The 68,725-nt window shown below is 57.6% G+C and overlaps 3 protein-coding genes across 3 annotated transcripts in view; all 3 read left to right on the top strand.

Moving 5' to 3' along the window:
- Window positions 1-20,074: 20,074 nt before the first annotated feature.
- On the top strand, window positions 20,075-25,790 carry LOC135998438 (coiled-coil domain-containing protein 81-like). The gene is made up of 10 exons (XM_065651629.1): window positions 20,075-20,153; window positions 20,889-20,950; window positions 21,360-21,513; window positions 21,766-22,022; window positions 22,396-22,481; window positions 22,909-23,000; window positions 23,116-23,233; window positions 23,625-23,748; window positions 24,205-24,333; window positions 25,737-25,790. Exons 1-10 carry the CDS (start codon window positions 20,075-20,077, stop codon window positions 25,788-25,790), a joined length of 1,155 nt encoding a protein of 384 aa, XP_065507701.1.
- A 6,307-nt stretch (window positions 25,791-32,097) lies between these two features.
- LOC135998437 (coiled-coil domain-containing protein 81-like) lies at window positions 32,098-37,813 on the top strand. The gene is made up of 10 exons (XM_065651628.1): window positions 32,098-32,176; window positions 32,912-32,973; window positions 33,383-33,536; window positions 33,789-34,045; window positions 34,419-34,504; window positions 34,932-35,023; window positions 35,139-35,256; window positions 35,648-35,771; window positions 36,228-36,356; window positions 37,760-37,813. Exons 1-10 carry the CDS (start codon window positions 32,098-32,100, stop codon window positions 37,811-37,813), a joined length of 1,155 nt encoding a protein of 384 aa, XP_065507700.1.
- A 30,313-nt stretch (window positions 37,814-68,126) lies between these two features.
- LOC135998436 (coiled-coil domain-containing protein 81-like) overlaps window positions 68,127-68,725 on the top strand; it is a 5,716-nt gene continuing 5,117 nt past the window's right edge. Inside the window, exon 1 of the mRNA XM_065651627.1 lies at window positions 68,127-68,205. Coding sequence (XP_065507699.1) covers window positions 68,127-68,205 — 79 coding nt within the window. The remainder of the gene's footprint in view (window positions 68,206-68,725) is intronic.

Below are 68,725 nucleotides of genomic sequence, written 5' to 3'. Positions count from 1 at the left end.
TCCCTTCTAGGTCTTTGGCAATGCAAGTCTGGTCACTCAGCTGTGCCTGTCACGAGCTGAGGAGCCTGGCATGACTCCACGGCCCCTGATCTGTTAGGGGCAAAGCGCTGCTGACTGACCGGCTGAGGCACGGGGCAGCAACGCAGGGCAGACCCGAAGGAAGCCCCTCCAGGAGCCGAGACTGATCCTTCCTGCTGCTGCGTTTCCGTCCCCTCCAGGAGGTCCGGCAGCTGTCTGCAGAGTGGGAGCAAGTGAAGACGCGCTGGCAAGAGCAGCAGCAGCAAGCGAAGGCGGAATGGGCAGCGTGGGAAGCCTGGTCTGCCGGGGAGGACCGACAGCTGCCCCAGGTACGGTCAATGATTGACACCGCAGAGAGCAGCAGCGACCCTCTCTGTCAGGGCACCCAGGGCGGCAGGTCTCCGGGGGTGTGCGCAGCACTGACACCCAGCTGCAGGCCAGGGGTTTGCCTGCTCGTCCTGTGAAGGAGAGCCTGGCAGAGGCATCGGAGGGGAAAAAGCAACCGTCAGCTGTGACCGAGAGCACGCAGTGCTGAGCCTGCCAGCTCCCAGGTCCTGCTGCTGGCTCCTTTCAAGAGGTCCTCTGGGAAATGGCACCTGTTTGCCATCTGGTTTGCTGAGAGCGTCTCCTCCTTGGCAGGCACTCAGCACTGGAGGCACTTGGACTCCCCACCCTCCAGCCCAGCCCAGGAGAAAGGAGGTCAGCAAGAGGTGGAGAAAGGCTGAAAACTCTCTGCCAGCAGAGGATGTGGCAGCAGCAGCCCAGCTGGAGAGACTCCAGCCTGAGTAAGTGTGCCCCCGCTCTGGACACAGCCTGGGGCATTAGAGCAGCTGTGACCTCGCAGAGATGTCCAGAACCCCCATCCCTGTGTCCTGGGGTTGCATAGGACACCCTCTGTGTCTCCTAATATGGGCATGACATGGGTTGTCCCCACAGCTGAGGCCCAAAACCCACCACAGGGTGAAAGGGTGGGTGCGGGGGCTGGACGAGGGGAGAGGCAGAGGGGGTCTCTGTCAGAGGCTGAGGGATGACCTTTCCCTGTTGTTGCAGCCACCCTTCCCCACGAGCGGTCCAGGTCCTCAAAAGCCTGGAGCCGCATCAAGCATGGACGTTCATATTCAAGCACGTCGCTGAGATCAACAGACGGCATCAAGAGCAGCAAAGGCAGCTCCCCTGGTATCTATCTCCAAAAAGGGCTGGTGCTTTCCCCGGCTGCAAGGCCCATCCCTCCACTGAGGGCAGTCCTGGGGGAAAGAGGGGCTTTCTCTAACACCCCTCAGGAGGCAGAAGCAGATACTGGAGGCTGGTTTTGGTCTGGAGCTCCCTGACACCCAAGGGGGACTGCCCAGGCACCCAGAATCGGCTTTCCATGTGGGACATAAAAGTCCTGGCTGAAGACAGAGGGATCCCTCTGATGGCTGGCTCTCCCCTTTCCAAACGAGACAGTACATCCTTCCCTTGCATAGTCCTGCCCCAAGACTCCTTGCCCTGAGGGGGAGACACCCATACGGGACACCCAAAGTCTCAGCTCCACTTGACTCAGCCCCAGGCTCATCAGCTGCACCTGGGACCTTCTTATGGGCTTGGGCACAGGGGGCTTTTCCCACTTCACAGGCCTCTTGAGGCTTTGTTGCAAGCAGATCCCTTCACAGGAGGCCTGAGCTGAGCCTGCAGGATTTCTCTGCCTTCTCTCTGCCCGTACGATCATACACTTCTCTTTCTTCCTCCCTAGCACCAGATGCTGGTACCGCAGCAGAGGGGAACGTGCCGGGAGCAGCAGCTGTAGCAGTGGCTGTTAGCAAAGGGGCTGGGAGGCTTCTGAGCTGCCAAGATCCACCTCTAAATAGAAAATAAAGACCTCTGGGGCTCTTCTCAGATGGACTGACTGGTCTGTGACTGGGAACGGATCCGTCTAAAGGGATTATACACACCCCGTGTGTGATCCCAGAAGTGCTTGTCAGGGCGGGAGGGAACAAAGTCCACGCATTCCCCACAGCACGAACATGGCCGGCCGCACTCCTGCACACAGGCAGCATGAGACAGGAGGCTCTCACACTCCTCCCGGGAAACCAGCACAGCTGGTGCCTCCCTGAAGTGCCAGCAGGCTCATGCACGCAGCGCAGAGAACCACCAGCCAGGGCCAGAAGTGTGTGTATGATTACAGGGCTGTGACCACACTGGGAGCACGGAGGGGTGGTGGGTAGATGGCACGGCAGGAGGGCTGTGGTGGGGGGACACGGGCTCTTGAGGAAGGACCGTCTGGGAAAGCGAGGAGGTGGACTTGCCTCCTGCCGGGGGTGGGACAGGAGCCAGCTTTTGGGAGACCAGCGTGGGTGCTGTGTTATCAGGTATCTGCTAGAGGCCTCCTTTTCAGAAGGAAGATGGAGATGAGGCCTTCTTAACCAAGTGGAAGAAGCCTCTTGTTCATAGGCCCCGGTTCTCCTGGAGGACCTGAGCCACCCTGTTACCTGCTGGAAGAACAATCCAGCAGGGCTCCAGCAATCTAGGACATTTCTAGAGGGCGTTTCCTGGCATGGATGATGGAGGAACCACGAAGGAGAGGTGCTCTGCTGGAAAACAAGGAAGACCTGCTTAAGGATTAGGCTTCCAGGAGAGCAGACTTCCGCCCTGCCAGGAAACCCAGTTCTGGTCCATCTTCTGGCCAGGCCCGGCCTTGAAAAGCAGCTGGTTGCAACCAGGAAACGCAACAAAGCGGGGCAAGAGTGGGGCGGAGAGGCACGGCCCTACCTCTGGCTGGGGTCGGGGACAGCGTTCCCAGAAAGAGTCATGGAACTCCCTTCCTGCAGCCTTCCCTCCATCCCTGCCTCCCACCATCCCCTGATGAGTCAGGCAGCCCCAGCTCCAGCTGTGCTCCTACAGCTCCAGCTGTGCTCTGCCCCTCACCCCTGTACTTGAGGTACAACAGGTGGGGAAGCCCCGAGTGTCCCAGCGCCTTCAGCCCTTGGATGAGCAAACTTCTCTTCTCACTCCTCCTTCCTTGCTGGAAAGCCCTTCCCCATCTCTGCTCCAGGGCTGGGGTGGGGGGGGCAGAGGAATGTGGGAAGGCAGGGAAACCTGTCAGCAATTGGGCAGGACACTGCAATTCAGGTGGGGTTGGTCCTGGCTCTGCTGGGATTCCTGCCTGAGCTTTTGACAGCAGCAATAGGGACAGCCACATGTGAGCAAGTCACCCATGGTGTCTTTTCTGCCCTCAGAGCAGGGAACGTCCCGCAGCCCAATCGCTGGGTCCCAGCACCCCAAGAGCTTGGACACCCCAGACCTCCATGAACAGGGAGTGCGTGGGGACCTCTCACGTCCCACCACGGTGGGGTGGCAAAAGGAGATGGCGCAGCTTGGCCATGCCCTGGGGGACCAAGGCCGCAGGATTGGGGCTGTGCTGTCCTATGGCCCCTGGGGCATTGTGCCCCTGTGGGAGCTGGTCCTCACCTCGTGGCCAGCGTCACACATTTCCCTCCAGCTTCCCACCCGGCCCAGCCCAGAACTTGCTCCTCTCCCAGGAGCGGGCCAGGAGGGGGCTGCTTGGGGGAGGCGAGGTGTCAGGGTTATGCTTCTCTCTATTCAGAGAAGACTACGCTCTGGAAATAGCCTGTCTTCAGGTGCTCTTGTTGCTCCCACTGTCACAAGAGCCAGGAAAACTGGCTGGCAAGCAGAGCTCTGCCCCTTCGAGATGTTGCCTGCTGGAGTCTTCCCGCTCCCCAGAACTTAAATTCCTTTATTATAATTTCATGATGGGCATTGCAACCTAGACTCTGTTTCCTGATCATTTGGTTTTGGCCATCTGAGGGAAAATCCCACGCCTTCTCTCAGCCGCAGATACCAACAGGGACAGCATTGCAGGAGGACATACTACTGGAGGTGGAGATACCACTGGAGATGCGGATGCCACTGCAGATACCTTTCCAGATGGATGATCCATTCCCAATAACATTGCAGATGCAGGCGCAGTTGTAGATGCCATTGGAGATACAGATACAGCAGCAGAATATTCAATTGCAGACAGATACCATTGCAGATACCTTTACAGATGCCATTACAGATGCAGATGTCATTGCAGATGCAGAATCCGTGTACAGATGAAGATATCGTTGCAGCTTCCATTGCAGATACAAATACCATTGCAGGTGGCACTGCAGAATGAATGAGCATTGTAGACGCTGCTGCAGATACTTTGCAGTTGCACAATCCATTGGCCATAACATTGCTCATGCAGGTTCCAATGCAAACAGCATTGCAGATGCAGATGCCACTGGAGATTTGCAGACACAGATATCCTTGAAGGCGTAAATAGCTTTGAAGAAGCCAATACTATTGCAGATAAAAGACAGCACCTCAGACACCTTTGCAGATGCCATTGCAGAAGCAAATACTGCTGCAGATGCAGATGCCTTTGCAGATGCCACTTCACTTTGCTGATGCAAAGTCAGGTGCAGATACAACAGAAGAGCAGATGCCACTCCAGATGCAGGTACCACTGAAGATGCAGAGGCCACTGCAGACACTCTTAGCATTACAAATGCCCTTGCAGATGCAGATGCCATTGCAGATGCAAATACTACTCCTGATGGCCGCACAGAATGAGTAAGCATGGCAGCCACCTTTGCAGATACATTAGCAACGCAGATAGTTCCAGGTACAGTTACGGCTAACACTAGAGACACAGATGCTGGCACCATCAGAAACACAGGTTCTGGTGCCGTCAACCAGAGCAATATCGTTAGATGCTGTTGTGAGCCCAGAGCTGTCGCCTGTCCAGCACAACGTGTCCTGACAACAGTCCACATCCACAGAGGAGCACGGCAAACATAAAACTACTGCCTTGTGTTTGCTGCAAGAGGGATAATACCTTAGCAGTCCAGAGGGCCAACTCATGTCCAGTTTTTCACCCACCAGTGCACCCCCAGCACTGGGGGTAGAAGGGAAGGAGAGTGGCCAGCCCCCATGGGGAGCATGACGAGGCTCTGTCCTTCCTTTTGGCCACAGGACGATGCCCTGGCCCACGCCAGGACAGGGCGTCTCTCCTCTTCAGCCCCAGCAGATGGCAAAGCTGGACGAGGGCCCCGGCTGCTGGGCTCGGCACAGGCAGTGTGGCTGGGTGCAGAGTCCTGCCTCCCGCAGGTGCCGGCCTGCCCACACCAGCGCCTTTCATCCCGCAGCTCCTCCTGCCCAGGACTGCAGCTGGCAGCAGAGACAGGTCTGCATTGTGGGGTTGGGTGAGCGCAGCAGGACGAGGCCTGTGCCACCACAGGGCCCTGTCCTGGACGGCCTGTCTGTTCCAGGAGAAGGCCTGGACACAGGCTTCTGGCATTTGACTTCATTCCTCTGCAGATGCCTGAACTAACACCCAAAAGCTACAGCACAGTAACAGGCAGCTCCAGGGGTCTGTGGCAGCACAGGGGGCAGCGGGCGCAGGGCGGCTCTGTGAGGAGAGCCGGGGGCTGCCCCTGCCCGCCCAGCCAGAGCTCGCCTGCTCCCGCCAGCCCGGCAACAGCGCTGCCATTGGCCACGGCTGAGCCAATCAGCGGAGCCAGAGGTGGCCTGTCAGTCACAGCCTGGCCCAGGGGCCTGAGGAGAAACAAGGGGGAGATGGGGTGGGGGCAGCTGGGGTGAGGGGGGCTGGGGGTCTGCTGGTGCAGGTGTCCTCCAGCACGGACAGGCCTGGGGGAACCTGGACACCCCAGCACCCACAGGCCCCGCCATGGCCCAGTTTGCCAGCCCTGGGCCTGAGTGCTCAGCCCAGGGACAGCCCCACAACCAGGGTCAGCGCGGTTCCCGCCACTGCCCCAAGAGTCGCCAGCCCCCAGTCAGCCCTGAGCCAGAGTGCAGGTATCTGAGCTGGGATGAGGTGGAAGGGGCTGGGAAACAATTCACTGAGAGGAACCGATGGAAGCAGGTACAGCGAATGTGGCATGCGGGATTAACGGACTCCAGTTTTTCATCCAGCAGTGCATCCCCAGCTTCCTGGCTGGGAGGGCAGTGTGTGAACAGAGCAGGCCTTGGTGCCGTGCAGGAAGACTTCAGCCATAGCTAAAGCAGGGGCTAAACCATATGGGCTGCCAGGAAGAAAATTAGCTCCATCCCGGCCACAACCAGAAGAGACGGTGTCTCCGTTACGGCTTGATAGCAGCTTTGTGATGCTCGTTGTTTTCTTCACGACTCTGCCTTCTGGCGTGCAGACAACGGAGGGGCTGGGGCTGGTGTTGCCCTACACAGCATCCCTGTCCTGTGCACCCCAGGACAGAGCTGGCGCGTGGGGCAGAGGTGGGGCTGAGGACCCATTAATGAGCCCCATCACTGCCTCTGTGGCTCAGAACTGGCCAGTTGGCCAGGCCCAACAGGGAAACTCTGTTCCCCCAGCTTGTTCCCCACGCTCCTGCGGCTCTCTCCCAAGGGTAAGGGCTTAGGGATGTCTTTCCCAGACGAACACACCAGGGGTGCCCGTTGTAAAAAGCTGCAGCTGCTGGGATGTGGGGTGGCTGAACAGGGCCGGGCAATCCCTCCCTGAGCATCGTGGCAGCACATGGAGACAAGCCTGTGCATGCACAGCTGCTTCTTGGTCAACCAGGGAGCAGAAGCAGAGAAGGGTGGACCTAGTTTGGGAGGCAGCACTGCGTATGGGAGCGCACAGGTGCTCAAGTCAGCTGCTGGGCAGACTGGGTGATACGGGTCTGGTCCTAAGGCTGGGCTCAGCAGGCCTGTACACTTGGCCACAAAGTTTTCCATTTCCAATTGAAATGACAATAGATGCCAACATTTAGGGCAACTGAACCTCTTGCTACTCATTTAGGTTTAGATTAGATATTAGGAAAAAATTATTCACGGAAAGGGCTGTCGGGCATTGGAACAGGCTGCCCAGGGAAGCGGTCGAGTCACCATCCCTGGAGGTGTTTAAAAGGCATTTAGCTGAGGTCTGTACGGACATGGTTTAGTGCTAGATTTAGGTTAGCGTTGGACTCGATGGTCCTGAGGGTCTCTTCCAATCAAAACGATTCCATGATTCTATAATTCTATGATTATGCTTAAGGCTTCATGACCCATAACAGTAACTTGGAAAGACAAAAACCATAACCTTGAACATACACACCCCACACGCCTTGCTCCTTCTTCCCCTGGCTTTTATTGCTGAGCATGACATCACATGGTCTGAGACATCCTTTTGGTCACTTGGGGTCAGCTGTCCCAGCTGTGTCCCCTGCCAACTCCTTGCCCACCCCCAGCCTAGTTGCTGGTGGGTCAGTGTGAGAGGCAGAGAAGGCCTCGATGCTGTGCAAGCACTGTGGAGTGACAGCTAAAACATCGGCGTGTTATTCGGACTGTTTTGGTCACAAATTCCACACTCGGCACCACATGGGCTGCTATGGAGAAAATGAACTCGGTCCCAGCCAAGGCCAATGCAGTAAAGCCCATCCAAATCCCACCACGAAGTAACACCCAGCAGACAGGAGTGTTTGGGCACACTGGAGGAGCTCATGCATCCCACAGACCTTCAGTCCCGTGTCTTGCAGCTGCCCAACCACAGCAAACCCCCAAACACCACCTGCCCCAACGAGCTCTAAGTAGCAGAGACATGTCGGAGCAGGGGACAGACGGGATTTTTGGAAAAGGACTGGTGAGAGAGGGGATGACTGTTTCCCAGCTCAAGAGGGGAAATATCTCTCCCCAGTTGTGCTGTCTCCTTGCTGGTGTCATAATGCAGCCTCAAATGATGCGGGTTGATGTCACAAGGGATCCCCCACATCACAGGGAGGTCTCTCCAGCGCTGAGGCGGTGCCGGCACTTTGCAGCGAGGTCTGGGTGCTGCTGGGCACTGCTCAGGGGCTCCCCACTGCTGCCCTTCGGAGCTACTCCACAGCCAGGAGCGGGATCGGGAGGCAGCGGGGCTGCACTGCGGGACTCTTGCTGACTGGCAGGACCCTCGTTGACAGGCAGGACCCTTCCTGACAGACAGGACCCTTGCTGACAGGCAGAGCAGCAGGGGCACATTGGAGAGGAGTTTTGAGCGAGGAGCGGCAAAGAGCATCCCTTTCTCTGAGCTGAGGGCAAGCGGCAAGCGCGATGGAGGGCTGCTGCACCGTGGCCGTCAGCTTGGAGCTGAGCAGCTTGTTCCCCACGCTCCGGCAGCTCTCTCCCGAGGGTAAGGGTTTTGGGAGCTCCTTCCCAGAGGGACACACCAGGACTGTCCATTGTCAAAAGCTGCGGCTGCTGGGCTGTGGGGTGGCTGAACAGGGCTGGGCCTGCCTGAGGCTCCCGCCGGGCTCAAGGGACAATGTGGCAACCAGGACTCCCGGGTCGTGGCGCTGGGCCTGCCCTGAGCTCTGAAGCTCCTGTGGGCATCGCTTGCTCCCCTCGTGAGGGCAACCGTGCAGGGCCAGCTCTTCCTGGGATCTGGCTCTGCGTTGAAAAGGGGTCCCGCGTCCTGGGGGCTGGGGTGTCCTACAGCTCTCACAGGGCTCTCACGAGCCAGCTGGAAATGGCTGTGTTGTAAACCAGCCCTTATCTTGAACCAGCCACCTTTAGGAGGGCCTTTGTTCCTTCCCATGGGATGCTCTTGTGCCGCCAGGCTGGCAGATCATGTCCTGGGCTCTGAGGTGCCTTCCCTTTCTGGGGCTTAGATGGCCACAGCCTTGGTCCTGGGCCCTTCCCACATCCCCGTATCTGCTCCAGCTCTGGCCCGGCAGCACAGTAAGGCTGGCAGTCATAAATTGGGGTGCACTCCAGCTCCGCAGCCAGGGCGGTGTTTGTTTGGGCTGTTTGTGGACACCTGCCTCTGTCACCCCCTGGGTGAGGAGCATGCTGAGAGGCTGTGAGCTGGCTGGCCTGGAGCCTGACACCTCTTTCCCTTGCTTTCCAGAGGTTGTGGCTATCTGGGATGCTGTGTCTGCGTACATCCTGGGACAGCTGAAGCTGGACAAGGTGGGCCGGTGTCTTGGTCCCCCTTTACCCTGCAGAGCCTGGCCCCTGGGGAGCAATCCCTCCCTGAGCATCATGGCAGCACACGGAGACAAGCCTGTGCGCCCACAGCCGCGCCTGTGCGCCCACAGCCGCTTCTTGGTCAACCAGGAGAGGAACCAAGTCCAGATCTAGTCTGAGAAAGCATTTGGCACACGTTAGGGCTTCATGCCAAGGCTAATCCCTGGGAATCAGTCCAAGGGGTACAGCCTGTGCTGGAAATGCCTGGGATCTTCTCTAGCCAAAGCATGTTAGCAAATAACTTTGAGGAGGGGAAGAGAAGAAATGGAGAACACGAGCCTTTTCCAAAGCTTTGCCTTTTCCCATCTCTGAAGTACTCAGTCATCAGCCCTTTTGTCTTTTTCCTGGGCAGGGTGTCCTGGTCCCAGGACTCGGGACCTTCGCTATGGTCCGAGAGCAATTCCATGGCGAAGAAGAGCTGTATGTGGTTCGAAGACCCATCTTCCGTCTGGAGATTGAGAAGTCACTTCTGCAGGAGCTCGTGTTCCCCACAGTGGTTATCCCTGGTGAGAAGGCAGTGGCCACCCTCCACTCTGTCCCTTCATGTCTGGGGCTGGGTGTGTGCTCTCTGCTCTTTGGAAAGGGCTGGGAGAAGTAGAGAGTTGTCTCGAAAGGTCCGGAGATGGCTTGAGCTCCCCCCAGACAAACCACTCCCCAAAAGCTGTTTCTATAAGTGACCTTTTCTCTGGCATTTTGTTATGAATCTTAGACGGAAATTGGGCCTGCTGTGGCAGTGACGATGTTCCTTCTCCTTGCAGGCGACGTCAAGATCAATCCGCTCAACTACAAGTGGCTATCGCGAGCCACCTCCTTGCCACCACACGTGGTGGAGGACTGTGTGCAAGAGACCGTACTCTTGTACAGCTTCCAACTGAGGAACAGGCAGCGCCTCGCCTTCTCCTTCAAGGACATTGGCGTTCTGTCCTGCAAAGACGATGTCCTGTGCATGCGTTTTTATTACGACTGCGTCACAGGGCTGGAGAGCAAGGCCAGCCGCATTGCACTGCTTCACACTGTAAGTTGCTCAAGGTTTTGAGGGCTGCTTCACTGGTGTGGGAAGCCTATTGAAGGGTGAGCAACCCAGTCGCCATTGGCCAGTCAAACGCCTTTCCCCATGCTTGCCCCCACTGACTTCGTTAGAAGAGAAAGTTTCTTCCCAGTTTCTGGGTCCTTGCCCTACAAAAAGCCCGTCAGTGTCATTGTGCCATCTCAGTGTTTGCTGTGCAGCTTCTGCAGAGCAGAGCAAGGGCTAATGTTCATGGAGGAGGATTTGGAGGAGAGGTTTGCGGAAGTGGCCTTCTTTTGGAGCAGGAGACAGGTCTGCTTCCTTTGGGAGCCAAGAGAAAACTGTCCTGGAAACCCTCTAAGAGCTCTGTGTCACTTTGCAGAGGCTCTGGATGCCAGCTGCAGCTGTTTGCACTGGAGCGACCACTGCCCAGGGGATGCAGGCTGCTCCTGCCCACGCGTTTCCGAGGTGAGTGTGTTTCCTCTGCAGCCCTCGGCAGAACGAGCGGGCGGCTTCCCAGCTCCTGCTCAGGAGTGGGCGTTGTTGGGGCCCGACACTCAGCATCAAGTCAGGGATCAACCCTGAAATGACTGGTCTGTGGTTAACTAATGCTGAGCTGGGGCTACACGTGTATTCTTGAGTGACTGGGCACGGTGATTGTGTGTTTTTCACACCCAGCCTGCTATCATTCCCATCAAAGAGAACCAAGGGCAAACGGACTTAAGGCTACGTTTTCTTGTGTCGGGGGCAGACTGCCGATAAAACCTGTGCATGGCCACAAAGGGAAAGGGATGCATGCTGTGGCTCCCAGGACGGGTGCGGAGGAGTAGTGCTGGGAAGCTGCAGAGGGGAGGGGTCACCCTTCTTCAAGCCTGTGTCACCATTTGCTTTCCAGGTTTCAGTTCATTGTGACCAGCAGAAGAGCAGTGGCCAGGGCTTTCTCCACCTGGCACAGCAAGGCTGCAGAAAAGCACGCGATCAGAGGAGGTAGGGGAGCGTGTCCCTGCTGTCCAGGAGGGGCCCTGCCCCACACTGCGTGACCACAGCCCGGTGAAAACGCGCTCCGCACGGGGCTGCTCTGAAGAGCTTCCTCCTTTCCCAGATGCAGAGGGGCGTCCCGGCAAGCTGCTGCAGAGCCGGGTAAAGCGTTCCCTGCCTGTGCTGCCAAACCAGGGGCCAGGAACTGGGCAGCAAGACACAGGGAAGAAGCCTTCTGCCAGGTGAGACCCTGGTGGGGAGGGATGAAAGGGAACCTTGCACCCATGTAGGAGAGACATCCCCTTTGGACTCTCCAGCTGCAGGGTTTCAGGAAGGTCCCTGACACATGCCCCACAGATTTTATGAGCTTGTTTGCCCCACCGCAAGCCCCTTTGTGGGGAAGGCAGTGGATGCTGGTGCACCCTACATCACTTGCCTTGCCTTTACAACAGACCTGAGGTGCGGTCCCTTCCCATCCATCTGATGGGGCTCAGGAAAGGCTCCCCCTTGCCATGGGAATCAGCCCCACCTCTCCCACTTCTTCTACCAGCCTGGGGAGCTGTGATACTGGGTGAAAATGGGAGACCAAACTGCCCCGTGCTCATGCTGACGCCTCCCGGTGTCTCTTTGCAGTGTGCTCCCCCCATGTCCAGGCAGTTCCAGCAGGACGAAGGAGGCAGGCAGGCAGGAGCCATCTCCTCCAGCCAGGCCTGCCGCTGCACTCCCATCCTCTGAAGCCTGCAAGAGAGCGCTGCGGGTACGTGCTCTGCCTCGCTGCAACTACCGTGCTGTTTGAGACTCAGCAAAAGCTTCTTTGCGCAGACAGATATCCTGAAAGGATCCCTTGGCATGCGTTCGTTGTAACCTGTCTGCCACCTCCTTCAGATCTTCTTGACAAAAAGGAAGGTGCAGCACAGCCTGCTTGCCTGTTATTACCCCCTGGGTTCTCATGAAACTCTTCATTCTGGCCAGGGGCTATGGCAGATGGGCAAGTCCCTTCTAGGTCTTTGGCAATGCAAGTCTGGTCACTCAGCTGTGCCTGTCACGAGCTGAGGAGCCTGGCATGACTCCACGGCCCCTGATCTGTTAGGGGCAAAGCGCTGCTGACTGACCGGCTGAGGCACGGGGCAGCAACGCAGGGCAGACCCGAAGGAAGCCCCTCCAGGAGCCGAGACTGATCCTTCCTGCTGCTGCGTTTCCGTCCCCTCCAGGAGGTCCGGCAGCTGTCTGCAGAGTGGGAGCAAGTGAAGACGCGCTGGCAAGAGCAGCAGCAGCAAGCGAAGGCGGAATGGGCAGCGTGGGAAGCCTGGTCTGCCGGGGAGGACCGACAGCTGCCCCAGGTACGGTCAATGATTGACACCGCAGAGAGCAGCAGCGACCCTCTCTGTCAGGGCACCCAGGGCGGCAGGTCTCCGGGGGTGTGCGCAGCACTGACACCCAGCTGCAGGCCAGGGGTTTGCCTGCTCGTCCTGTGAAGGAGAGCCTGGCAGAGGCATCGGAGGGGAAAAAGCAACCGTCAGCTGTGACGGAGAGCACGCAGTGCTGAGCCTGCCAGCTCCCAGGTCCTGCTGCTGGCTCCTTTCAAGAGGTCCTCTGGGAAATGGCACCTGTTTGCCATCTGGTTTGCTGAGAGCGTCTCCTCCTTGGCAGGCACTCAGCACTGGAGGCACTTGGACTCCCCACCCTCCAGCCCAGCCCAGGAGAAAGGAGGTCAGCAAGAGGTGGAGAAAGGCTGAAAACCCTCTGCCAGCAGAGGATGTGGCAGCAGCAGCCCAGCTGGAGAGACTCCAGCCTGAGTAAGTGTGCCCCCGCTCTGGACACAGCCTGGGGCATTAGAGCAGCTGTGACCTCGCAGAGATGTCCAGAACCCCCATCCCTGTGTCCTGGGGTTGCATAGGACACCCTCTGTGTCTCCTAATATGGGCATGACATGGGTTGTCCCCACAGCTGAGGCCCAAAACCCACCACAGGGTGAAAGGGTGGGTGCGGGGGCTGGACGAGGGGAGAGGCAGAGGGGGTCTCTGTCAGAGGCTGAGGGATGACCTTTCCCTGTTGTTGCAGCCACCCTTCCCCACGAGCGGTCCAGGTCCTCAAAAGCCTGGAGCCGCATCAAGCACGGACGTTCATATTCAAGCACGTCGCTGAGATCAACAGACGGCATCAAGAGCAGCAAAGGCAGCTCCCCTGGTATCTATCTCCAAAAAGGGCTGGTGCTTTCCCCGGCTGCAAGGCCCATCCCTCCACTGAGGGCAGTCCTGGGGGAAAGAGGGGCTTTCTCTAACACCCCTCGGGAGGCAGAAGCAGATACTGGAGGCTGGTTTTGGTCTGCAGCTCCCTGACACCCAAGGGGGACTGCCCAGGCACCCAGAATCGGCTTTCCATGTGGGACATAAAAGTCCTGGCTGAAGACAGAGGGATCCCTCTGATGGCTGGCTCTCCCCTTTCCAAACGAGACAGTACATCCTTCCCTTGCATAGTCCTGCCCCAAGACTCCTTGCCCTGAGGGGGAGACACCCATACGGGACACCCAAAGTCTCAGCTCCACTTGACTCAGCCCCAGGCTCATCAGCTGCACCTGGGACCTTCTTATGGGCTTGGGCACAGGGGGCTTTTCCCACTTCACGGGCCTCTTGAGGCTTTGTTGCAAGCAGATCCCTTCACAGGAGGCCTGAGCTGAGCCTGCAGGATTTCTCTGCCTTCTCTCTGCCCGTACGATCATACACTTCTCTTTCTTCCTCCCTAGCACCAGATGCTGGTACCGCAGCAGAGGGGAACGTGCCGGGAGCAGCAGCTGTAGCAGTGGCTGTTAGCAAAGGGGCTGGGAGGCTTCTGAGCTGCCAAGATCCACCTCTAAATAGAAAATAAAGACCTCTGGGGCTCTTCTCAGATGGACTGACTGGTCTGTGACTGGGAACGGATCCGTCTAAAGGGATTATACACACCCCGTGTGTGATCCCAGAAGTGCTTGTCAGGGCGGGAGGGAACAAAGTCCACGCATTCCCCACAGCACGAACATGGGCGGCCGCACTCCTGCACACAGGCAGCATGAGACAGGAGGCTCTCACACTCCTCCCGGGAAACCAGCACAGCTGGTGCCTCCCTGAAGTGCCGGCAGGCTCATGCACGCAGCGCAGAGAACCACCAGCCAGGGCCAGAAGTGTGTGTATGATTACAGGGCTGTGACCACACTGGGAGCACGGAGGGGTGGTGGGTAGATGGCACGGCAGGAGGGCTGTGGTGGGGGGACACGGGCTCTTGAGGAAGGACCGTCTGGGAAAGCGAGGAGGTGGACTTGCCTCCTGCCGGGGGTGGGACAGGAGCCAGCTTTTGGGAGACCAGCGTGGGTGCTGTGTTATCAGGTATCTGCTAGAGGCCTCCTTTTCAGAAGGAAGATGGAGATGAGGCCTTCTTAACCAAGTGGAAGAAGCCTCTTGTTCATAGGCCCCGGTTCTCCTGGAGGACCTGAGCCACCCTGTTACCTGCTGGAAGAACAATCCAGCAGGGCTCCAGCAATCTAGGACATTTCTAGAGGGCGTTTCCTGGCATGGATGATGGAGGAACCACGAAGGAGAGGTGCTCTGCTGGAAAACAAGGAAGACCTGCTTAAGGATTAGGCTTCCAGGAGAGCAGACTTCCGCCCTGCCAGGAAACCCAGTTCTGGTCCATCTTCTGGCCAGGCCCGGCCTTGAAAAGCAGCTGGTTGCAACCAGGAAACGCAACAAAGCGGGGCAAGAGTGGGGCGGAGAGGCACGGCCCTACCTCTGGCTGGGGTCGGGGACAGCGTTCCCAGAAAGAGTCATGGAACTCCCTTCCTGCAGCCTTCCCTCCATCCCTGCCTCCCACCATCCCCTGATGAGTCAGGCAGCCCCAGCTCCAGCTGTGCTCCTACAGCTCCAGCTGTGCTCTGCCCCTCACCCCTGTACTTGAGGTACAACAGGTGGGGAAGCCCCGAGTGTCCCAGCGCCTTCAGCCCTTGGATGAGCAAACTTCTCTTCTCACTCCTCCTTCCTTGCTGGAAAGCCCTTCCCCATCTCTGCTCCAGGGCTGGGGTGGGGGGGGCAGAGGAATGTGGGAAGGCAGGGAAACCTGTCAGCAATTGGGCAGGACACTGCAATTCAGGTGGGGTTGGTCCTGGCTCTGCTGGGATTCCTGCCTGAGCTTTTGACAGCAGCAATAGGGACAGCCACATGTGAGCAAGTCACCCATGGTGTCTTTTCTGCCCTCAGAGCAGGGAACGTCCCGCAGCCCAATCGCTGGGTCCCAGCACCCCAAGAGCTTGGACACCCCAGACCTCCATGAACAGGGAGTGCGTGGGGACCTCTCACGTCCCACCACGGTGGGGTGGCAAAAGGAGATGGCGCAGCTTGGCCATGCCCTGGGGGACCAAGGCCGCAGGATTGGGGCTGTGCTGTCCTATGGCCCCTGGGGCATTGTGCCCCTGTGGGAGCTGGTCCTCACCTCGTGGCCAGCGTCACACATTTCCCTCCAGCTTCCCACCCGGCCCAGCCCAGAACTTGCTCCTCTCCCAGGAGCGGGCCAGGAGGGGGCTGCTTGGGGGAGGCGAGGTGTCAGGGTTATGCTTCTCTCTATTCAGAGAAGACTACGCTCTGGAAATAGCCTGTCTTCAGGTGCTCTTGTTGCTCCCACTGTCACAAGAGCCAGGAAAACTGGCTGGCAAGCAGAGCTCTGCCCCTTCGAGATGTTGCCTGCTGGAGTCTTCCCGCTCCCCAGAACTTAAATTCCTTTATTATAATTTCATGATGGGCATTGCAACCTAGACTCTGTTTCCTGATCATTTGGTTTTGGCCATCTGAGGGAAAATCCCACGCCTTCTCTCAGCCGCAGATACCAACAGGGACAGCATTGCAGGAGGACATACTACTGGAGGTGGAGATACCACTGGAGATGCGGATGCCACTGCAGATACCTTTCCAGATGGATGATCCATTCCCAATAACATTGCAGATGCAGGCGCAGTTGTAGATGCCATTGGAGATACAGATACAGCAGCAGAATATTCAATTGCAGACAGATACCATTGCAGATACCTTTACAGATGCCATTACAGATGCAGATGTCATTGCAGATGCAGAATCCGTGTACAGATGAAGATATCGTTGCAGCTTCCATTGCAGATACAAATACCATTGCAGGTGGCACTGCAGAATGAATGAGCATTGTAGACGCTGCTGCAGATACTTTGCAGTTGCACAATCCATTGGCCATAACATTGCTCATGCAGGTTCCAATGCAAACAGCATTGCAGATGCAGATGCCACTGGAGATTTGCAGACACAGATATCCTTGAAGGCGTAAATAGCTTTGAAGAAGCCAATACTATTGCAGATAAAAGACAGCACCTCAGACACCTTTGCAGATGCCATTGCAGAAGCAAATACTGCTGCAGATGCAGATGCCTTTGCAGATGCCACTTCACTTTGCTGATGCAAAGTCAGGTGCAGATACAACAGAAGAGCAGATGCCACTCCAGATGCAGGTACCACTGAAGATGCAGAGGCCACTGCAGACACTCTTAGCATTACAAATGCCCTTGCAGATGCAGATGCCATTGCAGATGCAAATACTACTCCTGATGGCCGCACAGAATGAGTAAGCATGGCAGCCACCTTTGCAGATACATTAGCAACGCAGATAGTTCCAGGTACAGTTACAGCTAACACTAGAGACACAGATGCTGGCACCATCAGAAACACAGGTTCTGGTGCCGTCAACCAGAGCAATATCGTTAGATGCTGTTGTGAGCCCAGAGCTGTCGCCTGTCCAGCACAACGTGTCCTGACAACAGTCCACATCCACAGAGGAGCACGGCAAACATAAAACTACTGCCTTGTGTTTGCTGCAAGAGGGATAATACCTTAGCAGTCCACAGGGCCAACTCATGTCCAGTTTTTCACCCACCAGTGCACCCCCAGCACTGGGGGTAGAAGGGAAGGAGAGTGGCCAGCCCCCATGGGGAGCATGACGAGGCTCTGTCCTTCCTTTTGGCCACAGGACGATGCCCTGGCCCACGCCAGGACAGGGCGTCTCTCCTCTTCAGCCCCAGCAGATGGCAAAGCTGGACGAGGGCCCCGGCTGCTGGGCTCGGCACAGGCAGTGTGGCTGGGTGCAGAGTCCTGCCTCCCGCAGGTGCCGGCCTGCCCACACCAGCGCCTTTCATCCCGCAGCTCCTCCTGCCCAGGACTGCAGCTGGCAGCAGAGACAGGTCTGCATTGTGGGGTTGGGTGAGCGCAGCAGGACGAGGCCTGTGCCACCACAGGGCCCTGTCCTGGACGGCCTGTCTGTTCCAGGAGAAGGCCTGGACACAGGCTTCTGGCATTTGACTTCATTCCTCTGCAGATGCCTGAACTAACACCCAAAAGCTACAGCACAGTAACAGGCAGCTCCAGGGGTCTGTGGCAGCACAGGGGGCAGCGGGCGCAGGGCGGCTCTGTGAGGAGAGCCGGGGGCTGCCCCTGCCCGCCCAGCCAGAGCTCGCCTGCTCCCGCCAGCCCGGCAACAGCGCTGCCATTGGCCACGGCTGAGCCAATCAGCGGAGCCAGAGGTGGCCTGTCAGTCACAGCCTGGCCCAGGGGCCTGAGGAGAAACAAGGGGGAGATGGGGTGGGGGCAGCTGGGGTGAGGGGGGCTGGGGGTCTGCTGGTGCAGGTGTCCTCCAGCACGGACAGGCCTGGGGGAACCTGGACACCCCAGCACCCACAGGCCCCGCCATGGCCCAGTTTGCCAGCCCTGGGCCTGAGTGCTCAGCCCAGGGACAGCCCCACAACCAGGGTCAGCGCGGTTCCCGCCACTGCCCCAAGAGTCGCCAGCCCCCAGTCAGCCCTGAGCCAGAGTGCAGGTATCTGAGCTGAGATGAGGTGGAAGGGGCTGGGAAACAATTCACTGAGAGGAACCGATGGAAGCAGGTACAGCGAATGTGGCATGCGGGATTAACGGACTCCAGTTTTTCATCCAGCAGTGCATCCCCAGCTTCCTGGCTGGCAGGGCAGTGTGTGAACAGAGCAGGCCTTGGTGCCGTGCAGGAAGACTTCAGCCATAGCTAAAGCAGGGGCTAAACCATATGGGCTGCCAGGAAGAAAATTAGCTCCATCCCGGCCACAACCAGAAGAGACGGTGTCTCCGTTACGGCTTGATAGCAGCTTTGTGATGCTCGTTGTTTTCTTCACGACTCTGCCTTCTGGCGTGCAGACAACGGAGGGGCTGGGGCTGGTGTTGCCCTACACAGCATCCCTGTCCTGTGCACCCCAGGACAGAGCTGGCGCGTGGGGCAGAGGTGGGGCTGAGGACCCATTAATGAGCCCCATCACTGCCTCTGTGGCTCAGAACTGGCCAGTTGGCCAGGCCCAACAGGGAAACTCTGTTCCCCCAGCTTGTTCCCCACGCTCCTGCGGCTCTCTCCCAAGGGTAAGGGCTTAGGGATGTCTTTCCCAGACGAACACACCAGGGGTGCCCGTTGTAAAAAGCTGCAGCTGCTGGGATGTGGGGTGGCTGAACAGGGCCGGGCAATCCCTCCCTGAGCATCGTGGCAGCACATGGAGACAAGCCTGTGCATGCACAGCTGCTTCTTGGTCAACCAGGGAGCAGAAGCAGAGAAGGGTGGACCTAGTTTGGGAGGCAGCACTGCGTATGGGAGCGCACAGGTGCTCAAGTCAGCTGCTGGGCAGACTGGGTGATACGGGTCTGGTCCTAAGGCTGGGCTCAGCAGGCCTGTACACTTGGCCACAAAGTTTTCCATTTCCAATTGAAATGACAATAGATGCCAACATTTAGGGCAACTGAACCTCTTGCTACTCATTTAGGTTTAGATTAGATATTAGGAAAAAATTATTCACGGAAAGGGCTGTCGGGCATTGGAACAGGCTGCCCAGGGAAGCGGTCGAGTCACCATCCCTGGAGGTGTTTAAGAGGCATTTAGCTGAGGTCCGTAGGGACATGGTTTAGTGCTAGATTTAGGTTAGCGTTGGACTCGATGGTCCTGAGGGTCTCTTCCAATCAAAACGATTCCATGATTCTATAATTCTATGATTATGCTTAAGGCTTCATGACCCATAACAGTAACTTGGAAAGACAAAAACCATAACCTTGAACATACACACCCCACACGCCTTGCTCCTTCTTCCCCTGGCTTTTATTGCTGAGCATGACATCACATGGTCTGAGACATCCTTTTGGTCACTTGGGGTCAGCTGTCCCAGCTGTGTCCCCTGCCAACTCCTTGCCCACCCCCAGCCTAGTTGCTGGTGGGTCAGTGTGAGAGGCAGAGAAGGCCTCGATGCTGTGCAAGCACTGTGGAGCGACAGCTAAAACATCGGCGTGTTATTCGGACTGTTTTGGTCACAAATTCCACACTCGGCACCACATGGGCTGCTATGGAGAAAATGAACTCCGTCCCAGCCAAGGCCAATGCAGTAAAGCCCATCCAAATCCCACCACGAAGTAACACCCAGCAGACAGGAGTGTTTGGGCACACTGGAGGGGCTCTTGCATCTCACAGACCTTCAGTCCCGTGTCTTGCAGCTGCCCAACCACAGCAAACCCCCAAACACCACCTGCCCCAACGAGCTCTAAGTAGCAGAGACATGTCGGAGCAGGGGACAGACGGGATTTTTGGAAAAGGACTGGTGAGAGAGGGGATGACTGTTTCCCAGCTCAAGAGGGGAAATATCTCTCCCCAGTTGTGCTGTCTCCTTGCTGGTGTCATAATGCAGCCTCAAATGATGCGGGTTGATGTCACAAGGGATCCCCCACATCACAGGGAGGTCTCTCCAGCGCTGAGGCGGTGCCGGCACTTTGCAGCGAGGTCTGGGTGCTGCTGGGCACTGCTCAGGGGCTCCCCACTGCTGCCCTTCGGAGCTACTCCACAGCCAGGAGCGGGATCGGGAGGCAGCGGGGCTGCACTGCGGGACTCTTGCTGACTGGCAGGACCCTCGTTGACAGGCAGGACCCTTCCTGACAGACAGGACCCTTGCTGACAGGCAGAGCAGCAGGGGCACATTGGAGAGGAGTTTTGAGCGAGGAGCGGCAAAGAGCATCCCTTTCTCTGAGCTGAGGGCAAGCGGCAAGCACGATGGAGGGCTGCTGCACCATGGCCGTCAGCTTGGAGCTGAGCAGCTTGTTCCCCACGCTCCGGCAGCTCTCTCCCGAGGGTAAGGGTTTTGGGAGCTCCTTCCCAGAGGGACACACCAGGACTGTCCATTGTCAAAAGCTGCGGCTGCTGGGCTGTGGGGTGGCTGAACAGGGCCGGGCCTGCCTGAGGCTCCCGCCGGGCTCAAGGGATAATGTGGCAACCAGGACTCCCGGGTCGTGGCGCTGGGCCTGCCCTGAGCTCTGAGGCTCCTGTGGGCATTGCTTGCTCCCCTCGTGAGGGCAACCGTGCAGGGCCAGCTCTTCCTGGGAGCCAGTACCTCTTGGGGATCTGGCTCTGGGTTGAAAAGGGGTCCTGCGTCCTGGGGGCTGGGGTGTCCTACAGCTCTCACAGGGCTCTCACGAGCCAGCTGGAAATGGCTGTGTTGTAAACCAGCCCTTATCTTGAACCAGCCACCTTTAGGAGGGCCTCTGTTCCTTCCCATGGGATGCTCTTGTGCCGCCAGGCTGGCAGATCATGTCCTGGGCTCTGAGGTGCCTTCCCTTTCTGGGGCTTAGATGGCCACAGCCTTGGTCCTGGGCCCTTCCCACATCCCCGTATCTGCTCCAGCTCTGGCCCGGCAGCACAGTAAGGCTGGCAGTCATAAATTGGGGTGCACTCCAGCTCCGCAGCCAGGGCGGTGTTTGTTTGGGCTGTTTGTGGACACCTGCCTCTGTCACCCCCTGGGTGAGGAACATGCTGAGAGGCTGTGAGCTGGCTGGCCTGGAGCCTGACACCTCTTTCCCTTGCTTTCCAGAGGTTGTGGCTATCTGGGATGCTGTGTCTGCGTACATCCTGGGACAGCTGAAGCTGGACAAGGTGGGCTGGTGTCTTGGTCCCCCTTTACCCTGCAGAGCCTGGCCCCTGGGGAGCAATCCCTCCCCGAGCATCATGGCAGCACACGGAGACAAGCCTGTGCGCCCACAGCCGCGCCTGTGCGCCCACAGCCGCTTCTTGGTCAACCAGGAGAGGAACCAAGTCCAGATCTAGTCTGAGAAAGCATTTGGCACACGTTAGGGCTTCATGCCAAGGCTAATCCCTGGGAATCAGTCCAAGGGGTACAGCCTGTGCTGGAAATGCCTGGGATCTTCTCTAGCCAAAGCATGTTAGCAAATAACTTTGAGGAGGGGAAGAGAAGAAATGGAGAACACGAGCCTTTTCCAAAGCTTTGCCTTTTCCCATCTCTGAAGTACTCAGTCATCAGCCCTTTTGTCTTTTTCCTGGGCAGGGTGTCCTGGTCCCAGGACTCGGGACCTTCGCTATGGTCCGAGAGCAATTCCATGGCGAAGAAGAGCTGTATGTGGTTCGAAGACCCATCTTCCGTCTGGAGATTGAGAAGTCACTTCTGCAGGAGCTCGTGTTCCCCACAGTGGTTATCCCTGGTGAGAAGGCAGTGGCCACCCTCCACTCTGTCCCTTCATGTCTGGGGCTGGGTGTGTGCTCTCTGCTCTTTGGAAAGGGCTGGGAGAAGTAGAGAGTTGTCTCGAAAGGTCCAGAGATGGCTTGAGCTCCCCCCAGACAAACCACTCCCCAAAAGCTGTTTCTATAAGTGACCTTTTCTCTGGCATTTTGTTATGAATCTTAGACAGAAATTGGGCCTGCTGTGGCAGTGACGATGTTCCTTCTCCTTGCAGGCGACGTCAAGATCAATCCGCTCAACTACAAGTGGCTATCGCGAGCCACCTCCTTGCCACCACACGTGGTGGAGGACTGTGTGCAAGAGACCGTACTCTTGTACAGCTTCCAACTGAGGAACAGGCAGCGCCTCGCCTTCTCCTTCAAGGACATTGGCGTTCTGTCCTGCAAAGATGATGTCCTGTGCATGCGTTTTTATTACGACTGTGTCACAGGGCTGGAGAACAAGGCCAGCCGCATTGCACTGCTTCACACTGTAAGTTGCTCAAGGTTTTGAGGGCTGCTTCACTGGTGTGGGAAGCCTATTGAAGGGTGAGCAACCCAGTCGCCGTTGGCCAGTCAAACGCCTTTCCCCATGCTTGCCACCACTGACTTCGTTAGAAGAGAAAGTTTCTTCCCAGTTTCTGGGTCCTTGCCCTACAAAAAGCCCGTCAGTGTCATTGTGCCATCTCAGTGTTTGCTGTGCAGCTTCTGCAGAGCAGAGCAAGGGCTAATGTTCATGGAGGAGGATTTGGGAGAGAGGTTTGCAGAAGTGGCCTTCTTTTGGAGCAGGAGACAGGTCTGCTTCCTTTGGGAGCCAAGAGAAAACTGTCCTGGAAACCCTCTAAGAGCTCTGTGTCACTTTGCAGAGGCTCTGGATGCCAGCTGCAGCTGTTTGCACTGGAGCGACCACTGCCCAGGGGATGCAGGCTGCTCCTGCCCACGCGTTTCCGAGGTGAGTGCGTTTCCTCTGCAGCCCTCGGCAGAACGAGCGGGCGGCTTCCCAGCTCCTGCTCAGGAGTGGGCGTTGTTGGGGCCCGACACTCAGCATCAAGTCAGGGATCAACCCTGAAATGACTGGTCTGTGGTTAACTAATGCTGAGCTGGGGCTACACGTGTATTCTTGAGTGACTGGGCACGGTGATTGTGTGTTTTTCACACCCAGCCTGCTATCATTCCCATCAAAGAGAACCAAGGGCAAACGGACTTAAGGCTACGTTTTCTTGTGTCGGGGGCAGACTGCCGATAAAACCTGTGCATGGCCACAAAGGGAAAGGGATGCATGCTGTGGCTCCCAGGACGGGTGCGGAGGAGTAGTGTTGGGAAGCTGCAGAGGGGAGGGGTCACCCTTCTTCAAGCCTGTGTCACCATTTGCTTTCCAGGTTTCAGTTCATTGTGACCAGCAGAAGAGCAGTGGCCAGGGCTTTCTCCACCTGGCACAGCAAGGCTGCAGAAAAGCACGCGATCAGAGGAGGTAGGGGAGCGCATCCCTGCTGTCCAGGAGGGGCCCTGCCCCACGCTGCGTGACCACAGCCCGGTGAAAACGCGCTCCGCACGGGGCTGCTCTGAAGAGCTTCCTCCTTTCCCAGATGCAGAGGGGCGTCCCGGCAAGCTGCTGCAGAGCCGGGTAAAGCGTTCCCTGCCTGTGCTGCCAAACCAGGGGCCAGGAACTGGGCAGCAAGACACAGGGAAGAAGCCTTCTGCCAGGTGAGACCCTGGTGGGGAGGGATGAAAGGGAACCTTGCACCCATGTAGGAGAGACATCCCCTTTGGACTCTCCAGCTGCAGGGTTTCAGGAAGGTCCCTGACACATGCCCCACAGATTTTATGAGCTTGTTTGCCCCACCGCAAGCCCCTTTGTGGGGAAGGCAGTGGATGCTGGTGCACCCTACATCACTTGCCTTGCCTTTACAACAGACCTGAGGTGCGGTCCCTTCCCATCCATCTGATGGGGCTCAGGAAAGGCTCCCCCTTGCCATGGGAATCAGCCCCACCTCTCCCACTTCTTCTACCAGCCTGGGGAGCTGTGATATTGGGTGAAAATGGGAGACCAAACTGCCCCGTGCTCATGCTGATGCCTTCCGGTGTCTCTTTGCAGTGTGCTCCCCCCATGTCCAGGCAGTTCCAGCAGGACGAAGGAGGCAGGCAGGCAGGAGCCATCTCCTCCAGCCAGGCCTGCCACTGCACTCCCATCCTCTGAAGCCTGCAAGAGAGCGCTGCGGGTACGTGCTCTGCCTCGCTGCAACTACCGTGCTGTTTGAGACTCAGCAAAAGCTTCTTTGCGCAGACAGATATCCTGAAAGGATCCCTTGGCATGCGTTCGTTGTAATCTGTCTGCCACCTCCTTCAGATCTTCTTGACAAAAAGGAAGGTGCAGCACAGCCTGCTTGCCTGTTATTACCCCCTGGGTTCTCATGAAACTCTTCATTCTGGCCAGGGGCTATGGCAGATGGGCAAGTCCCTTCTAGGTCTTTGGCAATGCAAGTCTTTGGTCACTCAGCTGTGCCTGTCACGAGCTGAGGAGCCTGGCATGACTCCACGGCCCCTGATCTGTTAGGGGCAAAGCGCTGCTGACTGACCGGCTGAGGCACGGGGCAGCAACGCAGGGCAGACCCGAAGGAAGCCCCTCCAGGAGCCGAGACTGATCCTTCCTGCTGCTGCGTTTCCGTCCCCTCCAGGAGGTCCGGCAGCTGTCTGCAGAGTGGGAGCAAGTGAAGACGCGCTGGCAAGAGCAGCAGCAGCAAGCGAAGGCGGAATGGGCAGCGTGGGAAGCCTGGTCTGCCGGGGAGGACCGACAGCTGCCCCAGGTACGGTCAATGATTGACACCGCAGAGAGCAGCAGCGACCCTCTCTGTCAGGGCACCCAGGGCGGCAGGTCTCCGGGGGTGTGCGCAGCACTGACACCCAGCTGCAGGCCAGGGGTTTGCCTGCTCGTCCTGTGAAGGAGAGCCTGGCAGAGGCATCGGAGGGGAAAAAGCAACCGTCAGCTGTGACGGAGAGCACGCAGTGCTGAGCCTGCCAGCTCCCAGGTCCTGCTGCTGGCTCCTTTCAAGAGGTCCTCTGGGAAATGGCACCTGTTTGCCATCTGGTTTGCTGAGAGCGTCTCCTCCTTGGCAGGCACTCAGCACTGGAGGCACTTGGACTCCCCACCCTCCAGCCCAGCCCAGGAGAAAGGAGGTCAGCAAGAGGTGGAGAAAGGCTGAAAACCCTCTGCCAGCAGAGGATGTGGCAGCAGCAGCCCAGCTGGAGAGACTCCAGCCTGAGTAAGTGTGCCCCCGCTCTGGACACAGCCTGGGGCATTAGAGCAGCTGTGACCTCGCAGAGATGTCCAGAACCCCCATCCCTGTGTCCTGGGGTTGCATAGGACACCCTCTGTGTCTCCTAATATGGGCATGACATGGGTTGTCCCCACAGCTGAGGCCCAAAACCCACCACAGGGTGAAAGGGTGGGTGCGGGGGCTGGACGAGGGGAGAGGCAGAGGGGGTCTCTGTCAGAGGCTGAGGGATGACCTTTCCCTGTTGTTGCAGCCACCCTTCCCCACGAGCGGTCCAGGTCCTCAAAAGCCTGGAGCCGCATCAAGCACGGACGTTCATATTCAAGCACGTCGCTGAGATCAACAGACGGCATCAAGAGCAGCAAAGGCAGCTCCCCTGGTATCTATCTCCAAAAAGGGCTGGTGCTTTCCCCGGCTGCAAGGCCCATCCCTCCACTGAGGGCAGTCCTGGGGGAAAGAGGGGCTTTCTCTAACACCCCTCGGGAGGCAGAAGCAGATACTGGAGGCTGGTTTTGGTCTGGAGCTCCCTGACACCCAAGGGGGACTGCCCAGGCACCCAGAATCGGCTTTCCATGTGGGACATAAAAGTCCTGGCTGAAGACAGAGGGATCCCTCTGATGGCTGGCTCTCCCCTTTCCAAACGAGACAGTACATCCTTCCCTTGCATAGTCCTGCCCCAAGACTCCTTGCCCTGAGGGGGAGACACCCATACGGGACACCCAAAGTCTCAGCTCCACTTGACTCAGCCCCAGGCTCATCAGCTGCACCTGGGACCTTCTTATGGGCTTGGGCACAGGGGGCTTTTCCCACTTCACGGGCCTCTTGAGGCTTTGTTGCAAGCAGATCCCTTCACAGGAGGCCTGAGCTGAGCCTGCAGGATTTCTCTGCCTTCTCTCTGCCCGTACGATCATACACTTCTCTTTCTTCCTCCCTAGCACCAGATGCTGGTACCGCAGCAGAGGGGAACGTGCCGGGAGCAGCAGCTGTAGCAGTGGCTGTTAGCAAAGGGGCTGGGAGGCTTCTGAGCTGCCAAGATCCACCTCTAAATAGAAAATAAAGACCTCTGGGGCTCTTCTCAGATGGACTGACTGGTCTGTGACTGGGAACGGATCCGTCTAAAGGGATTATACACACCCCGTGTGTGATCCCAGAAGTGCTTGTCAGGGCGGGAGGGAACAAAGTCCACGCATTCCCCACAGCACGAACATGGCCGGCCGCACTCCTGCACACAGGCAGCATGAGACAGGAGGCTCTCACACTCCTCCCGGGAAACCAGCACAGCTGGTGCCTCCCTGAAGTGCCGGCAGGCTCGTGCACGCAGTGCAGAGAACCACCAGCCAGGGCCAGAAGTGTGTGTATGATTACAGGGCTGTGACCACACTGGGAGCACGGAGGGGTGGTGGGTAGATGGCACGGCAGGAGGGCTGTGGTGGGAGGACACGGGCTCTTGAGGAAGGACCGTCTGGGAAAGCGAGGAGGTGGACTTGCCTCCTGCCCGGGGTGGGACAGGAGCCAGCTTTTGGGAGACCAGCGTGGGTGCTGTGTTATCAGGTATCTGCTAGAGGCCTCCTTTTCAGAAGGAAGATGGAGATGAGGCCTTCTTAACCAAGTGGAAGAAGCCTCTTGTTCATACGCCCCGGTTCTCCTGGAGGACCTGAGCCACCCTGTTACCTGCTGGAAGAACAATCCAGCAGGGCTCCAGCAATCTAGGACATTTCTAGAGGGCGTTTCCTGGCATGGATGATGGAGGAACCACGAAGGAGAGGTGCTCTGCTGGAAAACAAGGAAGACCTGCTTAAGGATTAGGCTTCCAGGAGAGCAGACTTCCGCCCTGCCAGGAAACCCAGTTCTGGTCCATCTTCTGGCCAGGCCCGGCCTTGAAAAGCAGCTGGTTGCAACCAGGAAACGCAACAAAGCGGGGCAAGAGTGGGGCGGAGAGGCACGGCCCTACCTCTGGCTGGGGTCGGGGACAGCGTTCCCAGAAAGAGTCATGGAACTCCCTTCCTGCAGCCTTCCCTCCATCCCTGCCTCCCACCATCCCCTGATGAGTCAGGCAGCCCCAGCTCCAGCTGTGCTCCTACAGCTCCAGCTGTGCTCCTACAGCTCCAGCTGTGCTCTGCCCCTCACCCCTGTACTTGAGGTACAACAGGTGGGGAAGCCCCGAGTGTCCCAGCGCCTTCAGCCCTTGGATGAGCAAACTTCTCTTCTCACTCCTCCTTCCTTGCTGGAAAGCCCTTCCCCATCTCTGCTCCAGGGCTGGGGTGGGGGGGGCAGAGGAATGTGGGAAGGCAGGGAAACCTGTCAGCAATTGGGCAGGACACTGCAATTCAGGTGGGGTTGGTCCTGGCTCTGCTGGGATTCCTGCCTGAGCTTTTGACAGCAGCAATAGGGACAGCCACATGTGAGCAAGTCACCCATGGTGTCTTTTCTGCCCTCAGAGCAGGGAACGTCCCGCAGCCCAATCGCTGGGTCCCAGCACCCCAAGAGCTTGGACACCCCAGACCTCCATGAACAGGGAGTGCGTGGGGACCTCTCACGTCCCACCACGGTGGGGTGGCAAAAGGAGATGGCGCAGCTTGGCCATGCCCTGGGGGACCAAGGCCGCAGGATTGGGGCTGTGCTGTCCTATGGCCCCTGGGGCATTGTGCCCCTGTGGGAGCTGGTCCTCACCTCGTGGCCAGCGTCACACATTTCCCTCCAGCTTCCCACCCGGCCCAGCCCAGAACTTGCTCCTCTCCCAGGAGCGGGCCAGGAGGGGGCTGCTTGGGGGAGGCGAGGTGTCAGGGTTATGCTTCTCTCTATTCAGAGAAGACTACGCTCTGGAAATAGCCTGTCTTCAGGTGCTCTTGTTGCTCCCACTGTCACAAGAGCCAGGAAAACTGGCTGGCAAGCAGAGCTCTGCCCCTTCGAGATGTTGCCTGCTGGAGTCTTCCCGCTCCCCAGAACTTAAATTCCTTTATTATAATTTCATGATGGGCATTGCAACCTAGACTCTGTTTCCTGATCATTTGGTTTTGGCCATCTGAGGGAAAATCCCACGCCTTCTCTCAGCCGCAGATACCAACAGGGACAGCATTGCAGGAGGACATACTACTGGAGGTGGAGATACCACTGGAGATGCGGATGCCACTGCAGATACCTTTCCAGATGGATGATCCATTCCCAATAACATTGCAGATGCAGGCGCAGTTGTAGATGCCATTGGAGATACAGATACAGCAGCAGAATATTCAATTGCAGACAGATACCATTGCAGATACCTTTACAGATGCCATTACAGATGCAGATGTCATTGCAGATGCAGAATCCGTGTACAGATGAAGATATCGTTGCAGCTTCCATTGCAGATACAAATACCATTGCAGGTGGCACTGCAGAATGAATGAGCATTGTAGACGCTGCTGCAGATACTTTGCAGTTGCACAATCCATTGGCCATAACATTGCTCATGCAGGTTCCAATGCAAACAGCATTGCAGATGCAGATGCCACTGGAGATTTGCAGACACAGATATCCTTGAAGGCGTAAATAGCTTTGAAGAAGCCAATACTATTGCAGATAAAAGACAGCACCTCAGACACCTTTGCAGATGCCATTGCAGAAGCAAATACTGCTGCAGATGCAGATGCCTTTGCAGATGCCACTTCACTTTGCTGATGCAAAGTCAGGTGCAGATACAACAGAAGAGCAGATGCCACTCCAGATGCAGGTACCACTGAAGATGCAGAGGCCACTGCAGACACTCTTAGCATTACAAATGCCCTTGCAGATGCAGATGCCATTGCAGATGCAAATACTACTCCTGATGGCCGCACAGAATGAGTAAGCATGGCAGCCACCTTTGCAGATACATTAGCAACGCAGATAGTTCCAGGTACAGTTACAGCTAACACTAGAGACACAGATGCTGGCACCATCAGAAACACAGGTTCTGGTGCCGTCAACCAGAGCAATATCGTTAGATGCTGTTGTGAGCCCAGAGCTGTCGCCTGTCCAGCACAACGTGTCCTGACAACAGTCCACATCCACAGAGGAGCACGGCAAACATAAAACTACTGCCTTGTGTTTGCTGCAAGAGGGATAATACCTTAGCAGTCCACAGGGCCAACTCATGTCCAGTTTTTCACCCACCAGTGCACCCCCAGCACTGGGGGTAGAAGGGAAGGAGAGTGGCCAGCCCCCATGGGGAGCATGACGAGGCTCTGTCCTTCCTTTTGGCCACAGGACGATGCCCTGGCCCACGCCAGGACAGGGCGTCTCTCCTCTTCAGCCCCAGCAGATGGCAAAGCTGGACGAGGGCCCCGGCTGCTGGGCTCGGCACAGGCAGTGTGGCTGGGTGCAGAGTCCTGCCTCCCGCAGGTGCCGGCCTGCCCACACCAGCGCCTTTCATCCCGCAGCTCCTCCTGCCCAGGACTGCAGCTGGCAGCAGAGACAGGTCTGCATTGTGGGGTTGGGTGAGCGCAGCAGGACGAGGCCTGTGCCACCACAGGGCCCTGTCCTGGACGGCCTGTCTGTTCCAGGAGAAGGCCTGGACACAGGCTTCTGGCATTTGACTTCATTCCTCTGCAGATGCCTGAACTAACACCCAAAAGCTACAGCACAGTAACAGGCAGCTCCAGGGGTCTGTGGCAGCACAGGGGGCAGCGGGCGCAGGGCGGCTCTGTGAGGAGAGCCGGGGGCTGCCCCTGCCCGCCCAGCCAGAGCTCGCCTGCTCCCGCCAGCCCGGCAACAGCGCTGCCATTGGCCACGGCTGAGCCAATCAGCGGAGCCAGAGGTGGCCTGTCAGTCACAGCCTGGCCCAGGGGCCTGAGGAGAAACAAGGGGGAGATGGGGTGGGGGCAGCTGGGGTGAGGGGGGCTGGGGGTCTGCTGGTGCAGGTGTCCTCCAGCACGGACAGGCCTGGGGGAACCTGGACACCCCAGCACCCACAGGCCCCGCCATGGCCCAGTTTGCCAGCCCTGGGCCTGAGTGCTCAGCCCAGGGACAGCCCCACAACCAGGGTCAGCGCGGTTCCCGCCACTGCCCCAAGAGTCGCCAGCCCCCAGTCAGCCCTGAGCCAGAGTGCAGGTATCTGAGCTGGGATGAGGTGGAAGGGGCTGGGAAACAATTCACTGAGAGGAACCGATGGAAGCAGGTACAGCGAATGTGGCATGCGGGATTAACGGACTCCAGTTTTTCATCCAGCAGTGCATCCCCAGCTTCCTGGCTGGCAGGGCAGTGTGTGAACAGAGCAGGCCTTGGTGCCGTGCAGGAAGAGTTCAGCCATAGCTAAAGCAGGGGCTAAACCATATGGGCTGCCAGGAAGAAAATTAGCTCCATCCCGGCCACAACCAGAAGAGACGGTGTCTCCGTTACGGCTTGATAGCAGCTTTGTGATGCTCGTTGTTTTCTTCACGACTCTGCCTTCTGGCGTGCAGACAACGGAGGGGCTGGGGCTGGTGTTGCCCTACACAGCATCCCTGTCCTGTGCACCCCAGGACAGAGCTGGCGCGTGGGGCAGAGGTGGGGCTGAGGACCCATTAATGAGCCCCATCACTGCCTCTGTGGCTCAGAACTGGCCAGTTGGCCAGGCCCAACAGGGAAACTCTGTTCCCCCAGCTTGTTCCCCACGCTCCTGCGGCTCTCTCCCAAGGGTAAGGGCTTAGGGATGTCTTTCCCAGACGAACACACCAGGGGTGCCCGTTGTAAAAAGCTGCAGCTGCTGGGATGTGGGGTGGCTGAACAGGGCCGGGCAATCCCTCCCTGAGCATCGTGGCAGCACATGGAGACAAGCCTGTGCATGCACAGCTGCTTCTTGGTCAACCAGGGAGCAGAAGCAGAGAAGGGTGGACCTAGTTTGGGAGGCAGCACTGCGTATGGGAGCGCACAGGTGCTCAAGTCAGCTGCTGGGCAGACTGGGTGATACGGGTCTGGTCCTAAGGCTGGGCTCAGCAGGCCTGTACACTTGGCCACAAAGTTTTCCATTTCCAATTGAAATGACAATAGATGCCAACATTTAGGGCAACTGAACCTCTTGCTACTCATTTAGGTTTAGATTAGATATTAGGAAAAAATTATTCACGGAAAGGGCTGTCGGGCATTGGAACAGGCTGCCCAGGGAAGCGGTCGAGTCACCATCCCTGGAGGTGTTTAAAAGGCATTTAGCTGAGGTCCGTAGGGACATGGTTTAGTGCTAGATTTAGGTTAGCGTTGGACTCGATGGTCCTGAGGGTCTCTTCCAATCAAAACGATTCCATGATTCTATAATTCTATGATTATGCTTAAGGCTTCATGACCCATAACAGTAACTTGGAAAGACAAAAACCATAACCTTGAACATACACACCCCACACGCCTTGCTCCTTCTTCCCCTGGCTTTTATTGCTGAGCATGACATCACATGGTCTGAGACATCCTTTTGGTCACTTGGGGTCAGCTGTCCCAGCTGTGTCCCCTGCCAACTCCTTGCCCACCCCCAGCCTAGTTGCTGGTGGGTCAGTGTGAGAGGCAGAGAAGGCCTCGATGCTGTGCAAGCACTGTGGAGCGACAGCTAAAACATCGGCGTGTTATTCGGACTGTTTTGGTCACAAATTCCACACTCGGCACCACATGGGCTGCTATGGAGAAAATGAACTCCGTCCCAGCCAAGGCCAATGCAGTAAAGCCCATCCAAATCCCACCACGAAGTAACACCCAGCAGACAGGAGTGTTTGGGCACACTGGAGGGGCTCATGCATCTCACAGACCTTCAGTCCCGTGTCTTGCAGCTGCCCAACCACAGCAAACCCCCAAACACCACCTGCCCCAACGAGCTCTAAGTAGCAGAGACATGTCGGAGCAGGGGACAGACGGGATTTTTGGAAAAGGACTGGTGAGAGAGGGGATGACTGTTTCCCAGCTCAAGAGGGGAAATATCTCTCCCCAGTTGTGCTGTCTCCTTGCTGGTGTCATAATGCAGCCTCAAATGATGCGGGTTGATGTCACAAGGGATCCCCCACATCACAGGGAGGTCTCTCCAGCGCTGAGGCGGTGCCGGCACTTTGCAGCGAGGTCTGGGTGCTGCTGGGCACTGCTCAGGGGCTCCCCACTGCTGCCCTTCGGAGCTACTCCACAGCCAGGAGCGGGATCGGGAGGCAGCGGGGCTGCACTGCGGGACTCTTGCTGACTGGCAGGACCCTCGTTGACAGGCAGGACCCTTCCTGACAGACAGGACCCTTGCTGACAGGCAGAGCAGCAGGGGCACATTGGAGAGGAGTTTTGAGCGAGGAGCGGCAAAGAGCATCCCTTTCTCTGAGCTGAGGGCAAGCGGCAAGCACGATGGAGGGCTGCTGCACCATGGCCGTCAGCTTGGAGCTGAGCAGCTTGTTCCCCACGCTCCGGCAGCTCTCTCCCGAGGGTAAGGGTTTTGGGAGCTCCTTCCCAGAGGGACACACCAGGACTGTCCATTGTCAAAAGCTGCGGCTGCTGGGCTGTGGGGTGGCTGAACAGGGCCGGGCCTGCCTGAGGCTCCCACCGGGCTCAAGGGATAATGTGGCAACCAGGACTCCCGGGTCGTGGCGCTGGGCCTGCCCTGAGCTCTGAGGCTCCTGTGGGCATTGCTTGCTCCCCTCGTGAGGGCAACCGTGCAGGGCCAGCTCTTCCTGGGAGCCAGTACCTCTTGGGGATCTGGCTCTGGGTTGAAAAGGGGTCCTGCGTCCTGGGGGCTGGGGTGTCCTACAGCTCTCACAGGGCTCTCACGAGCCAGCTGGAAATGGCTGTGTTGTAAACCAGCCCTTATCTTGAACCAGCCACCTTTAGGAGGGCCTCTGTTCCTTCCCATGGGATGCTCTTGTGCCGCCAGGCTGGCAGATCATGTCCTGGGCTCTGAGGTGCCTTCCCTTTCTGGGGCTTAGATGGCCACAGCCTTGGTCCTGGGCCCTTCCCACATCCCCGTATCTGCTCCAGCTCTGGCCCGGCAGCACAGTAAGGCTGGCAGTCATAAATTGGGGTGCACTCCAGCTCCGCAGCCAGGGCGGTGTTTGTTTGGGCTGTTTGTGGACACCTGCCTCTGTCACCCCCTGGGTGAGGAACATGCTGAGAGGCTGTGAGCTGGCTGGCCTGGAGCCTGACACCTCTTTCCCTTGCTTTCCAGAGGTTGTGGCTATCTGGGATGCTGTGTCTGCGTACATCCTGGGACAGCTGAAGCTGGACAAGGTGGGCTGGTGTCTTGGTCCCCCTTTACCCTGCAGAGCCTGGCCCCTGGGGAGCAATCCCTCCCCGAGCATCATGGCAGCACACGGAGACAAGCCTGTGCGCCCACAGCCGCGCCTGTGCGCCCACAGCCGCTTCTTGGTCAACCAGGAGAGGAACCAAGTCCAGATCTAGTCTGAGAAAGCATTTGGCACACGATAGGGCTTCATGCCAAGGCTAATCCCTGGGAATCAGTCCAAGGGGTACAGCCTGTGCTGGAAATGCCTGGGATCTTCTCTAGCCAAAGCATGTTAGCAAATAACTTTGAGGAGGGGAAGAGAAGAAATGGAGAACACGAGCCTTTTCCAAAGCTTTGCCTTTTCCCATCTCTGAAGTACTCAGTCATCAGCCCTTTTGTCTTTTTCCTGGGCAGGGTGTCCTGGTCCCAGGACTCGGGACCTTCGCTATGGTCCGAGAGCAATTCCATGGCGAAGAAGAGCTGTATGTGGTTCGAAGACCCATCTTCCGTCTGGAGATTGAGAAGTCACTTCTGCAGGAGCTCGTGTTCCCCACAGTGGTTATCCCTGGTGAGAAGGCAGTGGCCACCCTCCACTCTGTCCCTTCATGTCTGGGGCTGGGTGTGTGCTCTCTGCTCTTTGGAAAGGGCTGGGAGAAGTAGAGAGTTGTCTCGAAAGGTCCAGAGATGGCTTGAGCTCCCCCCAGACAAACCACTCCCCAAAAGCTGTTTCTATAAGTGACCTTTTCTCTGGCATTTTGTTATGAATCTTAGACAGAAATTGGGCCTGCTGTGGCAGTGACGATGTTCCTTCTCCTTGCAGGCGACGTCAAGATCAATCCGCTCAACTACAAGTGGCTATCGCGAGCCACCTCCTTGCCACCACACGTGGTGGAGGACTGTGTGCAAGAGACCGTACTCTTGTACAGCTTCCAACTGAGGAACAGGCAGCGCCTCGCCTTCTCCTTCAAGGACATTGGCGTTCTGTCCTGCAAAGATGATGTCCTGTGCATGCGTTTTTATTACGACTGTGTCACAGGGCTGGAGAACAAGGCCAGCCGCATTGCACTGCTTCACACTGTAAGTTGCTCAAGGTTTTGAGGGCTGCTTCACTGGTGTGGGAAGCCTATTGAAGGGTGAGCAACCCAGTCGCCGTTGGCCAGTCAAACGCCTTTCCCCATGCTTGCCCCCACTGACTTCGTTAGAAGAGAAAGTTTCTTCCCAGTTTCTGGGTCCTTGCCCTACAAAAAGCCCGTCAGTGTCATTGTGCCATCTCAGTGTTTGCTGTGCAGCTTCTGCAGAGCAGAGCAAGGGCTAATGTTCATGGAGGAGGATTTGGGAGAGAGGTTTGCAGAAGTGGCCTTCTTTTGGAGCAGGAGACAGGTCTGCTTCCTTTGGGAGCCAAGAGAAAACTGTCCTGGAAACCCTCTAAGAGCTCTGTGTCACTTTGCAGAGGCTCTGGATGCCAGCTGCAGCTGTTTGCACTGGAGCGACCACTGCCCAGGGGATGCAGGCTGCTCCTGCCCACGCGTTTCCGAGGTGAGTGCGTTTCCTCTGCAGCCCTCGGCAGAACGAGCGGGCGGCTTCCCAGCTCCTGCTCAGGAGTGGGCGTTGTTGGGGCCCGACACTCAGCATCAAGTCAGGGATCAACCCTGAAATGACTGGTCTGTGGTTAACTAATGCTGAGCTGGGGCTACACGTGTATTCTTGAGTGACTGGGCACGGTGATTGTGTGTTTTTCACACCCAGCCTGCTATCATTCCCATCAAAGAGAACCAAGGGCAAACGGACTTAAGGCTACGTTTTCTTGTGTCGGGGGCAGACTGCCGATAAAACCTGTGCATGGCCACAAAGGGAAAGGGATGCATGCTGTGGCTCCCAGGACGGGTGCGGAGGAGTAGTGTTGGGAAGCTGCAGAGGGGAGGGGTCACCCTTCTTCAAGCCTGTGTCACCATTTGCTTTCCAGGTTTCAGTTCATTGTGACCAGCAGAAGAGCAGTGGCCAGGGCTTTCTCCACCTGGCACAGCAAGGCTGCAGAAAAGCACGCGATCAGAGGAGGTAGGGGAGCGCATCCCTGCTGTCCAGGAGGGGCCCTGCCCCACGCTGCGTGACCACAGCCCGGTGAAAACGCGCTCCGCACGGGGCTGCTCTGAAGAGCTTCCTCCTTTCCCAGATGCAGAGGGGCGTCCCGGCAAGCTGCTGCAGAGCCGGGTAAAGCGTTCCCTGCCTGTGCTGCCAAACCAGGGGCCAGGAACTGGGCAGCAAGACACAGGGAAGAAGCCTTCTGCCAGGTGAGACCCTGGTGGGGAGGGATGAAAGGGAACCTTGCACCCATGTAGGAGAGACATCCCCTTTGGACTCTCCAGCTGCAGGGTTTCAGGAAGGTCCCTGACACATGCCCCACAGATTTTATGAGCTTGTTTGCCCCACCGCAAGCCCCTTTGTGGGGAAGGCAGTGGATGCTGGTGCACCCTACATCACTTGCCTTGCCTTTACAACAGACCTGAGGTGCGGTCCCTTCCCATCCATCTGATGGGGCTCAGGAAAGGCTCCCCCTTGCCATGGGAATCAGCCCCACCTCTCCCACTTCTTCTACCAGCCTGGGGAGCTGTGATATTGGGTGAAAATGGGAGACCAAACTGCCCCGTGCTCATGCTGATGCCTTCCGGTGTCTCTTTGCAGTGTGCTCCCCCCATGTCCAGGCAGTTCCAGCAGGACGAAGGAGGCAGGCAGGCAGGAGCCATCTCCTCCAGCCAGGCCTGCCACTGCACTCCCATCCTCTGAAGCCTGCAAGAGAGCGCTGCGGGTACGTGCTCTGCCTCGCTGCAACTACCGTGCTGTTTGAGACTCAGCAAAAGCTTCTTTGCGCAGACAGATATCCTGAAAGGATCCCTTGGCATGCGTTCGTTGTAATCTGTCTGCCACCTCCTTCAGATCTTCTTGACAAAAAGGAAGGTGCAGCACAGCCTGCTTGCCTGTTATTACCCCCTGGGTTCTCATGAAACTCTTCATTCTGGCCAGGGGCTATGGCAGATGGGCAAGTCCCTTCTAGGTCTTTGGCAATGCAAGTCTTTGGTCACTCAGCTGTGCCTGTCACGAGCTGAGGAGCCTGGCATGACTCCACGGCCCCTGATCTGTTAGGGGCAAAGCGCTGCTGACTGACCGGCTGAGGCACGGGGCAGCAACGCAGGGCAGACCCGAAGGAAGCCCCTCCAGGAGCCGAGACTGATCCTTCCTGCTGCTGCGTTTCCGTCCCCTCCAGGAGGTCCGGCAGCTGTCTGCAGAGTGGGAGCAAGTGAAGACGCGCTGGCAAGAGCAGCAGCAGCAAGCGAAGGCGGAATGGGCAGCGTGGGAAGCCTGGTCTGCCGGGGAGGACCGACAGCTGCCCCAGGTACGGTCAATGATTGACACCGCAGAGAGCAGCAGCGACCCTCTCTGTCAGGGCACCCAGGGCGGCAGGTCTCCGGGGGTGTGCGCAGCACTGACACCCAGCTGCAGGCCAGGGGTTTGCCTGCTCGTCCTGTGAAGGAGAGCCTGGCAGAGGCATCGGAGGGGAAAAAGCAACCGTCAGCTGTGACGGAGAGCACGCAGTGCTGAGCCTGCCAGCTCCCAGGTCCTGCTGCTGGCTCCTTTCAAGAGGTCCTCTGGGAAATGGCACCTGTTTGCCATCTGGTTTGCTGAGAGCGTCTCCTCCTTGGCAGGCACTCAGCACTGGAGGCACTTGGACTCCCCACCCTCCAGCCCAGCCCAGGAGAAAGGAGGTCAGCAAGAGGTGGAGAAAGGCTGAAAACCCTCTGCCAGCAGAGGATGTGGCAGCAGCAGCCCAGCTGGAGAGACTCCAGCCTGAGTAAGTGTGCCCCCGCTCTGGACACAGCCTGGGGCATTAGAGCAGCTGTGACCTCGCAGAGATGTCCAGAACCCCCATCCCTGTGTCCTGGGGTTGCACAGGACACCCTCTGTGTCTCCTAATATGGGCATGACATGGGTTGTCCCCACAGCTGAGGCCCAAAACCCACCACAGGGTGAAAGGGTGGGTGCGGGGGCTGGACGAGGGGAGAGGCAGAGGGGGTCTCTGTCAGAGGCTGAGGGATGACCTTTCCCTGTTGTTGCAGCCACCCTTCCCCACGAGCGGTCCAGGTCCTCAAAAGCCTGGAGCCGCATCAAGCACGGACGTTCATATTCAAGCACGTCGCTGAGATCAACAGACGGCATCAAGAGCAGCAAAGGCAGCTCCCCTGGTATCTATCTCCAAAAAGGGCTGGTGCTTTCCCCGGCTGCAAGGCCCATCCCTCCACTGAGGGCAGTCCTGGGGGAAAGAGGGGCTTTCTCTAACACCCCTCGGGAGGCAGAAGCAGATACTGGAGGCTGGTTTTGGTCTGGAGCTCCCTGACACCCAAGGGGGACTGCCCAGGCACCCAGAATCGGCTTTCCATGTGGGACATAAAAGTCCTGGCTGAAGACAGAGGGATCCCTCTGATGGCTGGCTCTCCCCTTTCCAAACGAGACAGTACATCCTTCCCTTGCATAGTCCTGCCCCAAGACTCCTTGCCCTGAGGGGGAGACACCCATACGGGACACCCAAAGTCTCAGCTCCACTTGACTCAGCCCCAGGCTCATCAGCTGCACCTGGGACCTTCTTATGGGCTTGGGCACAGGGGGCTTTTCCCACTTCACGGGCCTCTTGAGGCTTTGTTGCAAGCAGATCCCTTCACAGGAGGCCTGAGCTGAGCCTGCAGGATTTCTCTGCCTTCTCTCTGCCCGTACGATCATACACTTCTCTTTCTTCCTCCCTAGCACCAGATGCTGGTACCGCAGCAGAGGGGAACGTGCCGGGAGCAGCAGCTGTAGCAGTGGCTGTTAGCAAAGGGGCTGGGAGGCTTCTGAGCTGCCAAGATCCACCTCTAAATAGAAAATAAAGACCTCTGGGGCTCTTCTCAGATGGACTGACTGGTCTGTGACTGGGAACGGATCCGTCTAAAGGGATTATACACACCCCGTGTGTGATCCCAGAAGTGCTTGTCAGGGCGGGAGGGAACAAAGTCCACGCATTCCCCACAGCACGAACATGGCCGGCCGCACTCCTGCACACAGGCAGCATGAGACAGGAGGCTCTCACACTCCTCCCGGGAAACCAGCACAGCTGGTGCCTCCCTGAAGTGCCGGCAGGCTCATGCACGCAGCGCAGAGAACCACCAGCCAGGGCCAGAAGTGTGTGTATGATTACAGGGCTGTGACCACACTGGGAGCACGGAGGGGTGGTGGGTAGATGGCACGGCAGGAGGGCTGTGGTGGGGGGACACGGGCTCTTGAGGAAGGTCCGTCTGGGAAAGCGAGGAGGTGGACTTGCCTCCTGCCTGGGGTGGGACAGGAGCCAGCTTTTGGGAGACCAGCGTGGGTGCTGTGTTATCAGGTATCTGCTAGAGGCCTCCTTTTCAGAAGGAAGATGGAGATGAGGCCTTCTTAACCAAGTGGAAGAAGCCTCTTGTTCATAGGCCCCGGTTCTCCTGGAGGACCTTAGCCACCCTGTTACCTGCTGGAAGAACAATCCAGCAGGGCTCCAGCAATCTAGGACATTTCTAGAGGGCGTTTCCTGGCATGGATGATGGAGGAACCACGAAGGAGAGGTGCTCTGCTGGAAAACAAGGAAGACCTGCTTAAGGATTAGGCTTCCAGGAGAGCAGACTTCTGCCCTGCCAGGAAACCCAGTTCTGGTCCATCTTCTGGCCAGGCCCGGCCTTGAAAAGCAGCTGGTTGCAACCAGGAAACGCAACAAAGCGGGGCAAGAGTGGGGCGGAGAGGCACGGCCCTACCTCTGGCTGGGGTCGGGGACAGCGTTCCCAGAAAGAGTCATGGAACTCCCTTCCTGCAGCCTTCCCTCCATCCCTGCCTCCCACCATCCCCTGATGAGTCAGGCAGCCCCAGCTCCAGCTGTGCTCCTACAGCTCCAGCTGTGCTCTGCCCCTCACCCCTGTACTTGAGGTACAACAGGTGGGGAAGCCCCGAGTGTCCCAGCGCCTTCAGCCCTTGGATGAGCAAACTTCTCTTCTCACTCCTCCTTCCTTGCTGGAAAGCCCTTCCCCATCTCTGCTCCAGGGCTGGGGTGGGGGGGGCAGAGGAATGTGGGAAGGCAGGGAAACCTGTCAGCAATTGGGCAGGACACTGCAATTCAGGTGGGGTTGGTCCTGGCTCTGCTGGGATTCCTGCCTGAGCTTTTGACAGCAGCAATAGGGACAGCCACATGTGAGCAAGTCACCCATGGTGTCTTTTCTGCCCTCAGAGCAGGGAACGTCCCGCAGCCCAATCGCTGGGTCCCAGCACCCCAAGAGCTTGGACACCCCAGACCTCCATGAACAGGGAGTGCGTGGGGACCTCTCACGTCCCACCACGGTGGGGTGGCAAAAGGAGATGGCGCAGCTTGGCCATGCCCTGGGGGACCAAGGCCGCAGGATTGGGGCTGTGCTGTCCTATGGCCCCTGGGGCATTGTGCCCCTGTGGGAGCTGGTCCTCACCTCGTGGCCAGCGTCACACATTTCCCTCCAGCTTCCCACCCGGCCCAGCCCAGAACTTGCTCCTCTCCCAGGAGCGGGCCAGGAGGGGGCTGCTTGGGGGAGGCGAGGTGTCAGGGTTATGCTTCTCTCTATTCAGAGAAGACTACGCTCTGGAAATAGCCTGTCTTCAGGTGCTCTTGTTGCTCCCACTGTCACAAGAGCCAGGAAAACTGGCTGGCAAGCAGAGCTCTGCCCCTTCGAGATGTTGCCTGCTGGAGTCTTCCCGCTCCCCAGAACTTAAATTCCTTTATTATAATTTCATGATGGGCATTGCAACCTAGACTCTGTTTCCTGATCATTTGGTTTTGGCCATCTGAGGGAAAATCCCACGCCTTCTCTCAGCCGCAGATACCAACAGGGACAGCATTGCAGGAGGACATACTACTGGAGGTGGAGATACCACTGGAGATGCGGATGCCACTGCAGATACCTTTCCAGATGGATGATCCATTCCCAATAACATTGCAGATGCAGGCGCAGTTGTAGATGCCATTGGAGATACAGATACAGCAGCAGAATATTCAATTGCAGACAGATACCATTGCAGATACCTTTACAGATGCCATTACAGATGCAGATGTCATTGCAGATGCAGAATCCGTGTACAGATGAAGATATCGTTGCAGCTTCCATTGCAGATACAAATACCATTGCAGGTGGCACTGCAGAATGAATGAGCATTGTAGACGCTGCTGCAGATACTTTGCAGTTGCACAATCCATTGGCCATAACATTGCTCATGCAGGTTCCAATGCAAACAGCATTGCAGATGCAGATGCCACTGGAGATTTGCAGACACAGATATCCTTGAAGGCGTAAATAGCTTTGAAGAAGCCAATACTATTGCAGATAAAAGACAGCACCTCAGACACCTTTGCAGATGCCATTGCAGAAGCAAATACTGCTGCAGATGCAGATGCCTTTGCAGATGCCACTTCACTTTGCTGATGCAAAGTCAGGTGCAGATACAACAGAAGAGCAGATGCCACTCCAGATGCAGGTACCACTGAAGATGCAGAGGCCACTGCAGACACTCTTAGCATTACAAATGCCCTTGCAGATGCAGATGCCATTGCAGATGCAAATACTACTCCTGATGGCCGCACAGAATGAGTAAGCATGGCAGCCACCTTTGCAGATACATTAGCAACGCAGATAGTTCCAGGTACAGTTACAGCTAACACTAGAGACACAGATGCTGGCACCATCAGAAACACAGGTTCTGGTGCCGTCAACCAGAGCAATATCGTTAGATGCTGTTGTGAGCCCAGAGCTGTCGCCTGTCCAGCACAACGTGTCCTGACAACAGTCCACATCCACAGAGGAGCACGGCAAACATAAAACTACTGCCTTGTGTTTGCTGCAAGAGGGATAATACCTTAGCAGTCCACAGGGCCAACTCATGTCCAGTTTTTCACCCACCAGTGCACCCCCAGCACTGGGGGTAGAAGGGAAGGAGAGTGGCCAGCCCCCATGGGGAGCATGACGAGGCTCTGTCCTTCCTTTTGGCCACAGGACGATGCCCTGGCCCACGCCAGGACAGGGCGTCTCTCCTCTTCAGCCCCAGCAGATGGCAAAGCTGGACGAGGGCCCCGGCTGCTGGGCTCGGCACAGGCAGTGTGGCTGGGTGCAGAGTCCTGCCTCCCGCAGGTGCCGGCCTGCCCACACCAGCGCCTTTCATCCCGCAGCTCCTCCTGCCCAGGACTGCAGCTGGCAGCAGAGACAGGTCTGCATTGTGGGGTTGGGTGAGCGCAGCAGGACGAGGCCTGTGCCACCACAGGGCCCTGTCCTGGACGGCCTGTCTGTTCCAGGAGAAGGCCTGGACACAGGCTTCTGGCATTTGACTTCATTCCTCTGCAGATGCCTGAACTAACACCCAAAAGCTACAGCACAGTAACAGGCAGCTCCAGGGGTCTGTGGCAGCACAGGGGGCAGCGGGCGCAGGGCGGCTCTGTGAGGAGAGCCGGGGGCTGCCCCTGCCCGCCCAGCCAGAGCTCGCCTGCTCCCGCCAGCCCGGCAACAGCGCTGCCATTGGCCACGGCTGAGCCAATCAGCGGAGCCAGAGGTGGCCTGTCAGTCACAGCCTGGCCCAGGGGCCTGAGGAGAAACAAGGGGGAGATGGGGTGGGGGCAGCTGGGGTGAGGGGGGCTGGGGGTCTGCTGGTGCAGGTGTCCTCCAGCACGGACAGGCCTGGGGGAACCTGGACACCCCAGCACCCACAGGCCCCGCCATGGCCCAGTTTGCCAGCCCTGGGCCTGAGTGCTCAGCCCAGGGACAGCCCCACAACCAGGGTCAGCGCGGTTCCCGCCACTGCCCCAAGAGTCGCCAGCCCCCAGTCAGCCCTGAGCCAGAGTGCAGGTATCTGAGCTGGGATGAGGTGGAAGGGGCTGGGAAACAATTCACTGAGAGGAACCGATGGAAGCAGGTACAGCGAATGTGGCATGCGGGATTAACGGACTCCAGTTTTTCATCCAGCAGTGCATCCCCAGCTTCCTGGCTGGCAGGGCAGTGTGTGAACAGAGCAGGCCTTGGTGCCGTGCAGGAAGAGTTCAGCCATAGCTAAAGCAGGGGCTAAACCATATGGGCTGCCAGGAAGAAAATTAGCTCCATCCCGGCCACAACCAGAAGAGACGGTGTCTCCGTTACGGCTTGATAGCAGCTTTGTGATGCTCGTTGTTTTCTTCACGACTCTGCCTTCTGGCGTGCAGACAACGGAGGGGCTGGGGCTGGTGTTGCCCTACACAGCATCCCTGTCCTGTGCACCCCAGGACAGAGCTGGCGCGTGGGGCAGAGGTGGGGCTGAGGACCCATTAATGAGCCCCATCACTGCCTCTGTGGCTCAGAACTGGCCAGTTGGCCAGGCCCAACAGGGAAACTCTGTTCCCCCAGCTTGTTCCCCACGCTCCTGCGGCTCTCTCCCAAGGGTAAGGGCTTAGGGATGTCTTTCCCAGACGAACACACCAGGGGTGCCCGTTGTAAAAAGCTGCAGCTGCTGGGATGTGGGGTGGCTGAACAGGGCCGGGCAATCCCTCCCTGAGCATCGTGGCAGCACATGGAGACAAGCCTGTGCATGCACAGCTGCTTCTTGGTCAACCAGGGAGCAGAAGCAGAGAAGGGTGGACCTAGTTTGGGAGGCAGCACTGCGTATGGGAGCGCACAGGTGCTCAAGTCAGCTGCTGGGCAGACTGGGTGATACGGGTCTGGTCCTAAGGCTGGGCTCAGCAGGCCTGTACACTTGGCCACAAAGTTTTCCATTTCCAATTGAAATGACAATAGATGCCAACATTTAGGGCAACTGAACCTCTTGCTACTCATTTAGGTTTAGATTAGATATTAGGAAAAAATTATTCACGGAAAGGGCTGTCGGGCATTGGAACAGGCTGCCCAGGGAAGCGGTCGAGTCACCATCCCTGGAGGTGTTTAAGAGGCATTTAGCTGAGGTCCGTAGGGACATGGTTTAGTGCTAGATTTAGGTTAGCGTTGGACTCGATGGTCCTGAGGGTCTCTTCCAATCAAAACGATTCCATGATTCTATAATTCTATGATTATGCTTAAGGCTTCATGACCCATAACAGTAACTTGGAAAGACAAAAACCATAACCTTGAACATACACACCCCACACGCCTTGCTCCTTCTTCCCCTGGCTTTTATTGCTGAGCATGACATCACATGGTCTGAGACATCCTTTTGGTCACTTGGGGTCAGCTGTCCCAGCTGTGTCCCCTGCCAACTCCTTGCCCACCCCCAGCCTAGTTGCTGGTGGGTCAGTGTGAGAGGCAGAGAAGGCCTTGATGCTGTGCAAGCACTGTGGAGCGACAGCTAAAACATCGGCGTGTTATTCGGACTGTTTTGGTCACAAATTCCACACTCGGCACCACATGGGCTGCTGTGGAGAAAATGAACTCGGTCCCAGCCAAGGCCAATGCAGTAAAGCCCATCCAAATCCCACCACGAAGTAACACCCAGCAGACAGGAGTGTTTGGGCACACTGGAGGGGCTCTTGCATCTCACAGACCTTCAGTCCCGTGTCTTGCAGCTGCCCAACCACAGCAAACCCCCAAACACCACCTGCCCCAACGAGCTCTAAGTAGCAGAGACATGTCGGAGCAGGGGACAGACGGGATTTTTGGAAAAGGACTGGTGAGAGAGGGGATGACTGTTTCCCAGCTCAAGAGGGGAAATATCTCTCCCCAGTTGTGCTGTCTCCTTGCTGGTGTCATAATGCAGCCTCAAATGATGCGGGTTGATGTCACAAGGGATCCCCCACATCACAGGGAGGTCTCTCCAGCGCTGAGGCGGTGCCGGCACTTTGCAGCGAGGTCTGGGTGCTGCTGGGCACTGCTCAGGGGCTCCCCACTGCTGCCCTTCGGAGCTACTCCACAGCCAGGAGCGGGATCGGGAGGCAGCGGGGCTGCACTGCGGGACTCTTGCTGACTGGCAGGACCCTCGTTGACAGGCAGGACCCTTCCTGACAGACAGGACCCTTGCTGACAGGCAGAGCAGCAGGGGCACATTGGAGAGGAGTTTTGAGCTAGGAGCGGCAAAGAGCATCCCTTTCTCTGAGCTGAGGGCAAGCGGCAAGCACGATGGAGGGCTGCTGCACCGTGGCCGTCAGCTTGGAGCTGAGCAGCTTGTTCCCCACGCTCCGGCAGCTCTCTCCCGAGGGTAAGGGTTTTGGGAGCTCCTTCCCAGAGGGACACACCAGGACTGTCCATTGTCAAAAGCTGCGGCTGCTGGGCTGTGGGGTGGCTGAACAGGGCCGGGCCTGCCTGAGGCTCCCGCCGGGCTCAAGGGATAATGTGGCAACCAGGACTCCCGGGTCGTGGCGCTGGGCCTGCCCTGAGCTCTGAGGCTCCTGTGGGCATTGCTTGCTCCCCTCGTGAGGGCAACCGTGCAGGGCCAGCTCTTCCTGGGAGCCAGTACCTCTTGGGGATCTGGCTCTGGGTTGAAAAGGGGTCCTGCGTCCTGGGGGCTGGGGTGTCCTACAGCTCTCACAGGGCTCTCACGAGCCAGCTGGAAATGGCTGTGTTGTAAACCAGCCCTTATCTTGAACCAGCCACCTTTAGGAGGGCCTCTGTTCCTTCCCATGGGATGCTCTTGTGCCGCCAGGCTGGCAGATCATGTCCTGGGCTCTGAGGTGCCTTCCCTTTCTGGGGCTTAGATGGCCACAGCCTTGGTCCTGGGCCCTTCCCACATCCCCGTATCTGCTCCAGCTCTGGCCCGGCAGCACAGTAAGGCTGGCAGTCATAAATTGGGGTGCACTCCAGCTCCGCAGCCAGGGCGGTGTTTGTTTGGGCTGTTTGTGGACACCTGCCTCTGTCACCCCCTGGGTGAGGAACATGCTGAGAGGCTGTGAGCTGGCTGGCCTGGAGCCTGACACCTCTTTCCCTTGCTTTCCAGAGGTTGTGGCTATCTGGGATGCTGTGTCTGCGTACATCCTGGGACAGCTGAAGCTGGACAAGGTGGGCTGGTGTCTTGGTCCCCCTTTACCCTGCAGAGCCTGGCCCCTGGGGAGCAATCCCTCCCCGAGCATCATGGCAGCACACGGAGACAAGCCTGTGCGCCCACAGCCGCGCCTGTGCGCCCACAGCCGCTTCTTGGTCAACCAGGAGAGGAACCAAGTCCAGATCTAGTCTGAGAAAGCATTTGGCACACGTTAGGGCTTCATGCCAAGGCTAATCCCTGGGAATCAGTCCAAGGGGTACAGCCTGTGCTGGAAATGCCTGGGATCTTCTCTAGCCAAAGCATGTTAGCAAATAACTTTGAGGAGGGGAAGAGAAGAAATGGAGAACACGAGCCTTTTCCAAAGCTTTGCCTTTTCCCATCTCTGAAGTACTCAGTCATCAGCCCTTTTGTCTTTTTCCTGGGCAGGGTGTCCTGGTCCCAGGACTCGGGACCTTCGCTATGGTCCGAGAGCAATTCCATGGCGAAGAAGAGCTGTATGTGGTTCGAAGACCCATCTTCCGTCTGGAGATTGAGAAGTCACTTCTGCAGGAGCTCGTGTTCCCCACAGTGGTTATCCCTGGTGAGAAGGCAGTGGCCACCCTCCACTCTGTCCCTTCATGTCTGGGGCTGGGTGTGTGCTCTCTGCTCTTTGGAAAGGGCTGGGAGAAGTAGAGAGTTGTCTCGAAAGGTCCAGAGATGGCTTGAGCTCCCCCCAGACAAACCACTCCCCAAAAGCTGTTTCTATAAGTGACCTTTTCTCTGGCATTTTGTTATGAATCTTAGACAGAAATTGGGCCTGCTGTGGCAGTGACGATGTTCCTTCTCCTTGCAGGCGACGTCAAGATCAATCCGCTCAACTACAAGTGGCTATCGCGAGCCACCTCCTTGCCACCACACGTGGTGGAGGACTGTGTGCAAGAGACCGTACTCTTGTACAGCTTCCAACTGAGGAACAGGCAGCGCCTCGCCTTCTCCTTCAAGGACATTGGCGTTCTGTCCTGCAAAGATGATGTCCTGTGCATGCGTTTTTATTACGACTGTGTCACAGGGCTGGAGAACAAGGCCAGCCGCATTGCACTGCTTCACACTGTAAGTTGCTCAAGGTTTTGAGGGCTGCTTCACTGGTGTGGGAAGCCTATTGAAGGGTGAGCAACCCAGTCGCCGTTGGCCAGTCAAACGCCTTTCCCCATGCTTGCCCCCACTGACTTCGTTAGAAGAGAAAGTTTCTTCCCAGTTTCTGGGTCCTTGCCCTACAAAAAGCCCGTCAGTGTCATTGTGCCATCTCAGTGTTTGCTGTGCAGCTTCTGCAGAGCAGAGCAAGGGCTAATGTTCATGGAGGAGGATTTGGGAGAGAGGTTGGCAGAAGTGGCCTTCTTTTGGAGCAGGAGACAGGTCTGCTTCCTTTGGGAGCCAAGAGAAAACTGTCCTGGAAACCCTCTAAGAGCTCTGTGTCACTTTGCAGAGGCTCTGGATGCCAGCTGCAGCTGTTTGCACTGGAGCGACCACTGCCCAGGGGATGCAGGCTGCTCCTGCCCACGCGTTTCCGAGGTGAGTGCGTTTCCTCTGCAGCCCTCGGCAGAACGAGCGGGCGGCTTCCCAGCTCCTGCTCAGGAGTGGGCGTTGTTGGGGCCCGACACTCAGCATCAAGTCAGGGATCAACCCTGAAATGACTGGTCTGTGGTTAACTAATGCTGAGCTGGGGCTACACGTGTATTCTTGAGTGACTGGGCACGGTGATTGTGTGTTTTTCACACCCAGCCTGCTATCATTCCCATCAAAGAGAACCAAGGGCAAACGGACTTAAGGCTACGTTTTCTTGTGTCGGGGGCAGACTGCCGATAAAACCTGTGCATGGCCACAAAGGGAAAGGGATGCATGCTGTGGCTCCCAGGACGGGTGCGGAGGAGTAGTGTTGGGAAGCTGCAGAGGGGAGGGGTCACCCTTCTTCAAGCCTGTGTCACCATTTGCTTTCCAGGTTTCAGTTCATTGTGACCAGCAGAAGAGCAGTGGCCAGGGCTTTCTCCACCTGGCACAGCAAGGCTGCAGAAAAGCACGCGATCAGAGGAGGTAGGGGAGCGCATCCCTGCTGTCCAGGAGGGGCCCTGCCCCACGCTGCGTGACCACAGCCCGGTGAAAACGCGCTCCGCACGGGGCTGCTCTGAAGAGCTTCCTCCTTTCCCAGATGCAGAGGGGCGTCCCGGCAAGCTGCTGCAGAGCCGGGTAAAGCGTTCCCTGCCTGTGCTGCCAAACCAGGGGCCAGGAACTGGGCAGCAAGACACAGGGAAGAAGCCTTCTGCCAGGTGAGACCCTGGTGGGGAGGGATGAAAGGGAACCTTGCACCCATGTAGGAGAGACATCCCCTTTGGACTCTCCAGCTGCAGGGTTTCAGGAAGGTCCCTGACACATGCCCCACAGATTTTATGAGCTTGTTTGCCCCACCGCAAGCCCCTTTGCGGGGAAGGCAGTGGATGCTGGTGCACCCTACATCACTTGCCTTGCCTTTACAACAGACCTGAGGTGCGGTCCCTTCCCATCCATCTGATGGGGCTCAGGAAAGGCTCCCCCTTGCCATGGGAATCAGCCCCACCTCTCCCACTTCTTCTACCAGCCTGGGGAGCTGTGATATTGGGTGAAAATGGGAGACCAAACTGCCCCGTGCTCATGCTGATGCCTTCCGGTGTCTCTTTGCAGTGTGCTCCCCCCATGTCCAGGCAGTTCCAGCAGGACAAAGGAGGCAGGCAGGCAGGAGCCAGCTCCTCCAGCCAGGCCTGCCGCTGCACTCCCATCCTCTGAAGCCTGCAAGAGAGCGCTGCGGGTACGTGCTCTGCCTCGCTGCAACTACCGTGCTGTTTGAGACTCAGCAAAAGCTTCTTTGCGCAGACAGATATCCTGAAAGGATCCCTTGGCATGCGTTCGTTGTAATCTGTCTGCCACCTCCTTCAGATCTTCTTGACAAAAAGGAAGGTGCAGCACAGCCTGCTTGCCTGTTATTACCCCCTGGGTTCTCATGAAACTCTTCATTCTGGCCAGGGGCTATGGCAGATGGGCAAGTCCCTTCTAGGTCTTTGGCAATGCAAGTCTTTGGTCACTCAGCTGTGCCTGTCACGAGCTGAGGAGCCTGGCATGACTCCACGGCCCCTGATCTGTTAGGGGCAAAGCGCTGCTGACTGACCGGCTGAGGCACGGGGCAGCAACGCAGGGCAGACCCGAAGGAAGCCCCTCCAGGAGCCGAGACTGATCCTTCCTGCTGCTGCGTTTCCGTCCCCTCCAGGAGGTCCGGCAGCTGTCTGCAGAGTGGGAGCAAGTGAAGACGCGCTGGCAAGAGCAGCAGCAGCAAGCGAAGGCGGAATGGGCAGCGTGGGAAGCCTGGTCTGCCGGGGAGGACCGACAGCTGCCCCAGGTACGGTCAATGATTGACACCGCAGAGAGCAGCAGCGACCCTCTCTGTCAGGGCACCCAGGGTGGCAGGTCTCCGGGGGTGTGCGCAGCACTGACACCCAGCTGCAGGCCAGGGGTTTGCCTGCTCGTCCTGTGAAGGAGAGCCTGGCAGAGGCATCGGAGGGGAAAAAGCAACCGTCAGCTGTGACGGAGAGCACGCAGTGCTGAGCCTGCCAGCTCCCAGGTCCTGCTGCTGGCTCCTTTCAAGAGGTCCTCTGGGAAATGGCACCTGTTTGCCATCTGGTTTGCTGAGAGCGTCTCCTCCTTGGCAGGCACTCAGCACTGGAGGCACTTGGACTCCCCACCCTCCAGCCCAGCCCAGGAGAAAGGAGGTCAGCAAGAGGTGGAGAAAGGCTGAAAACCCTCTGCCAGCAGAGGATGTGGCAGCAGCAGCCCAGCTGGAGAGACTCCAGCCTGAGTAAGTGTGCCCCCGCTCTGGACACAGCCTGGGGCATTAGAGCAGCTGTGACCTCGCAGAGATGTCCAGAACCCCCATCCCTGTGTCCTGGGGTTGCATAGGACACCCTCTGTGTCTCCTAATATGGGCATGACATGGGTTGTCCCCACAGCTGAGGCCCAAAACCCACCACAGGGTGAAAGGGTGGGTGCGGGGGCTGGACGAGGGGAGAGGCAGAGGGGGTCTCTGTCAGAGGCTGAGGGATGACCTTTCCCTGTTGTTGCAGCCACCCTTCCCCACGAGCGGTCCAGGTCCTCAAAAGCCTGGAGCCGCATCAAGCACGGACGTTCATATTCAAGCACGTCGCTGAGATCAACAGACGGCATCAAGAGCAGCAAAGGCAGCTCCCCTGGTATCTATCTCCAAAAAGGGCTGGTGCTTTCCCCGGCTGCAAGGCCCATCCCTCCACTGAGGGCAGTCCTGGGGGAAAGAGGGGCTTTCTCTAACACCCCTCGGGAGGCAGAAGCAGATACTGGAGGCTGGTTTTGGTCTGGAGCTCCCTGACACCCAAGGGGGACTGCCCAGGCACCCAGAATCGGCTTTCCATGTGGGACATAAAAGTCCTGGCTGAAGACAGAGGGATCCCTCTGATGGCTGGCTCTCCCCTTTCCAAACGAGACAGTACATCCTTCCCTTGCATAGTCCTGCCCCAAGACTCCTTGCCCTGAGGGGGAGACACCCATACGGGACACCCAAAGTCTCAGCTCCACTTGACTCAGCCCCAGGCTCATCAGCTGCACCTGGGACCTTCTTATGGGCTTGGGCACAGGGGGCTTTTCCCACTTCACGGGCCTCTTGAGGCTTTGTTGCAAGCAGATCCCTTCACAGGAGGCCTGAGCTGAGCCTGCAGGATTTCTCTGCCTTCTCTCTGCCCGTACGATCATACACTTCTCTTTCTTCCTCCCTAGCACCAGATGCTGGTACCGCAGCAGAGGGGAACGTGCCGGGAGCAGCAGCTGTAGCAGTGGCTGTTAGCAAAGGGGCTGGGAGGCTTCTGAGCTGCCAAGATCCACCTCTAAATAGAAAATAAAGACCTCTGGGGCTCTTCTCAGATGGACTGACTGGTCTGTGACTGGGAACGGATCCGTCTAAAGGGATTATACACACCCCGTGTGTGATCCCAGAAGTGCTTGTCAGGGCGGGAGGGAACAAAGTCCACGCATTCCCCACAGCACGAACATGGCCGGCCGCACTCCTGCACACAGGCAGCATGAGACAGGAGGCTCTCACACTCCTCCCGGGAAACCAGCACAGCTGGTGCCTCCCTGAAGTGCCGGCAGGCTCATGCACGCAGCGCAGAGAACCACCAGCCAGGGCCAGAAGTGTGTGTATGATTACAGGGCTGTGACCACACTGGGAGCACGGAGGGGTGGTGGGTAGATGGCACGGCAGGAGGGCTGTGGTGGGAGGACACGGGCTCTTGAGGAAGGACCGTCTGGGAAAGCGAGGAGGTGGACTTGCCTCCTGCCCGGGGTGGGACAGGAGCCAGCTTTTGGGAGACCAGCGTGGGTGCTGTGTTATCAGGTATCTGCTAGAGGCCTCCTTTTCAGAAGGAAGATGGAGATGAGGCCTTCTTAACCAAGTGGAAGAAGCCTCTTGTTCATACGCCCCGGTTCTCCTGGAGGACCTGAGCCACCCTGTTACCTGCTGGAAGAACAATCCAGCAGGGCTCCAGCAATCTAGGACATTTCTAGAGGGCGTTTCCTGGCATGGATGATGGAGGAACCACGAAGGAGAGGTGCTCTGCTGGAAAACAAGGAAGACCTGCTTAAGGATTAGGCTTCCAGGAGAGCAGACTTCCGCCCTGCCAGGAAACCCAGTTCTGGTCCATCTTCTGGCCAGGCCCGGCCTTGAAAAGCAGCTGGTTGCAACCAGGAAACGCAACAAAGCGGGGCAAGAGTGGGGCGGAGAGGCACGGCCCTACCTCTGGCTGGGGTCGGGGACAGCGTTCCCAGAAAGAGTCATGGAACTCCCTTCCTGCAGCCTTCCCTCCATCCCTGCCTCCCACCATCCCCTGATGAGTCAGGCAGCCCCAGCTCCAGCTGTGCTCCTACAGCTCCAGCTGTGCTCTGCCCCTCACCCCTGTACTTGAGGTACAACAGGTGGGGAAGCCCCGAGTGTCCCAGCGCCTTCAGCCCTTGGATGAGCAAACTTCTCTTCTCACTCCTCCTTCCTTGCTGGAAAGCCCTTCCCCATCTCTGCTCCAGGGCTGGGGTGGGGGGGGCAGAGGAATGTGGGAAGGCAGGGAAACCTGTCAGCAATTGGGCAGGACACTGCAATTCAGGTGGGGTTGGTCCTGGCTCTGCTGGGATTCCTGCCTGAGCTTTTGACAGCAGCAATAGGGACAGCCACATGTGAGCAAGTCACCCATGGTGTCTTTTCTGCCCTCAGAGCAGGGAACGTCCCGCAGCCCAATCGCTGGGTCCCAGCACCCCAAGAGCTTGGACACCCCAGACCTCCATGAACAGGGAGTGCGTGGGGACCTCTCACGTCCCACCACGGTGGGGTGGCAAAAGGAGATGGCGCAGCTTGGCCATGCCCTGGGGGACCAAGGCCGCAGGATTGGGGCTGTGCTGTCCTATGGCCCCTGGGGCATTTTGCCCCTGTGGGAGCTGGTCCTCACCTCGTGGCCAGCGTCACACATTTCCCTCCAGCTTCCCACCCGGCCCAGCCCAGAACTTGCTCCTCTCCCAGGAGCGGGCCAGGAGGGGGCTGCTTGGGGGAGGCGAGGTGTCAGGGTTATGCTTCTCTCTATTCAGAGAAGACTACGCTCTGGAAATAGCCTGTCTTCAGGTGCTCTTGTTGCTCCCACTGTCACAAGAGCCAGGAAAACTGGCTGGCAAGCAGAGCTCTGCCCCTTCGAGATGTTGCCTGCTGGAGTCTTCCCGCTCCCCAGAACTTAAATTCCTTTATTATAATTTCATGATGGGCATTGCAACCTAGACTCTGTTTCCTGATCATTTGGTTTTGGCCATCTGAGGGAAAATCCCACGCCTTCTCTCAGCCGCAGATACCAACAGGGACAGCATTGCAGGAGGACATACTACTGGAGGTGGAGATACCACTGGAGATGCGGATGCCACTGCAGATACCTTTCCAGATGGATGATCCATTCCCAATAACATTGCAGATGCAGGCGCAGTTGTAGATGCCATTGGAGATACAGATACAGCAGCAGAATATTCAATTGCAGACAGATACCATTGCAGATACCTTTACAGATGCCATTACAGATGCAGATGTCATTGCAGATGCAGAATCCGTGTACAGATGAAGATATCGTTGCAGCTTCCATTGCAGATACAAATACCATTGCAGGTGGCACTGCAGAATGAATGAGCATTGTAGACGCTGCTGCAGATACTTTGCAGTTGCACAATCCATTGGCCATAACATTGCTCATGCAGGTTCCAATGCAAACAGCATTGCAGATGCAGATGCCACTGGAGATTTGCAGACACAGATATCCTTGAAGGCGTAAATAGCTTTGAAGAAGCCAATACTATTGCAGATAAAAGACAGCACCTCAGACACCTTTGCAGATGCCATTGCAGAAGCAAATACTGCTGCAGATGCAGATGCCTTTGCAGATGCCACTTCACTTTGCTGATGCAAAGTCAGGTGCAGATACAACAGAAGAGCAGATGCCACTCCAGATGCAGGTACCACTGAAGATGCAGAGGCCACTGCAGACACTCTTAGCATTACAAATGCCCTTGCAGATGCAGATGCCATTGCAGATGCAAATACTACTCCTGATGGCCGCACAGAATGAGTAAGCATGGCAGCCACCTTTGCAGATACATTAGCAACGCAGATAGTTCCAGGTACAGTTACAGCTAACACTAGAGACACAGATGCTGGCACCATCAGAAACACAGGTTCTGGTGCCGTCAACCAGAGCAATATCGTTAGATGCTGTTGTGAGCCCAGAGCTGTCGCCTGTCCAGCACAACGTGTCCTGACAACAGTCCACATCCACAGAGGAGCACGGCAAACATAAAACTACTGCCTTGTGTTTGCTGCAAGAGGGATAATACCTTAGCAGTCCACAGGGCCAACTCATGTCCAGTTTTTCACCCACCAGTGCACCCCCAGCACTGGGGGTAGAAGGGAAGGAGAGTGGCCAGCCCCCATGGGGAGCATGACGAGGCTCTGTCCTTCCTTTTGGCCACAGGACGATGCCCTGGCCCACGCCAGGACAGGGCGTCTCTCCTCTTCAGCCCCAGCAGATGGCAAAGCTGGACGAGGGCCCCGGCTGCTGGGCTCGGCACAGGCAGTGTGGCTGGGTGCAGAGTCCTGCCTCCCGCAGGTGCCGGCCTGCCCACACCAGCGCCTTTCATCCCGCAGCTCCTCCTGCCCAGGACTGCAGCTGGCAGCAGAGACAGGTCTGCATTGTGGGGTTGGGTGAGCGCAGCAGGACGAGGCCTGTGCCACCACAGGGCCCTGTCCTGGACGGCCTGTCTGTTCCAGGAGAAGGCCTGGACACAGGCTTCTGGCATTTGACTTCATTCCTCTGCAGATGCCTGAACTAACACCCAAAAGCTACAGCACAGTAACAGGCAGCTCCAGGGGTCTGTGGCAGCACAGGGGGCAGCGGGCGCAGGGCGGCTCTGTGAGGAGAGCCGGGGGCTGCCCCTGCCCGCCCAGCCAGAGCTCGCCTGCTCCCGCCAGCCCGGCAACAGCGCTGCCATTGGCCACGGCTGAGCCAATCAGCGGAGCCAGAGGTGGCCTGTCAGTCACAGCCTGGCCCAGGGGCCTGAGGAGAAACAAGGGGGAGATGGGGTGGGGGCAGCTGGGGTGAGGGGGGCTGGGGGTCTGCTGGTGCAGGTGTCCTCCAGCACGGACAGGCCTGGGGGAACCTGGACACCCCAGCACCCACAGGCCCCGCCATGGCCCAGTTTGCCAGCCCTGGGCCTGAGTGCTCAGCCCAGGGACAGCCCCACAACCAGGGTCAGCGCGGTTCCCGCCACTGCCCCAAGAGTCGCCAGCCCCCAGTCAGCCCTGAGCCAGAGTGCAGGTATCTGAGCTGGGATGAGGTGGAAGGGGCTGGGAAACAATTCACTGAGAGGAACCGATGGAAGCAGGTACAGCGAATGTGGCATGCGGGATTAACGGACTCCAGTTTTTCATCCAGCAGTGCATCCCCAGCTTCCTGGCTGGCAGGGCAGTGTGTGAACAGAGCAGGCCTTGGTGCCGTGCAGGAAGACTTCAGCCATAGCTAAAGCAGGGGCTAAACCATATGGGCTGCCAGGAAGAAAATTAGCTCCATCCCGGCCACAACCAGAAGAGACGGTGTCTCCGTTACGGCTTGATAGCAGCTTTGTGATGCTCGTTGTTTTCTTCACGACTCTGCCTTCTGGCGTGCAGACAACGGAGGGGCTGGGGCTGGTGTTGCCCTACACAGCATCCCTGTCCTGTGCACCCCAGGACAGAGCTGGCGCGTGGGGCAGAGGTGGGGCTGAGGACCCATTAATGAGCCCCATCACTGCCTCTGTGGCTCAGAACTGGCCAGTTGGCCAGGCCCAACAGGGAAACTCTGTTCCCCCAGCTTGTTCCCCACGCTCCTGCGGCTCTCTCCCAAGGGTAAGGGCTTAGGGATGTCTTTCCCAGACGAACACACCAGGGGTGCCCGTTGTAAAAAGCTGCAGCTGCTGGGATGTGGGGTGGCTGAACAGGGCCGGGCAATCCCTCCCTGAGCATCGTGGCAGCACATGGAGACAAGCCTGTGCATGCACAGCTGCTTCTTGGTCAACCAGGGAGCAGAAGCAGAGAAGGGTGGACCTAGTTTGGGAGGCAGCACTGCGTATGGGAGCGCACAGGTGCTCAAGTCAGCTGCTGGGCAGACTGGGTGATACGGGTCTGGTCCTAAGGCTGGGCTCAGCAGGCCTGTACACTTGGCCACAAAGTTTTCCATTTCCAATTGAAATGACAATAGATGCCAACATTTAGGGCAACTGAACCTCTTGCTACTCATTTAGGTTTAGATTAGATATTAGGAAAAAATTATTCACGGAAAGGGCTGTCGGGCATTGGAACAGGCTGCCCAGGGAAGCGGTGGAGTCACCATCCCTGGAGGTGTTTAAGAGGCATTTAGCTGAGGTCCGTAGGGACATGGTTTAGTGCTAGATTTAGGTTAGCGTTGGACTCGATGGTCCTGAGGGTCTCTTCCAATCAAAACGATTCCATGATTCTATAATTCTATGATTATGCTTAAGGCTTCATGACCCATAACAGTAACTTGGAAAGACAAAAACCATAACCTTGAACATACACACCCCACACGCCTTGCTCCTTCTTCCCCTGGCTTTTATTGCTGAGCATGACATCACATGGTCTGAGACATCCTTTTGGTCACTTGGGGTCAGCTGTCCCAGCTGTGTCCCCTGCCAACTCCTTGCCCACCCCCAGCCTAGTTGCTGGTGGGTCAGTGTGAGAGGAAGAGAAGGCCTTGATGCTGTGCAAGCACTGTGGAGCGACAGCTAAAACATCGGCGTGTTATTCGGACTGTTTTGGTCACAAATTCCACACTCGGCACCACATGGGCTGCTGTGGAGAAAATGAACTCGGTCCCAGCCAAGGCCAATGCAGTAAAGCCCATCCAAATCCCACCACGAAGTAACACCCAGCAGACAGGAGTGTTTGGGCACACTGGAGGGGCTCTTGCATCTCACAGACCTTCAGTCCCGTGTCTTGCAGCTGCCCAACCACAGCAAACCCCCAAACACCACCTGCCCCAACGAGCTCTAAGTAGCAGAGACATGTCGGAGCAGGGGACAGACGGGATTTTTGGAAAAGGACTGGTGAGAGAGGGGATGACTGTTTCCCAGCTCAAGAGGGGAAATATCTCTCCCCAGTTGTGCTGTCTCCTTGCTGGTGTCATAATGCAGCCTCAAATGATGCGGGTTGATGTCACAAGGGATCCCCCACATCACAGGGAGGTCTCTCCAGCGCTGAGGCGGTGCCGGCACTTTGCAGCGAGGTCTGGGTGCTGCTGGGCACTGCTCAGGGGCTCCCCACTGCTGCCCTTCGGAGCTACTCCACAGCCAGGAGCGGGATCGGGAGGCAGCGGGGCTGCACTGCGGGACTCTTGCTGACTGGCAGGACCCTCGTTGACAGGCAGGACCCTTCCTGACAGACAGGACCCTTGCTGACAGGCAGAGCAGCAGGGGCACATTGGAGAGGAGTTTTGAGCGAGGAGCGGCAAAGAGCATCCCTTTCTCTGAGCTGAGGGCAAGCGGCAAGCACGATGGAGGGCTGCTGCACCGTGGCCGTCAGCTTGGAGCTGAGCAGCTTGTTCCCCACGCTCCGGCAGCTCTCTCCCGAGGGTAAGGGTTTTGGGAGCTCCTTCCCAGAGGGACACACCAGGACTGTCCATTGTCAAAAGCTGCGGCTGCTGGGCTGTGGGGTGGCTGAACAGGGCCGGGCCTGCCTGAGGCTCCCGCCGGGCTCAAGGGATAATGTGGCAACCAGGACTCCCGGGTCGTGGCGCTGGGCCTGCCCTGAGCTCTGAGGCTCCTGTGGGCATTGCTTGCTCCCCTCATGAGGGCAACCGTGCAGGGCCAGCTCTTCCTGGGAGCCAGTACCTCTTGGGGATCTGGCTCTGGGTTGAAAAGGGGTCCTGCGTCCTGGGGGCTGGGGTGTCCTACAGCTCTCACAGGGCTCTCACGAGCCAGCTGGAAATGGCTGTGTTGTAAACCAGCCCTTATCTTGAACCAGCCACCTTTAGGAGGGCCTCTGTTCCTTCCCATGGGATGCTCTTGTGCCGCCAGGCTGGCAGATCATGTCCTGGGCTCTGAGGTGCCTTCCCTTTCTGGGGCTTAGATGGCCACAGCCTTGGTCCTGGGCCCTTCCCACATCCCCGTATCTGCTCCAGCTCTGGCCCGGCAGCACAGTAAGGCTGGCAGTCATAAATTGGGGTGCACTCCAGCTCCGCAGCCAGGGCGGTGTTTGTTTGGGCTGTTTGTGGACACCTGCCTCTGTCACCCCCTGGGTGAGGAACATGCTGAGAGGCTGTGAGCTGGCTGGCCTGGAGCCTGACACCTCTTTCCCTTGCTTTCCAGAGGTTGTGGCTATCTGGGATGCTGTGTCTGCGTACATCCTGGGACAGCTGAAGCTGGACAAGGTGGGCTGGTGTCTTGGTCCCCCTTTACCCTGCAGAGCCTGGCCCCTGGGGAGCAATCCCTCCCCGAGCATCATGGCAGCACACGGAGACAAGCCTGTGCGCCCACAGCCGCGCCTGTGCGCCCACAGCCGCTTCTTGGTCAACCAGGAGAGGAACCAAGTCCAGATCTAGTCTGAGAAAGCATTTGGCACACGTTAGGGCTTCATGCCAAGGCTAATCCCTGGGAATCAGTCCAAGGGGTACAGCCTGTGCTGGAAATGCCTGGGATCTTCTCTAGCCAAAGCATGTTAGCAAATAACTTTGAGGAGGGGAAGAGAAGAAATGGAGAACACGAGCCTTTTCCAAAGCTTTGCCTTTTCCCATCTCTGAAGTACTCAGTCATCAGCCCTTTTGTCTTTTTCCTGGGCAGGGTGTCCTGGTCCCAGGACTCGGGACCTTCGCTATGGTCCGAGAGCAATTCCATGGCGAAGAAGAGCTGTATGTGGTTCGAAGACCCATCTTCCGTCTGGAGATTGAGAAGTCACTTCTGCAGGAGCTCGTGTTCCCCACAGTGGTTATCCCTGGTGAGAAGGCAGTGGCCACCCTCCACTCTGTCCCTTCATGTCTGGGGCTGGGTGTGTGCTCTCTGCTCTTTGGAAAGGGCTGGGAGAAGTAGAGAGTTGTCTCGAAAGGTCCAGAGATGGCTTGAGCTCCCCCCAGACAAACCACTCCCCAAAAGCTGTTTCTATAAGTGACCTTTTCTCTGGCATTTTGTTATGAATCTTAGACAGAAATTGGGCCTGCTGTGGCAGTGACGATGTTCCTTCTCCTTGCAGGCGACGTCAAGATCAATCCGCTCAACTACAAGTGGCTATCGCGAGCCACCTCCTTGCCACCACACGTGGTGGAGGACTGTGTGCAAGAGACCGTACTCTTGTACAGCTTCCAACTGAGGAACAGGCAGCGCCTCGCCTTCTCCTTCAAGGACATTGGCGTTCTGTCCTGCAAAGATGATGTCCTGTGCATGCGTTTTTATTACGACTGTGTCACAGGGCTGGAGAACAAGGCCAGCCGCATTGCACTGCTTCACACTGTAAGTTCCTCAAGGTTTTGAGGGCTGCTTCACTGGTGTGGGAAGCCTATTGAAGGGTGAGCAACCCAGTCGCCGTTGGCCAGTCAAACGCCTTTCCCCATGCTTGCCCCCACTGACTTCGTTAGAAGAGAAAGTTTCTTCCCAGTTTCTGGGTCCTTGCCCTACAAAAAGCCCGTCAGTGTCATTGTGCCATCTCAGTGTTTGCTGTGCAGCTTCTGCAGAGCAGAGCAAGGGCTAATGTTCATGGAGGAGGATTTGGGAGAGAGGTTGGCAGAAGTGGCCTTCTTTTGGAGCAGGAGACAGGTCTGCTTCCTTTGGGAGCCAAGAGAAAACTGTCCTGGAAACCCTCTAAGAGCTCTGTGTCACTTTGCAGAGGCTCTGGATGCCAGCTGCAGCTGTTTGCACTGGAGCGACCACTGCCCAGGGGATGCAGGCTGCTCCTGCCCACGCGTTTCCGAGGTGAGTGCGTTTCCTCTGCAGCCCTCGGCAGAACGAGCGGGCGGCTTCCCAGCTCCTGCTCAGGAGTGGGCGTTGTTGGGGCCCGACACTCAGCATCAAGTCAGGGATCAACCCTGAAATGACTGGTCTGTGGTTAACTAATGCTGAGCTGGGGCTACACGTGTATTCTTGAGTGACTGGGCACGGTGATTGTGTGTTTTTCACACCCAGCCTGCTATCATTCCCATCAAAGAGAACCAAGGGCAAACGGACTTAAGGCTACGTTTTCTTGTGTCGGGGGCAGACTGCCGATAAAACCTGTGCATGGCCACAAAGGGAAAGGGATGCATGCTGTGGCTCCCAGGACGGGTGCGGAGGAGTAGTGTTGGGAAGCTGCAGAGGGGAGGGGTCACCCTTCTTCAAGCCTGTGTCACCATTTGCTTTCCAGGTTTCAGTTCATTGTGACCAGCAGAAGAGCAGTGGCCAGGGCTTTCTCCACCTGGCACAGCAAGGCTGCAGAAAAGCACGCGATCAGAGGAGGTAGGGGAGCGCATCCCTGCTGTCCAGGAGGGGCCCTGCCCCACGCTGCGTGACCACAGCCCGGTGAAAACGCGCTCCGCACGGGGCTGCTCTGAAGAGCTTCCTCCTTTCCCAGATGCAGAGGGGCGTCCCGGCAAGCTGCTGCAGAGCCGGGTAAAGCGTTCCCTGCCTGTGCTGCCAAACCAGGGGCCAGGAACTGGGCAGCAAGACACAGGGAAGAAGCCTTCTGCCAGGTGAGACCCTGGTGGGGAGGGATGAAAGGGAACCTTGCACCCATGTAGGAGAGACATCCCCTTTGGACTCTCCAGCTGCAGGGTTTCAGGAAGGTCCCTGACACATGCCCCACAGATTTTATGAGCTTGTTTGCCCCACCGCAAGCCCCTTTGCGGGGAAGGCAGTGGATGCTGGTGCACCCTACATCACTTGCCTTGCCTTTACAACAGACCTGAGGTGCGGTCCCTTCCCATCCATCTGATGGGGCTCAGGAAAGGCTCCCCCTTGCCATGGGAATCAGCCCCACCTCTCCCACTTCTTCTACCAGCCTGGGGAGCTGTGATATTGGGTGAAAATGGGAGACCAAACTGCCCCGTGCTCATGCTGATGCCTTCCGGTGTCTCTTTGCAGTGTGCTCCCCCCATGTCCAGGCAGTTCCAGCAGGACAAAGGAGGCAGGCAGGCAGGAGCCAGCTCCTCCAGCCAGGCCTGCCGCTGCACTCCCATCCTCTGAAGCCTGCAAGAGAGCGCTGCGGGTACGTGCTCTGCCTCGCTGCAACTACCGTGCTGTTTGAGACTCAGCAAAAGCTTCTTTGCGCAGACAGATATCCTGAAAGGATCCCTTGGCATGCGTTCGTTGTAATCTGTCTGCCACCTCCTTCAGATCTTCTTGACAAAAAGGAAGGTGCAGCACAGCCTGCTTGCCTGTTATTACCCCCTGGGTTCTCATGAAACTCTTCATTCTGGCCAGGGGCTATGGCAGATGGGCAAGTCCCTTCTAGGTCTTTGGCAATGCAAGTCTTTGGTCACTCAGCTGTGCCTGTCACGAGCTGAGGAGCCTGGCATGACTCCACGGCCCCTGATCTGTTAGGGGCAAAGCGCTGCTGACTGACCGGCTGAGGCACGGGGCAGCAACGCAGGGCAGACCCGAAGGAAGCCCCTCCAGGAGCCGAGACTGATCCTTCCTGCTGCTGCGTTTCCGTCCCCTCCAGGAGGTCCGGCAGCTGTCTGCAGAGTGGGAGCAAGTGAAGACGCGCTGGCAAGAGCAGCAGCAGCAAGCGAAGGCGGAATGGGCAGCGTGGGAAGCCTGGTCTGCCGGGGAGGACCGACAGCTGCCCCAGGTACGGTCAATGATTGACACCGCAGAGAGCAGCAGCGACCCTCTCTGTCAGGGCACCCAGGGTGGCAGGTCTCCGGGGGTGTGCGCAGCACTGACACCCAGCTGCAGGCCAGGGGTTTGCCTGCTCGTCCTGTGAAGGAGAGCCTGGCAGAGGCATCGGAGGGGAAAAAGCAACCGTCAGCTGTGACGGAGAGCACGCAGTGCTGAGCCTGCCAGCTCCCAGGTCCTGCTGCTGGCTCCTTTCAAGAGGTCCTCTGGGAAATGGCACCTGTTTGCCATCTGGTTTGCTGAGAGCGTCTCCTCCTTGGCAGGCACTCAGCACTGGAGGCACTTGGACTCCCCACCCTCCAGCCCAGCCCAGGAGAAAGGAGGTCAGCAAGAGGTGGAGAAAGGCTGAAAACCCTCTGCCAGCAGAGGATGTGGCAGCAGCAGCCCAGCTGGAGAGACTCCAGCCTGAGTAAGTGTGCCCCCGCTCTGGACACAGCCTGGGGCATTAGAGCAGCTGTGACCTCGCAGAGATGTCCAGAACCCCCATCCCTGTGTCCTGGGGTTGCATAGGACACCCTCTGTGTCTCCTAATATGGGCATGACATGGGTTGTCCCCACAGCTGAGGCCCAAAACCCACCACAGGGTGAAAGGGTGGGTGCGGGGGCTGGACGAGGGGAGAGGCAGAGGGGGTCTCTGTCAGAGGCTGAGGGATGACCTTTCCCTGTTGTTGCAGCCACCCTTCCCCACGAGCGGTCCAGGTCCTCAAAAGCCTGGAGCCGCATCAAGCACGGACGTTCATATTCAAGCACGTCGCTGAGATCAACAGACGGCATCAAGAGCAGCAAAGGCAGCTCCCCTGGTATCTATCTCCAAAAAGGGCTGGTGCTTTCCCCGGCTGCAAGGCCCATCCCTCCACTGAGGGCAGTCCTGGGGGAAAGAGGGGCTTTCTCTAACACCCCTCGGGAGGCAGAAGCAGATACTGGAGGCTGGTTTTGGTCTGGAGCTCCCTGACACCCAAGGGGGACTGCCCAGGCACCCAGAATCGGCTTTCCATGTGGGACATAAAAGTCCTGGCTGAAGACAGAGGGATCCCTCTGATGGCTGGCTCTCCCCTTTCCAAACGAGACAGTACATCCTTCCCTTGCATAGTCCTGCCCCAAGACTCCTTGCCCTGAGGGGGAGACACCCATACGGGACACCCAAAGTCTCAGCTCCACTTGACTCAGCCCCAGGCTCATCAGCTGCACCTGGGACCTTCTTATGGGCTTGGGCACAGGGGGCTTTTCCCACTTCACGGGCCTCTTGAGGCTTTGTTGCAAGCAGATCCCTTCACAGGAGGCCTGAGCTGAGCCTGCAGGATTTCTCTGCCTTCTCTCTGCCCGTACGATCATACACTTCTCTTTCTTCCTCCCTAGCACCAGATGCTGGTACCGCAGCAGAGGGGAACGTGCCGGGAGCAGCAGCTGTAGCAGTGGCTGTTAGCAAAGGGGCTGGGAGGCTTCTGAGCTGCCAAGATCCACCTCTAAATAGAAAATAAAGACCTCTGGGGCTCTTCTCAGATGGACTGACTGGTCTGTGACTGGGAACGGATCCGTCTAAAGGGATTATACACACCCCGTGTGTGATCCCAGAAGTGCTTGTCAGGGCGGGAGGGAACAAAGTCCACGCATTCCCCACAGCACGAACATGGCCGGCCGCACTCCTGCACACAGGCAGCATGAGACAGGAGGCTCTCACACTCCTCCCGGGAAACCAGCACAGCTGGTGCCTCCCTGAAGTGCCGGCAGGCTCATGCACGCAGCGCAGAGAACCACCAGCCAGGGCCAGAAGTGTGTGTATGATTACAGGGCTGTGACCACACTGGGAGCACGGAGGGGTGGTGGGTAGATGGCACGGCAGGAGGGCTGTGGTGGGAGGACACGGGCTCTTGAGGAAGGACCGTCTGGGAAAGCGAGGAGGTGGACTTGCCTCCTGCCCGGGGTGGGACAGGAGCCAGCTTTTGGGAGACCAGCGTGGGTGCTGTGTTATCAGGTATCTGCTAGAGGCCTCCTTTTCAGAAGGAAGATGGAGATGAGGCCTTCTTAACCAAGTGGAAGAAGCCTCTTGTTCATACGCCCCGGTTCTCCTGGAGGACCTGAGCCACCCTGTTACCTGCTGGAAGAACAATCCAGCAGGGCTCCAGCAATCTAGGACATTTCTAGAGGGCGTTTCCTGGCATGGATGATGGAGGAACCACGAAGGAGAGGTGCTCTGCTGGAAAACAAGGAAGACCTGCTTAAGGATTAGGCTTCCAGGAGAGCAGACTTCCGCCCTGCCAGGAAACCCAGTTCTGGTCCATCTTCTGGCCAGGCCCGGCCTTGAAAAGCAGCTGGTTGCAACCAGGAAACGCAACAAAGCGGGGCAAGAGTGGGGCGGAGAGGCACGGCCCTACCTCTGGCTGGGGTCGGGGACAGCGTTCCCAGAAAGAGTCATGGAACTCCCTTCCTGCAGCCTTCCCTCCATCCCTGCCTCCCACCATCCCCTGATGAGTCAGGCAGCCCCAGCTCCAGCTGTGCTCCTACAGCTCCAGCTGTGCTCCTACAGCTCCAGCTGTGCTCTGCCCCTCACCCCTGTACTTGAGGTACAACAGGTGGGGAAGCCCCGAGTGTCCCAGCGCCTTCAGCCCTTGGATGAGCAAACTTCTCTTCTCACTCCTCCTTCCTTGCTGGAAAGCCCTTCCCCATCTCTGCTCCAGGGCTGGGGTGGGGGGGGCAGAGGAATGTGGGAAGGCAGGGAAACCTGTCAGCAATTGGGCAGGACACTGCAATTCAGGTGGGGTTGGTCCTGGCTCTGCTGGGATTCCTGCCTGAGCTTTTGACAGCAGCAATAGGGACAGCCACATGTGAGCAAGTCACCCATGGTGTCTTTTCTGCCCTCAGAGCAGGGAACGTCCCGCAGCCCAATCGCTGGGTCCCAGCACCCCAAGAGCTTGGACACCCCAGACCTCCATGAACAGGGAGTGCGTGGGGACCTCTCACGTCCCACCACGGTGGGGTGGCAAAAGGAGATGGCGCAGCTTGGCCATGCCCTGGGGGACCAAGGCCGCAGGATTGGGGCTGTGCTGTCCTATGGCCCCTGGGGCATTTTGCCCCTGTGGGAGCTGGTCCTCACCTCGTGGCCAGCGTCACACATTTCCCTCCAGCTTCCCACCCGGCCCAGCCCAGAACTTGCTCCTCTCCCAGGAGCGGGCCAGGAGGGGGCTGCTTGGGGGAGGCGAGGTGTCAGGGTTATGCTTCTCTCTATTCAGAGAAGACTACGCTCTGGAAATAGCCTGTCTTCAGGTGCTCTTGTTGCTCCCACTGTCACAAGAGCCAGGAAAACTGGCTGGCAAGCAGAGCTCTGCCCCTTCGAGATGTTGCCTGCTGGAGTCTTCCCGCTCCCCAGAACTTAAATTCCTTTATTATAATTTCATGATGGGCATTGCAACCTAGACTCTGTTTCCTGATCATTTGGTTTTGGCCATCTGAGGGAAAATCCCACGCCTTCTCTCAGCCGCAGATACCAACAGGGACAGCATTGCAGGAGGACATACTACTGGAGGTGGAGATACCACTGGAGATGCGGATGCCACTGCAGATACCTTTCCAGATGGATGATCCATTCCCAATAACATTGCAGATGCAGGCGCAGTTGTAGATGCCATTGGAGATACAGATACAGCAGCAGAATATTCAATTGCAGACAGATACCATTGCAGATACCTTTACAGATGCCATTACAGATGCAGATGTCATTGCAGATGCAGAATCCGTGTACAGATGAAGATATCGTTGCAGCTTCCATTGCAGATACAAATACCATTGCAGGTGGCACTGCAGAATGAATGAGCATTGTAGACGCTGCTGCAGATACTTTGCAGTTGCACAATCCATTGGCCATAACATTGCTCATGCAGGTTCCAATGCAAACAGCATTGCAGATGCAGATGCCACTGGAGATTTGCAGACACAGATATCCTTGAAGGCGTAAATAGCTTTGAAGAAGCCAATACTATTGCAGATAAAAGACAGCACCTCAGACACCTTTGCAGATGCCATTGCAGAAGCAAATACTGCTGCAGATGCAGATGCCTTTGCAGATGCCACTTCACTTTGCTGATGCAAAGTCAGGTGCAGATACAACAGAAGAGCAGATGCCACTCCAGATGCAGGTACCACTGAAGATGCAGAGGCCACTGCAGACACTCTTAGCATTACAAATGCCCTTGCAGATGCAGATGCCATTGCAGATGCAAATACTACTCCTGATGGCCGCACAGAATGAGTAAGCATGGCAGCCACCTTTGCAGATACATTAGCAACGCAGATAGTTCCAGGTACAGTTACAGCTAACACTAGAGACACAGATGCTGGCACCATCAGAAACACAGGTTCTGGTGCCGTCAACCAGAGCAATATCGTTAGATGCTGTTGTGAGCCCAGAGCTGTCGCCTGTCCAGCACAACGTGTCCTGACAACAGTCCACATCCACAGAGGAGCACGGCAAACATAAAACTACTGCCTTGTGTTTGCTGCAAGAGGGATAATACCTTAGCAGTCCACAGGGCCAACTCATGTCCAGTTTTTCACCCACCAGTGCACCCCCAGCACTGGGGGTAGAAGGGAAGGAGAGTGGCCAGCCCCCATGGGGAGCATGACGAGGCTCTGTCCTTCCTTTTGGCCACAGGACGATGCCCTGGCCCACGCCAGGACAGGGCGTCTCTCCTCTTCAGCCCCAGCAGATGGCAAAGCTGGACGAGGGCCCCGGCTGCTGGGCTCGGCACAGGCAGTGTGGCTGGGTGCAGAGTCCTGCCTCCCGCAGGTGCCGGCCTGCCCACACCAGCGCCTTTCATCCCGCAGCTCCTCCTGCCCAGGACTGCAGCTGGCAGCAGAGACAGGTCTGCATTGTGGGGTTGGGTGAGCGCAGCAGGACGAGGCCTGTGCCACCACAGGGCCCTGTCCTGGACGGCCTGTCTGTTCCAGGAGAAGGCCTGGACACAGGCTTCTGGCATTTGACTTCATTCCTCTGCAGATGCCTGAACTAACACCCAAAAGCTACAGCACAGTAACAGGCAGCTCCAGGGGTCTGTGGCAGCACAGGGGGCAGCGGGCGCAGGGCGGCTCTGTGAGGAGAGCCGGGGGCTGCCCCTGCCCGCCCAGCCAGAGCTCGCCTGCTCCCGCCAGCCCGGCAACAGCGCTGCCATTGGCCACGGCTGAGCCAATCAGCGGAGCCAGAGGTGGCCTGTCAGTCACAGCCTGGCCCAGGGGCCTGAGGAGAAACAAGGGGGAGATGGGGTGGGGGCAGCTGGGGTGAGGGGGGCTGGGGGTCTGCTGGTGCAGGTGTCCTCCAGCACGGACAGGCCTGGGGGAACCTGGACACCCCAGCACCCACAGGCCCCGCCATGGCCCAGTTTGCCAGCCCTGGGCCTGAGTGCTCAGCCCAGGGACAGCCCCACAACCAGGGTCAGCGCGGTTCCCGCCACTGCCCCAAGAGTCGCCAGCCCCCAGTCAGCCCTGAGCCAGAGTGCAGGTATCTGAGCTGGGATGAGGTGGAAGGGGCTGGGAAACAATTCACTGAGAGGAACCGATGGAAGCAGGTACAGCGAATGTGGCATGCGGGATTAACGGACTCCAGTTTTTCATCCAGCAGTGCATCCCCAGCTTCCTGGCTGGCAGGGCAGTGTGTGAACAGAGCAGGCCTTGGTGCCGTGCAGGAAGACTTCAGCCATAGCTAAAGCAGGGGCTAAACCATATGGGCTGCCAGGAAGAAAATTAGCTCCATCCCGGCCACAACCAGAAGAGACGGTGTCTCCGTTACGGCTTGATAGCAGCTTTGTGATGCTCGTTGTTTTCTTCACGACTCTGCCTTCTGGCGTGCAGACAACGGAGGGGCTGGGGCTGGTGTTGCCCTACACAGCATCCCTGTCCTGTGCACCCCAGGACAGAGCTGGCGCGTGGGGCAGAGGTGGGGCTGAGGACCCATTAATGAGCCCCATCACTGCCTCTGTGGCTCAGAACTGGCCAGTTGGCCAGGCCCAACAGGGAAACTCTGTTCCCCCAGCTTGTTCCCCACGCTCCTGCGGCTCTCTCCCAAGGGTAAGGGCTTAGGGATGTCTTTCCCAGACGAACACACCAGGGGTGCCCGTTGTAAAAAGCTGCAGCTGCTGGGATGTGGGGTGGCTGAACAGGGCCGGGCAATCCCTCCCTGAGCATCGTGGCAGCACATGGAGACAAGCCTGTGCATGCACAGCTGCTTCTTGGTCAACCAGGGAGCAGAAGCAGAGAAGGGTGGACCTAGTTTGGGAGGCAGCACTGCGTATGGGAGCGCACAGGTGCTCAAGTCAGCTGCTGGGCAGACTGGGTGATACGGGTCTGGTCCTAAGGCTGGGCTCAGCAGGCCTGTACACTTGGCCACAAAGTTTTCCATTTCCAATTGAAATGACAATAGATGCCAACATTTAGGGCAACTGAACCTCTTGCTACTCATTTAGGTTTAGATTAGATATTAGGAAAAAATTATTCACGGAAAGGGCTGTCGGGCATTGGAACAGGCTGCCCAGGGAAGCGGTGGAGTCACCATCCCTGGAGGTGTTTAAGAGGCATTTAGCTGAGGTCCGTAGGGACATGGTTTAGTGCTAGATTTAGGTTAGCGTTGGACTCGATGGTCCTGAGGGTCTCTTCCAATCAAAACGATTCCATGATTCTATAATTCTATGATTATGCTTAAGGCTTCATGACCCATAACAGTAACTTGGAAAGACAAAAACCATAACCTTGAACATACACACCCCACACGCCTTGCTCCTTCTTCCCCTGGCTTTTATTGCTGAGCATGACATCACATGGTCTGAGACATCCTTTTGGTCACTTGGGGTCAGCTGTCCCAGCTGTGTCCCCTGCCAACTCCTTGCCCACCCCCAGCCTAGTTGCTGGTGGGTCAGTGTGAGAGGAAGAGAAGGCCTTGATGCTGTGCAAGCACTGTGGAGCGACAGCTAAAACATCGGCGTGTTATTCGGACTGTTTTGGTCACAAATTCCACACTCGGCACCACATGGGCTGCTGTGGAGAAAATGAACTCGGTCCCAGCCAAGGCCAATGCAGTAAAGCCCATCCAAATCCCACCACGAAGTAACACCCAGCAGACAGGAGTGTTTGGGCACACTGGAGGGGCTCTTGCATCTCACAGACCTTCAGTCCCGTGTCTTGCAGCTGCCCAACCACAGCAAACCCCCAAACACCACCTGCCCCAACGAGCTCTAAGTAGCAGAGACATGTCGGAGCAGGGGACAGACGGGATTTTTGGAAAAGGACTGGTGAGAGAGGGGATGACTGTTTCCCAGCTCAAGAGGGGAAATATCTCTCCCCAGTTGTGCTGTCTCCTTGCTGGTGTCATAATGCAGCCTCAAATGATGCGGGTTGATGTCACAAGGGATCCCCCACATCACAGGGAGGTCTCTCCAGCGCTGAGGCGGTGCCGGCACTTTGCAGCGAGGTCTGGGTGCTGCTGGGCACTGCTCAGGGGCTCCCCACTGCTGCCCTTCGGAGCTACTCCACAGCCAGGAGCGGGATCGGGAGGCAGCGGGGCTGCACTGCGGGACTCTTGCTGACTGGCAGGACCCTCGTTGACAGGCAGGACCCTTCCTGACAGACAGGACCCTTGCTGACAGGCAGAGCAGCAGGGGCACATTGGAGAGGAGTTTTGAGCGAGGAGCGGCAAAGAGCATCCCTTTCTCTGAGCTGAGGGCAAGCGGCAAGCACGATGGAGGGCTGCTGCACCGTGGCCGTCAGCTTGGAGCTGAGCAGCTTGTTCCCCACGCTCCGGCAGCTCTCTCCCGAGGGTAAGGGTTTTGGGAGCTCCTTCCCAGAGGGACACACCAGGACTGTCCATTGTCAAAAGCTGCGGCTGCTGGGCTGTGGGGTGGCTGAACAGGGCCGGGCCTGCCTGAGGCTCCCGCCGGGCTCAAGGGATAATGTGGCAACCAGGACTCCCGGGTCGTGGCGCTGGGCCTGCCCTGAGCTCTGAGGCTCCTGTGGGCATTGCTTGCTCCCCTCATGAGGGCAACCGTGCAGGGCCAGCTCTTCCTGGGAGCCAGTACCTCTTGGGGATCTGGCTCTGGGTTGAAAAGGGGTCCTGCGTCCTGGGGGCTGGGGTGTCCTACAGCTCTCACAGGGCTCTCACGAGCCAGCTGGAAATGGCTGTGTTGTAAACCAGCCCTTATCTTGAACCAGCCACCTTTAGGAGGGCCTCTGTTCCTTCCCATGGGATGCTCTTGTGCCGCCAGGCTGGCAGATCATGTCCTGGGCTCTGAGGTGCCTTCCCTTTCTGGGGCTTAGATGGCCACAGCCTTGGTCCTGGGC

Source organism: Caloenas nicobarica, chromosome 25 (genome assembly GCF_036013445.1).
Source record: "Caloenas nicobarica isolate bCalNic1 chromosome 25, bCalNic1.hap1, whole genome shotgun sequence".
Taxonomy (NCBI): Eukaryota; Metazoa; Chordata; class Aves; order Columbiformes; family Columbidae; genus Caloenas; species Caloenas nicobarica.
This window is presented reverse-complemented; position numbering and strand designations above follow the sequence as displayed.

What these genes read in the sequence shown, in the direction of transcription:
- LOC135998437 (XM_065651628.1), top strand. Translation starts at nt 32,098, where the DNA reads ATGGAGGGCTGCTGCACCATGGCCGTCAGCTTGGAGCTGAGCAGCTTG. An exon ending in CCTGCAAGAGAGCGCTGCGG is followed by an intron (nt 35,772 to 36,227) that starts GTACGTGCTCTG and finishes CGTCCCCTCCAG; the next exon opens with GAGGTCCGGCAGCTGTCTGC. An exon ending in AGGACCGACAGCTGCCCCAG is followed by an intron (nt 36,357 to 37,759) that starts GTACGGTCAATG and finishes CTTCCTCCCTAG; the next exon opens with CACCAGATGCTGGTACCGCA.
- LOC135998438 (XM_065651629.1), top strand. Translation starts at nt 20,075, where the DNA reads ATGGAGGGCTGCTGCACCATGGCCGTCAGCTTGGAGCTGAGCAGCTTG. An exon ending in GCATTGCACTGCTTCACACT is followed by an intron (nt 22,023 to 22,395) that starts GTAAGTTGCTCA and finishes GTCACTTTGCAG; the next exon opens with AGGCTCTGGATGCCAGCTGC. An exon ending in CCTGCCCACGCGTTTCCGAG is followed by an intron (nt 22,482 to 22,908) that starts GTGAGTGCGTTT and finishes TTTGCTTTCCAG; the next exon opens with GTTTCAGTTCATTGTGACCA.